At 46.0% G+C, this 72,089-nt stretch overlaps 1 protein-coding gene across 1 annotated transcript; it reads right to left on the reverse strand.

The window, feature by feature from the left end:
• Nucleotides 1-29,187: 29,187 nt before the first annotated feature.
• On the reverse strand, nt 29,188-51,309 carry LOC123426134 (regulator of nonsense transcripts 1 homolog). Its single transcript, XM_045109914.1, has 29 exons — nt 50,632-51,309; nt 44,248-44,499; nt 43,976-44,146; nt 43,797-43,847; nt 43,580-43,672; nt 43,330-43,425; nt 43,183-43,233; nt 42,980-43,098; nt 41,889-41,997; nt 41,384-41,506; nt 41,229-41,300; nt 40,872-40,943; nt 40,719-40,785; nt 40,456-40,598; nt 40,294-40,365; nt 40,095-40,223; nt 35,091-35,246; nt 34,893-35,006; nt 33,658-33,756; nt 33,291-33,368; nt 32,755-32,889; nt 31,944-32,018; nt 31,742-31,847; nt 31,279-31,652; nt 31,141-31,203; nt 30,991-31,062; nt 30,413-30,541; nt 30,089-30,208; nt 29,188-30,003 (listed from the first exon to the last, which is right to left on the reverse strand). Exons 1-29 carry the CDS (start codon nt 51,214-51,216, stop codon nt 29,923-29,925), a joined length of 3,807 nt encoding a protein of 1,268 aa, XP_044965849.1. The 5' UTR covers nt 51,217-51,309; the 3' UTR covers nt 29,188-29,922.
• Nucleotides 51,310-72,089: the final 20,780 nt, after the last annotated feature.

The following is a 72,089-nucleotide window of genomic DNA, read 5'->3' on the forward strand; positions in this document are numbered from 1 at the left end:
GGTGCATCAGTGCTAACTCCTTGAGAATCTTGTTCAATTCCCTTTGGATGACCCTCAGGATACAAAGGTTCCTGGGTCATTCTACCGCCTCTAGTAACGACTCTGACAGAATTGTCATTCAATTCATTGAGCAAGTCATTCTGAGCTTTAAGTACTTGTTCTACTTGAGTAGTAACCATAGAGGCATGTTTACTCAAGAGCTTAAGATCATTGACATTTCTGTCCACACAAGCACTTAAATGACTAAGCATACGAGCATTTTGTTCCAATTGTATGCTAACATAATCATTGAAACTTTGTTGTTTAGTAACGAAGTTATCAAATTCATCAAGGCATAAGCTAGCAGGATTATCAAAAGGAATATCACTCTCATCAAACCTACGCACAGAATTTACCTCTACTACCTGTATCCGGTTATCGAGACCGCGGATCTCTTCGATAGGTGGTAGATTTTTGACATGTTCAGATTTAATGCCTTTCTCTCACATAGATTTCTTGGCTTCTTGCATATCTTCAGGACTGAGGAATAGAATACCTCTTTTCTACGCAGTTCTCTCAGGAGGTGGTTCGGGAATAGTCCAAGCATTCTCATTGCACAAGATGTTATTCAGTAGAATCTCAGCTTGTTCTACGGTTCGTTCCCTAAAAACACAATGTCGGTGAATACTCACAACATATGCCATAGGTAGGCTAAAGTCGGTGAGAACCGAAGGGACAAAGGTGGGCGCTGGGAACGAGGTTGGTACACGCATGGGACGCACGATGTACCCAGGTTCAGGGCTCTCCGTAGAAATAACACCCCTAATCCTGCCGGTGTGTTTGATGTATGGGAACAGAGTACAATGTTGCTCCTGGAGCTGTGTTGGGAGGAGGAAGAGGGGAGCAGCCAGCTCGTCTCTACCTCGCTCTCTGTTGGTTGGTGAGCGTGTAGTGTTGAATGACTGGCAAGTGATCGACCCCCTTGCATGGGGGGCGGTCGGGGGGTTTTATAGACCAACCCGCCGGCCTACAATATGGATAAAGGGTACATGCGTGGGACCCGGCTGGCTGCTTCGCCGGCTGGCCAGGGGCCCACAAGGGTCTTGTCTTGTCGATGAGGGGCCCGCCGGCTGCATGGTCTCGATTGCTGGTGGGACCCGCCGGGTGGCCAATGGGTCTCCCACGTAAGGTTGACGCTGAGCACGCGTTGTACGTCGAGCGTCGCCCCGCGAGATTCTTCATGGGCAGGCAGTACGACCACCTCCACTGTTCCCCACGCCGAGTGCAGTAATAGAGTGGGAGTGTGACGGTCCGACATCAAGCTAGGTGATGGATCAGAGCCGGGGTAGGTCAGCGGCGTGGCCGCCGACGCTCGTACCTGCCGGGCGCCCCGATCCAGTACCTTTGCTGACGCGTAGCTACCTTTAATCGTGAGGTCCTTTCCTGACCAACGATCTGATGTGACTGTGATCCTCGGCCGGCTAGCCTGCTTGGTTAGCCGGCTTGCGGGTGGCCGCCTCCTCCCCAGTCCGGCTGGCGGGACCAGGCCGGTCTCTGAAGGGGAGGCCGCCTGCATTCTAGCCGACACGGGCTGCCTGGCCGGCTAGAAAGGTGGCCGCCTCGTCTTCCAGCCGGCAGGCGATGCCTAGCCGGTCGGAAGACTTGGGCCTTGGGAATCTCCATATCTTCATGTCCATTGGGCTGGAAATGAAGGAACATGCTTGATGAGCCTACCCCGGGGTTATCCCCCCGACAGTAGTCCCCGAAGCTCGCGAGGTCTGTCGCCTGCGGGTGGGCGGCCTCACCGGCTTGTTGTCTTGTCTTGATACCTTGGCTGTTGTTCGCGGCGAAGGGCGTCGGCTCTGGAGCCGGGTAGCTTCGAAGCGACGCCTCAGTCCAGTCGTAATTGGCCCGGAGAACGCCACGTGCCAGGCCCCGCCTGGCGTAATGATGGCGATTACTGCTTGACGGGACCGGGCCTGGGCCCTAGGTCCCGCCACGACGCCCCCTCGGCCTCCGCGCGGTAGATCTTCTGCGTATTTACTCCGCGACGGTTGGGCTTAGGGGGGCGTTACCGCCCGTAATACACGGAATTAATGGGGCCCGGCGCGCACCGGATCGCCTCCCCACGACGCTTCGTGGGGGTTTAAATGGGACGCGAGGGTTTCGAGGAAGCCATTCGCCCCCTCTTCTCGCCCTGCTCCGCGCTTTCTTCCTCCTTGCGTCCTGAGAAGAAGAGCTTGCGCCCTACGTCTCCTTCTTCTTCGCCGCCGAGACCTCCGCCTACCGCTTCGAGCTCTCGTCACCCGCAGCCATGGCCGGTGGATCTTCTTCGAGGAAGTTGTCGGTGCAGCAGGCATCCTTGCAGGGGGCCTGGCTGGGCAGCGATGTCGACGAGGAGCTCATCGATGCGCTCCGTCATCATCGACTGCTGCCCTCGGCCTCTCAAGTGTCGATGCGCCTTCCTGGCTCCGAGGCCTCTCCCGCACCTGTCGCGGGAGAGGTTGTGGTCTTCGTCGAGCACTTCTACCGGGGTTTCGGGCTCCCGGCTAACTCTTTCTTCGCCGAGTGGCTCCAGTTCTTTGGCCTGCAGCCGCATCATTTGGCGTCGAACGCCATACTACAGCTGGCCGCCTTCGTGGTCTTGTGCGAGGGCTTCGTGGGGATCGAGCCTCGCGTCGATCTGTGGCGCATCCTGTTCTTCTTTAAGCAGCAATCCATCACCATGGAGAAATCCGAGGTGGAGAAGCTCAAGGGGCCGCACCCCATGACGCCGTGCGGGGCCACGTTGGTGCATCACTGCCTGAAGTCCGGCTTCCCCCAGATGCCTTTGCAAGACTCCGTCAAGCATTGGCACAAGGGGTTCTTCTACGTGAGGAGCACCGACCTGGCCCAGGACGCCCTCAACATGCCCCCGTCCGCCATCGCCCCTCCGACGCGGCAGAACTGGGACGCGAAGACTCCCAAGCTGCATCCTGAGGTGGCGCTTATTCGCGCCCACCTTGATATCTTGATGGAGAGCGGCCTCCTCGGTCGCAACCTTCTCGCCACCATGGTGATCCGCCGGATTTTGCCTCTGCAGAGGCTGCCGCATCTGTTCTGCCAGATGAGCGGCCGGCTTGATCCATGTCGGCTGTCCATCAAGAGGTTCACCCCGGGTGCTGTAGTGCGAAGGGTGAACCTGATCTCCACCGCCCGCATGGATAAGGGCGGGGAATGGACATGGGGAATGTCCCCGTACAACCGGGCTCATCCGCCTCCGATGGTAGCCTTACTCCCTTCTTTTCTGTCGTTTTGTTTTGAAGCCGATGGCGTTTGCTGAGCCTGGTTGAATTCCTTTCTGTAGATGTTCAAGACCCTGCAGGGGTCCCTCCGCCAGCCTGCTCCTGACGTGGAGGCATCCGGCGCCTCCGAGATGGAGGACGAGGATGCGATGGAGCCCCGCTCAGACACCTCCGCCGGCTCGGAAGATCCCCTGGAGTCGGAAAGGACCGAGCCGTCCGGTGAGTACCCGCGGCACGCCCTAGCAGACTGGACGGACGACGATGAGGAAGCCTCATTCTGTTCTGATGCAGCCATCGAGGGAGACTCCGACGAGGTGGAGGAGGTCACCGGCCCACTACCGTCGCACGGCCGGCGTCAAGGTGGCGGAGCGACCGCTGCTGACGAGACAGCCGGGAAGAAGGGGAAGGGTGCCACAGCTTCCCGGGCGGCCTCTAAGCGGCCGGCGCCGGGTCCCCCAGCCGGGCAGCGAGCAGACGGTGCCAAGAGGCACCGTGGCGGTGGCCGGAGGCAGGTCCCGATAGTTGCAGGGTATGGTTTCCTCCTCTTCTCCCTTCCATATCTTGAGATGAGCTTTGTTCCTGAGAAGCTTGGCTTGACAGGGAGGCGGAGGATGCGGATGAAGACACCACCTCCGCAGCCGAGCGGGCCGGCTGGGCAGCAGCTGATGCTGCCGATAGGGAGCTCGAGATAGAATCCAAGCGCTGGTGGGACACGGCCGCAGGGAAGACCGCCGTGGGTCAGCCTCGCCCCAGCCGGATCGAGAGGCCGGCGGAGAAGCGTGCGAAGGCTAGACAGGACCCCTCCGCACATGCCCGTGTGGAGGAGCCAACTAGCGAGGCCGCCTCCAGGCCGGCCCCAGGACCGAAGGGGCCCAGCCGTCTGAGCCGGCAGCCCCGGAGCGGGTGGACCTGCAGACAATCCCGGTTTCTCGCTGGGTCGAAGCAGCTCCCAACGCGCCGGTGCTGGATCTGACCGCGCCGGACGCGGCCCCTGATGTCCCAGGGGCGACCATGGGTGCGCCGGACGCGGCTCATCCGCCTCCTGCGGAGGAGGTAGCGCCAGCTGGGACGGTGCCCGAGCCGGTCGTTGAGCCGGCACCAGGAGTCGGCGCCATCGTCGTCCCCCAGCAGGGCCCTGTTGCACCAAGGGCAGGGGCTGGCCTGGGAGTCGGCCCATGAAGTCATGGCGGGCGGCGAACTTGGCCCGCCTGCGAGTGCCCGCCGGCACCGTTCTTTCCGGCGTGCGGGAGCTGGTGACGTTGTTTGACAGCGGCCGGTCAAAGGTGGAGCAGGCGGCCCGCGTGGTATGCGGCGACATGGAGCGCCTGGAAGCCCGCACCCAGGTAGGCCTTGCCCGTTTTTCTTTGCGCTTTTTTCTCTTCTCTTGACGTCAGTGGGGGCGCGACAGCGCACCCACTGGGTGTAGCCCCCGAGAATCGGGCGGGTTGATTGCCAACCGGTCTGAATCTCTTGGAGGCCTTTTTCTCTGTATATTTTTCTTCGAAGGGGGCGCGCAAGCGCACCCACTGGGTGTAGCCCCCAAGAATCGGGCTGGTTATGCTTTTAACCAGGTCGAATCTTAATCTTGTTCCCTTTCTCTCACCCTTGGCAGGCGCTTTACGATGCTCAGGTACAGGCGTACAACGAGCTTCGGGACCAGCACCTGGGGCTGATAGCCGGATCGCCGAGCTTGAAGCCCGGCTGGGCGAGGTTGCTGCAGAGCGTGATGCCCTGCACGACGCAGGCGGCCGGCTCCAAGAGCGGCTGGACCTTCTTCAGGTGGAGAAGAAGGAGCTCGAGGCGGCCGACCGGGTTGAGTTGGAGTGGTTGCGGGCCACGCTGCAGGAGAAGGAGGCCTCCTACTCTGCCTACGTGGACCGCCTCGAGTCGCTCCATCTTGAGGAGGCGAACCTCAAGGACGCTGCCTTGAAGGCGAAGGACGAAGCCCTTACCCAGAAGCAAGCGCAGCTGGCTAAGGCGCTGGAGTCCGTCGCGACCCTCCTGGAGGAAATCGCCCGCCTCACTCATGCGAGTGAGGTGCGGGAGCGCGAGGTCCTCGAGGTCTTTCATGAGACCGACGGCGCCTTCCAGCGTGGGTCTCTTTTCCTTGTTTTGTGTTTGCTCTTTTGGCTGTCTCCTCCTCTTGTTGTGTTCTTACGTCCCGGCTGTCTTTGCCCCAGATCTCTTCTCTGAGACCCAGGTCGCAGCCGACACCGCCGTTGAGGTGTGCCATGAGGAGCGCCGCGCGGCCGGGCAGGAGGTGGATACTACCTCCGGCTGGAGCGTAGAGGAGATCGGGGTGGGCCTTCAGGCCCGCCTGCACGTCCTGGGCGAGTCTGCGACTCGGCTCCAGGTTGCAGGTTCGTCGATGGTGGCGGTCGTGTGGCCGGAGGATGTGGAGCCGACGACCATGAGCCGCCTTGCCCGCTGGCTTGCAGCGGGTGGAGAGCGCCTGGACGCCTGGCGTGCCTCCGCTGCGCGGTCTCGGGCTTATATGGCCCTGCGCTTGGCCAAGTCATGGTATCGTAACCTGAACTTGGCCAAGTTGGCTGCCCAGCGCGACGGCTGAGTGGCGGAGCTGCAAGGCTGAGAGCCAGTGCCATCGCCGAGTACGCCGCCTGGGATGACTTCGTCTTGGAGCGGGGTGAAGACGGCGGCGTGATCGCTGAAGATCTGCACGGCCTTCAGCCCTATGACGCCGACGGCAGCTCCGACGAGGCGGTCCGAGTTGCGGAATCTGCAGCCCCCTCCAGCGGTGGGGCGTATGCTGACTCCGGGATCAGCGGAGCCGGGGGCCGCAACAGGGGAGACGGCGCATCCACCTCGGGAGGAGCCGGAGGCGGCGATGCTACCACATCAGGAGCAGTAGCCGAGATGACCCCTGAGGCCGTTGTCCCATAACTGGCGTCCTTTTGTGTTTTTGGTTCTACCCCCGGAGGGATGTAACGAACGTGGGCCGTGGGCCATTGCTTTTTATGAATGTATATATTCAGCATTATATTCGTCACCAAGCGTGTTGTCTTATGATCCCGTCTTTTGATTCCTGGTTGACTTCTCTTATCCAAAGCCATCAAGACGTAAAGAACAAGACATAAGCCAATCAAAGGCCGGCTTGAATGAACCAACTCGAGCCGGTCATCACTAGTATAGACGGACTGTGCATGTATTCGACCTGACCCTGCGTCACATCGCGAACCGAGCGACCGAAGCCTGCCCGCAGGTTCAAGCGAAGGACCAGGAGTCAGTCGGTACACTATGTGCCCGACTACAAGGATTGACCGTCCGAGCGGCTGGCGAGCCCCCGAGCTTGTTTAAACCTAGCAAGGGGTCGCGTTGCGTAGGCTCCGAGCTTGATTAAGCCAGCAAGAGGTGGTACGCGGTGTAGCCCGTACACTGAGTGAAAACTCTTTTAGCAAGAGGAAGCATGGAGCCTGCTTTTTTCATCATATTTGTTGTTCCCGGCAGTCAGAGGCCGTCTTGAGTCTCGGCAATCAGAGGCCTTCTTGAGTCTTGAAGGAGATCGTATATACGATTGAGCCGGTCCGAGCCGGTCGTCCCAAGTACAGCCGGACTTTGCATGTATTCGACCTTACCTAGCGTCATATCGCGAACCGAGGGACCGAAGTCAGCCCGCGGGCTCAAGCGACAGACCAGGGGTTAGCCGGTACACTATGTGTCCGTTATAAGGGTGGACCGTACAGGCGGCTGGCGAGCCCCCGAGCTTGTTTTAAGCTAGCAAGGGGCCGCGCTACGTAGCCTCCGAGCTTGGTTAAGCCGGCAAGAGGTGGTACGCCGTGTAGCCCGTACACTTGAGTGAGAACTCTTGACAAAAAGAAACATGGAGCATGTCCCTTTTATTGCCTTCTTTGTTCCCTGAAGAGGGAGGAAGATACATGTGCATGTCCCTTTTATTGCCTTCTTTGTTCCCTGAAGAGGGAGGAAGATACATGTGCATGGTTTTGCCCTTCTTGACGCTACCATTCTCCACCTTGTCCTTGTTCACCTCCTGAGTCCCTTCGCCCTCTTTGACAAAGATGTCCATGAGGGTAGGGGATCGTTTGTTCCTGTTCTTCCTTTTTCTTTTTGACTTGGATGTAAGTCCAACTCCCTCCTTTCCTACCACACCTTTTGATTGCTCAAGATGTCGTTCAGGTTCTTCTCACCTTGGATGCATGACACAAGGCCCTTCTCAAGTTTATCCTTCAACTTGGCATTTTCCTCCACAAGATGTACATGCTCACAACAAGGGTTAGTTGTACAAGCATTATCAATTATAATGAAAGGAGGACAAGTAGAGATCTCCTTGGTAAGCTTTGCTTGGAGTTGATCATGAGACTCTTTCAGGGAGAAATGAGCACCTTTCAAGACCTTGTGAGCCTTGTCAAGTGTGTCAAACTCCACTTTGAGTCTGTCATGGACAACCCCAAGAGTATCCTTTTCAGACTTACGCATACGAGTAAGAACAATAGCATGATCTAGTTCCTTTTGCAATTTAGCGCAGTCATCGTTGTATGACTCCTCAAGAGCCAAACGAAGAGTGCGCTCCTTTTCTAGTGCAAGATAGTTCAGCAATCTCATCGGCATAGTCACGACTATGTCCTTGCAGCTCGGAGATGGTCTCCTCATGAGACTCGATGAGGTCATTAGCCTCACCCAGTTGTTCCAAAAGAGCAACAAAGTGCTTCTTGGGTTCTCCTTTGATTGTACACAGAAATTTGTCAAGATCATGCTCATTAAGTTCCACAACATCACTATCACCAACACAATTCAACAATGAAGGAGCAGTAGTGATGTTGGCCTTAATGTTGGGCGTTACCTGATCGATACCTTTGGCCATGAGGCACTTGGCGATGTGGTTATCATTGGGGGCGTTGAAGAGAGACACATTCTTGGGAGAAGGTGTGGCAATGGCAATAGTCGCAGCTGCCACCATATCGTCATCGTCATCATCATCGGAGGGGTACTCTTCAAGTGCCACCATACCCTTTGGGTGGGGTTTCTTGACAAAGTTGTTCTTGTTTGGGAATGTCTTGGTTTTGTCTTTGCGAATGAGCTTGCCCCCGTTGTCTTCCCTCTTCTCATAGGGATATTCTGCCACAAAGTGACTCACATTACCGCAGTTATAGCATATCCTCACTCGTTGGTTGGATTTGAACCCACTTGAGTTGTTCTTGGTGAAGTTGGGTCTTGAGTTCCTCTTGTTGCCCCAGAATTGCCTTGATGCAAGAGCCATGTGCTCGTGATAAGCATACTTAGTGTCTTCAGGGCAGCTCTCCTCTTCCTCATCCTCTTCTTCTTCTTCAGAAGCAGCCTTTGCCTTTAAAGCAAGGTTGGGTGAAGCTGTCTTTGACCGAACGCAAGCAAGTGCATTGTCAGCGGTCTCGTTCATGATTGACATTGCAATGAATTCATCCAACACCTCACTGGAAGACAAGGAGTGGAAATTTGGTCGTTGGCGAATGACTGATGACATGGCTTTGTTGAAAGGCATGATGGCCTTGAGAAACTTGCGCTTGATCCATGTGTCATCCACATCCTTGCTCCCATGATCCATGAGAGCAACAGCAATAGCAGTCACCCTTCGGTAGAGATCACGAGGGTCCTCATCTTCCTTCATCACAAACTCATCGGCCTTATCAAGTACCACTTCATAGTTGGACCGTTGAATGCTTGAGCTTCCCTTGTACAGCATCATAATGTGCTCCCAACAGTCCTTAGCCAGAGTGAAGGGCGGAAGTGATGAAGATCTTCAGGAGGTACTGCGGACTGTAGAATAAACAATGCGGAGTGATTGTATTGATTGTTTGCTTATTCTCTTGGAGTGAGGTTGCTTGGGTCAAGAGGATAGTAGCCTTGCTCGATGATTCTCCATAAATTTGTTGAGCTGTGATTCAAATGAGACTTAATAGAAAACACCCAGTTAGAAAAATCACCCTTAACAAGCCTAGGAGGAGGACCAACAGGGTTAAGACGTAGTGTAGGAACAGGTCCTCCATAGACCATGGGAGGTGGAACTCAGGCATAGGTTCCAGTCCCATCATTTTCGAGAGGGGAAGAAGGTCGCATACCTTTAGCCGCTTCCTTAGAGGAATTGGCCTCCGAATCTGTGTTGGCGGGTCTAACCACCAACGCCGGTTCGGGTGAACCTTTAATTCCCTCAATTAACTCTTTAAGGATGGTTTTGACTTCGTTCGTCAAGGACGTCTTGAGGGCGGCCATAGCCGTATTCAAGTCGTCCTTGTGACCGAAGTCAAGGCCATGGCCTCGGGTTGCCCGTGGGAAACTCCCTCATCATCTTCCATACTCTTCGGGTGGTGAAACCCTTAATAAAGAGACGTGGCTCTCATACCAATTGAAAGGATCGATATGGTTGACTAGAGGGGGGTGAATAGGCAACGTCCACTTTTTAATTAATCTTAACAAGTTAGGGTTAGCAACATAAAGGTTCTCTAAAATGACAACAAGGTGATGAACCTATATGATGCTACCAACTATAAACACTAAGGCAAGTAAGAGATAGTCTACAACAAAAACATACACAATGTAAAGATTAGACATAACCACAAGTCGAACCAATGAAGACGAGGATGTGTTACCGAAGTTCCTTCCCTTTGACAGGAAGTACGTCTCCGTTGGAGCGGTGTGGAGGCACAATGCTCCCCAATAAGCCACTAGGGCCACCGTATTCTCCTCATGCCCTCACACTATGCAAGGTGCCATGATTCCACTATAGGTGCTCTTGAAGGCAGTGACCGAACCTTTACAAATAAGCTTGGGGCAAACTCCACACAAAGCTTGGAGGCTCCCAACAAGACCACGGAGCTTCACCACAATGGCATGTGGCTCCGAGGTGACCTCAACCGTCTAGGGTGCTCAAACACCCAAGAGTAACAAGATCCGCAAGGGATTAGTGGGGTGAATCAATTTTCTCTTGGTGGAAGTGTAGATCTAGGCCTTCTCAACCAATACCTAGGAAATCAACAAGTTTGATTGGCTAGGGAGAGATCGGGCACTTTTGAGCTTAGGGAGCAACAATGGAGCTTGGGAGGGTCAAAGATAAGGTTCTTGAGCAAGAAGAACCCTTTATATAGCGGGGGGGAAATCCAACCGTTTTCCCACTCACACCACGAGCCCAGCGGTACTACCGCTGGCTGCAGCGGTACTACCGCTGACACTCCAGCGGTACTACCGCGGGCTGGAGCGGTACTACCGCTGGCACTCCAGCGGTACTACCGCTGAGCCCATGGTAGCGCAAAGATACTATCGGGCCAACCACCGCCAAGAAAGTCTTCGCAAAAAGTCCGACGAAGTACAGCCGCAAGGATGGCGGTATGATTGTTCTGTTCTGTATCCCTTGCAACGGTGCCAGAAATAGTTGTGTTGACGGGACCAGGAATCCTTCAGCTACGGCTACGCCTTAAGGGACTTCCTAGGCAAGTATGCAAAGGATTTCCCCCGTGGCCTTGGAGCCTTGCGTTGGTGTTCCCTCGAAGCGGAAAGGGTGATGTAGCACAGCGACGGTAAGTGTTTCCCTCAGTTTGAGAACCAAGGTATCAATCCGGCGGAAGAGTATCTCAAGATCCTGCACAAACACAAAAGTTTGCACCCAACGCTATGAAGGGGTTGTCAATCCCTTATAGATTGTTTGCCAAGTGAGAACTGAAAGCAACAAAGTAACAAAGCAAAGTAAAAGCGGAGTTGTAAACGATGGATGTGAATAGACCCGGGGGCCGTAGTGTTTACTAGTGGCTTCTCTCATGAAAGCAAGTAGACGGTGGGTGAACAAATTACTGTCGAGCAATTGATAGAACTGTGCAGAGTCGTGACGATATCTATGCAATGATTATTTCTATAGGCATCACGTCTGAAACAAGTAGACCGATACTTTCTGCATCTACTACTATTACTCCACACGTCGACCGCTATCTAGCATGCATCTGGTGTATTAAGTCCATAAGAACAGAGTAACGCCTTAAGCAAGATGACATTATGTAGAGGGATAATCTCAAACCAATGATAAAAACCCCATCTTTTTACCCTTGATGGCAACTGCTTGATGTGTTCCTTGCTGCCCCTACTGTCACTGGGAAAGGTCACCACATGGCAGAACCCAAAACCAAGCACTTCTCCCATTGCAAGAATCATAGATCTTGTTGGCCAAACAAAACCCAAGACTCGGAGAGACTTACAAGGATATCAAATCATGCATATAAGAAATCAGCAAAGACTCAAATATATATCATAGATAATCTGACCACAAGTCCACAATTCATCGGATATCGACAAACACACCGCCAAAGAAGATTACATCGGATAGATCTCCATGAAGATCATGGAGAACTTTGTATTGAAGATCCAAGAGAGAGAAGAAGCCATCTAGCTACTAACTACGGACCCGTAGGTCTGAAGTGAACTACTCATGAGTCATTGGAGGGGTGATGATGATGATGAAGAAGCCCTCCACCTCCAAAGTACCCTCCGGCAGGGCGCCGGGAAGGGTCTCGAGATGAGATCTCGCGGAAACGGAAGCTTGCGGCGGCAGAAAAGTATTTTTGAGGCTCCCCTGATTTTTTGCGGAATATTTGGGAATATATAGGCGCAAGACCTAGGTGAGGGGGGGCTAGGGAGGCCACAAGCCTGCCCATCGCCGCCTCCCCCCTGGTGGCGGAGTGGGGGCTTGTGGGCTCCCTGGAGCCCACCTGGCTTGGCCCAAAAGCCCCCTGGACTTCTTCCGTTCGGGAAAAAATCATTTCGGGGTTTTTCTTCCGTTTGGACTCCGTTCCAAAATCAGGTCTGAAAAGAGTCAAAACACAAAAAAACAGGAACTCGCACTTGGCACTGAATCAATAAGTTAGTCCCAAAAAAGATATAAAAAGATACATAAAACATACAAAGAAGGCAAGATAACAGCGTGAAACCATCAAAAATTATAGATACGTTTGAGACGTATCAAGCATCCCCAAGCTTAACTCCTGCTCGTCCTCGAGTAGGGAAGTGATAAGAATGAATTTTTAATGCTTTCATGCTACCTAGCATAGGTGTCCTTTGTAATTCCTCTTATGTGACGTGAATGTTCAGATCCATTAGATTCAAAACAATAGTTTGCTATTGACGTGGAAACAATAATAATTCAAGCAAACTAGCAAAGTAATCATGAACTTTCAAAATAACAAGGCCAAAAGAAAGTTATCCCTACAAAAGCATATAGTCTGGCTATGCTCTATCATCATTGCACAACGAATTTAAATCATGCACAACCCCGGTATTGGCCAAGTAATTGTTTCACACCTTTACTTTCTCAAACATTTTCAACTCTCACGCAATACATGAGCGTGAGCCATGGTTATAGCACTATAGATGGTGTGGAATGTGGTGGGAGTTGCAAGACAAAAAGGAGAAGATAGTCACATTGACTAGGCATATCAATGAGTTGTGGAGATGCTCATCAATAGATATCAATGTGAATGAGTAGGGATTGCCATACAAATGATGCACTAGAGCTACAAGTATGTGAAAGCTCTTAAAGAAAACTAGTGGGTGTGCATCCAACTTGCTTGCTCACGAAGACCTAAGGCAATTTTGAGGAAGCCTATCATTGGAATATACAAGCCAAGTTATATAATGATAATTTCCCACTAGCTATATGGTGGTGACAAAACGAGAGACTCTCAATCATGAAGATCATGGTGCTCAATATGCACAAGTTTGGAAAAAGTGGTAGCATTGTCCCTTCTCTCTTTTTCTCTCATATTTTATTTTGGTGGGCTCTTTGGCCTCTTTTTTTATGGGCTTCTTTGGCCTCTTTTATTTCCTCACATGGGACAATGCTCCAATAATGATGATCATCACACTTTCAACTCAAAACTTAGAGCAATTATGACTCTATATGGAATGTCTTCGGTAGTGTACCGTGGCAATGATCTAGCATGGCATAGACATCAATGGAAACATCATGCTAGCTATCTTATGATCATGCAAAGGCAATGTAGACGTGGTGGCACATATCATGGTGGTAGTTGCATGGCAATATATCTCGGAATGACTTTTAAAAAGCCATAGTAGGTAGGTATGGTGGCTGTTTTGAGGGAGGCTAATGGTGGGTTTTGTGCACGAGCGAAAGTTGCATGGCACTAAGAAGATAGTGATGGTGGAAGGTGAAAGTGCATCTAAACCATGGACTGAACATTAGTCATGAAGAACTCATATACTTGTTGCAAAAGTTTTATTAGTAATCGAAACAAAGCATTCAACGCATACTCCTAGGGGAAGGGTTGGTAGGTATAAACCATCGCGCGATCCCGACCGCCACGCAACGGATGACAATCAATATACTAATCATGCTCAGACTTCATCACATAGCGGTTCACCATACGTGCATGCTACGGGAATCACTAACTTCAACACAAGTATTTCTAGATCCACAACACCTTACTAGCATGACTTCAATATTACCATAACCACAACTCAAAACTAATTGAGATGAATCAAACTTCTCTAACTATTCAATGCACATGAAGGTGGAAGTTTTCGTATCCCTTTGGATAACTACCCCTTTTGAGACTACTTTCAAAGCATAGATCAACTACCAAGCCACGCACCGCTGCGCTCTAAAATATATAAGTGAAGCACATAGAGCAAAATTATCTAGCTCAAAAGATATAAGTGAAGCACATGTGAGCTGAATTGTCTACCAAAAGATATAAGTGAAGCTCGACAAAATCACGGTGTGTGCATGTCTCTCTCTCCAGGTGTGCAGCAAGGATGATTGTGTCACAACAAAAATAAAAGACTCCTACGATACAAGACGCTCCAAGCAAAAACACATAACATGTGGTGAATAAAAATATATCCCCAAGTAACGTTACCGATAGATTGAAGACGAGAGAGGGGATGCCTTCCCGGGGCATCCCCAAGCTTAGGCTTTTATGGCATCCTTAAATATCTTGGGGTGCCTTGGCCATCCCCAAGCTTGAGCTCTTGCCACTCTTTATCTTTTTGTCCATAAGAACTTCACCCAAAACTTGAAAACTTCACAACACGAAACTTGAACAGAAACTCGTGATATCATTAGTACAAGAAAGAAAACCACCACTTCCTTAGGTACTGTAGCAAACTTAAATTCTACTTGTGCTGATGTTGGGTTACTGTACTTTCAATCTTCCATGGCTAATACCCCCCGATACTATCCATAGTTTCATCAAAATAAGCAACCAACACAACAAAAACAGAATTTGTTAACAACAGACCAATCTGTAGCAATCTGTATGTTTCGTATACCTCTGGTGCTTCACAAATTCTGAAAAATTACGACAGTTTGAAGAATTTGCATAGCAATCAGAAGCAAAATTAATCAACTCAAAAGTTCTTACAGAAAAAAAAAATGAAAATTCTTTTCGTGAGCAGAAAGTTTCTATCTTTTCCAGCATGACCAAACGATCATCCTCAAGACTAACCATAACGGTTTTGCTTGGCACAAACGCAAAAAGAAACACAAAAAACACAATCATAACAGAATTACGAAAGTGTGGAAAACACAAAACAGAAAGAAAAAGGATAGATTCGTTGGGTTGCATCCCAACAAGCGCTTTTGTTTAACGCCCTTAGCTAGGCGAAAGTGATGGAATCACGTATAGTCATCTTTGGTGCTCAAACCATAGGTAGCATGATCATTTATCATCTTAAGATTTTCATCTTTATTAGATGACTCACCACTAACTCTAGAACAAAAACAGGCTTGACAGTCTTTTTGAGAGTAAGATTTGGAGTATTTTGCCTAGCGGCAAAAGCGGAACCCAAGTTGGTTATGACATCTTCTAATTTTCCAATTCTAGAAGAATCATTAACTATAAGTTCCTTCTCCTTTAAATTTTTAAAAAAGTTTCCCACTTTGGATCACTGAGTAATTTGATTGTGGATCTTTCTATCCAAACCCTCAATAAGTTCAACTGTGGCAATTTTGTTTTCAATAGCGTCAAGCCTTTGCATCACGTGTTCCAAGGTCAAGATAGTTCCATTAAGCATGAGCGGGGGTGAGCCTGCCAAATTAATGATAGCTCTATAGGAGTCAACAATATGGCTCCCCAAAAAGTTCCCGCCTACAATGGTATCAAGGATATACCTATTCCAAGGAGAAATTCCAACATAGAAACTGCGAAGGAGGACGGTAGTGGATTGCTTACGAGTAGATCTACTTTGAGCATTGCAAATCCTGTACCAAGCGTCTTTCAAATTTTCTTCCTCATTCTGCCTGAAATTGAGAACTTCATTTTCAGGGGTGTCGTTTGGAGTGGTGAGTCTATCCATTGACGGACTATCTCACACACAAACGAGAAGGGAGAAAGAGTGAAACGGGCAAAAGAAGGCAGCAAAAAGGCAAAAGAAAACGGCAAAGGCGAAAGGCGAATGAAAACGGCAAATGTGAAGTGGGGAAGAGGAAAACGAGAGGCAACTGGCAACAAAAGTAAATGCAAGAGAAGAGTTTGTGAGACCTACTTGGATAGATATTGATTTCTCCTCCCCCGCAACGGCGCAGAAATACTTCTGATTGTTCTGTTGTGTATCCCTTGCAACGGCGCCAGAAATAGTTGTGTTGACGGCACCAAGAATCCTTCAGCTACGGCTACTCCTTAAGGGACTTCCTAGGCAAGTATGCAAAGGATTTCCCCCGTGGCCTTGGAGCCTTGCGTTGGTGTTCCCTCGAAGCGGAAAGGGTGATGTAGCACAGCGACGGTAAGTATTTCCCTCAGTTTGAGAACCAAGGTATCAATCCGGCGGAAGAGTATCTCAAGATCCTGCACAAACACAAAAGTTTGCACCCAACGCTATGAAGGGGTTGTCAATCCCTTATAGATTGTTTGCCAAGTGAGAACTGAAAGCAACAAAGTAACAAAGCAAAGTAAAAGCGGAGTTGTAAACGATGGATGTGAATAGACCCGGGGGCCGTAGTGTTTACTAGTGGCTTCTCTCATGAAAGCAAGTAGACGGTGGGTGAACAAATTACTGTCGAGCAATTGATAGAACTGTGCAGAGTCGTGACGATATCTATGCAATGATTATTTCTATAGGCATCACGTCCGAAACAAGTAGACCGATACTTTCTGCATCTACTACTATTACTCCACACGTCGACCGCTATCCAGCATGCATCTAGTGTATTAAGTCCATAAGAACAGAGTAACGCCTTAAGCAAGATGACATGATGTAGAGGGATAATCTCAAACCAATGATAAAAACCCCATCTTTTTACCCTTGATGGGAACTGCTTGATGTGTGCCTTGCTGCACCTACTGTCACTGGGAAAGGTCACCACATGGCAGAACCCAAAACCAAGCACTTCTCCCATTGCAAGAATCATAGATCTAGTTGGCCAAACAAAACCCAAGACTCGGAGAGACTTACAAGGATATCAAATCATGCATATAAGAAATCAGCAAAGACTCAAATATATATCATAGATAATCTGATCACAAGTCCACAATTCATTGGATCTCGACAAACACACCGCCAAAGAAGATTACATCGGATAGATCTCCATGAAAATCATGGAGAACTTTGTATTGAAGGTCCAAGAGAGAGAAGAAGCCATCTAGCTACTAACTACGGACCCGTAGGTCTGAAGTGAACTACTCACGAGTCATTGGAGGGGCGATGATGATGAAGAAGAAGCCCTCCACCTCCAAAGTCCCCTCCGGCAGGGCGCCGGGAAGGGTCTCCAGATGAGATCTCGCAGAAACGGAAGCTTGCGGCGGCGGAAAAGTATTTTCGAGGCTCCCCTGATTTTTTGCGGAATATTTGGGAATATATAGGCGCAAGACCTAGGTCAGGGGGCGGCCAGGGAGGCCACAAGCCTGCCCACCGCCGCCTCCCCCCTGGTGGCGGAGTGGGGGCTTGTGGGCTCCCTGGAGCCCACCTGGCTTGGCCCAAAAGCCCCCTGGACTTCTTCAGTTCGGGAAAAAATCATTTCGGGGTTTTTCTTCCGTTTGGACTCCGTTCCAAAATCAAATCTGAAGAGTCAAAAACACGAAAAAATAGGAACTGGCACTTGGCACTGAATCAGTAAGTTAGTCCCAAAAAAGATATAAAAAGATACATATAACATACAAAGAAGGCAAGATAACAGCGTGAAACCATCAAAAATTATAGATACGTTTGAGACGTATCACGGTACTGAAGTCCTGGAGCGGTACTACCGCTGACCAGGGGCGGTACTACCGCTGGGCCAGCGGTACTACGCTAGGGCTAGCGGTACTACCGCCAGCTCTAGCAGTACTACCGCTAGGCCTAGCGGTACTATCGCTAGGTGACCTTTATGCAAGATGAGAGAAACGAGAGATGGGAAAAGCTCCAAAGTTGCAGGGAAAGGGGGTGGAGATAAAGTGTGTGCGTGCAAGATTGATTCCACCCAAACCTTTCCAATACGGATCCCCTCTTAATAGTACGACATTCCTACGACACAAAAACCATCAAAGAGAATCGTAGAGGACATCGTGCTTCTGTTCCACGGAGGGTGTCGAATCGTCTTGTGCCTTTGTCATGTATTATCTAAAAGCTCAATGCACACGATTAGTGCATTAAGGTATTGTCATCAATCACCAAAATTACTTAGGCATAAGTATGCCCTAACACCTCCTCTTGGTAATCAACAAGTTGCTCCCTCAAGTGTTAAAACAGTTGAGGATTACCTTGAGGAGAAACACAAACACTTGTCTAAACTTCACAGGAAAGCAGAAGCTGCAGTGATGAAATTCAATGAGGAATCTGTTGGTGCGACTGCAGCCACCTCTTTTGTTGCCGAAGCTTCTAGTACAGCTATTCCTCAAATGAATTTTGTGCTAGCCTCAGTGCCTAAAGAGCAATTTCTTCAGAAGGCTGCACCAGCGCCAAAACCTTCAACAACACCACATGCCTCAAAGCTTGAATAAAAGCAGATAGTCAAGCATCAGCCTGCTCATTCCAGCTCCTTTGTGCCATCAGGCACGAGCTCTGCGACAAAGTCTTCACCAACTCTTCTGAAGACTAAAATGACTGCTGGAAGAGGCATCGGACCCAGTCCAAGCAAAGTCATCAACATCCCTTCTGCATCAGAAGGAAGTGAGGAATTGGATGATGAAACTCTTCAAGCAATCATGAGAAACAAGTAGGAACGAGTTGCACAAGCCTGAGGCAGCTCTATTCCTCTTGCCATGGACCCCAAGGTTCTGCTGGACTTCATTAATGTCTGGTATGAAAATCCAAACACTCCCATTGATGAATTGAAGCTTCCCCCTGGTCTCAGCCACATGGTTGCCACATTCATCAATGAGGCAAAATGGAAAGAGCAGCAAGCCAAGCAAGCAAAGGTTGCGAATCTGAAGAAGGAGAAATTCCTCAACCAGAATCTCCTCAATATGACGCCTGAAGCTCTTGTTTCAACCCAGGCTGAACTGAAGACTTTGACACACAAGTACACGAACCTATCTGATCGTCAAAGTCTCAAGGTGAATTTCATAAAGTTTACAACTAATGCAGTTGATCGGTTCAGCTTACCGAAGAAGATGATGAACCTGCTGCTGAGGAAATTCCTCAAGAAACTCCAGCTGATGAATCTGTTCCAGCTGATGAAAATGTACTAGCTGAAGAAAATGCTTCAGCTGAGGAAACTGTCAGGACTGAGACTGCACCGGCTCCTGAAGAAAGAATTCCTTCACCTCAACCCTCAAAGGTGAAGAAGAAGATTCCGTCTGCATCAGACGTGAAGAAGACCAAGGCTGCTGAGAAAGAAGCAAAGAAACAAAAAGCTTCAATGACCTCAGAATCATCATAGGCCAAGCGCCCAAAGGTCACTCACACAGCTGCCCAGGTGGATGATACGCCTTTAAATGTATCTCCATCCTACGCACTTGTTCCCTTCAGAATTGACTATGTCATTCCTGAAGAAGATGAGGAAATGAAAGATGATGAATCTGAAGAAATCATGGATGAGGAAATACAAATTGATGATATTCCTCAATCCTCCATTCCTCAAGAGACTTCCGATGATATTAATTGCACCCCTCCAATTTTCCATGATGACTTCTGGGAAGAGACTCATCACTCACCAAGGTCAACCCAAATCCATCCTACTCCTGCTGCAACAGAAATCATCACAGGATCTGATGGGAAGACCGTCTGTGATGAATCTTCTCAAGGATCAGCTGCATCAGCTGATGATTTTGCCTCCTCCACCAAGCAAATTCCTCAAGCTGAGGAAAATCCTCAACCTGAAGAAAAAGGTCAGAATGAAGAAAATGCTCCTGCACCTAACACCGAAACTTCTATTGTTGTGGTCAACACTGAAACAACAATGATAGTAGCTCCTCTTCAAGAACAGCAGCATAATCTTCAGCCGCAACGAAATCAGCCTTTGTCAAGGAGGCCAAAGTTTCAAAAGGAAGCTTTCTATGAAGAACGTATGTACTTCACACGCGCAAATCCGTATGATAAGCTTCGCATCAGGCACCAGAAATTCTGGACCAAGACTCAGCTCAACTACTATGCCTCTGTGCTCTGTGGAAGGAACAAAATATTTTAGCACAAGCATATTCCTCATGTTGACATGGAAGAAATTCCTTGCTTCATTCCAGTCCTCAATGTTCTTCGTGAAGTTGGAATGCTGCCTCTCTGCACTGACATAGGTGACTGGAACAGTGACATAATTCTTCAGTTTTACGCTACTTTGCATATCTCTGGAGACCCAAAGGATGTCAACACTTGGGTGTTGGACTGGATGACTCAGCACACACACTAGAAAGCACCTGCCACTGAATTGCTTCGTGCGCTTCCAGTCTCAATTCCCTCAGAAAATGCAGTGCTAATGTATGATGAACGGGAGTTTCCCAACAGACTGATGGAAGTCTTCATGAAGCCTTTGGCCAAGGACCAACCTCCAAGGACTAGCTTTCTGATTCAAGACTTGAAGTATGAACCACGAACCGTCTACAGGATCATGTGCAATGTCATAGCTCCTATCAAAGGCCATGATGATGAAGAAGATGTCGTAGGCATCATGAAGAATATCCTCTTCAACATCATCCATGGCATACCAATAAACCTTCATGACTTCTTCCTGAGGACTTTGGCTAATAATGCTCTGTCGCCCTTCGACATGAAGATTTATGCTCCTTGGATCATGAGATTCATCAGAAGCGGGTCTGGCATCAACTAACTTGCTGATTTTCCTAACCACATTGGATATATTCTGCCTGTCACAGTCATTAAGAAGACATTTGAGCCAGTGGAAGGCAAAGGAAAATCTGTCATTGATGAAGGAAAAAGGCCCCTAGATGGCCAGTTCCGTGAAGCAGAGTCATATTCTTCATATGATGACACTGCTACCCAAGATCCACCAAGCCCTGTTGCCCCAAGAGTGATGAATAACAGAGAGCTACTCATCGGTCTTCATCGGAAGGTCGATCGCAATCAAAAATGGGTAAAACGTCAATTCCATGCCATTGTGAAAACCCTCAACGCGACTCAGAAGGCAGTGAAGAAAAATCACTACTTCTTCATGAGGTGTTTGATCGTACCTGGGCCACCTTGGCTCATCTGAAGACTCAAGAGGAACTTGAGGAATTGGAGTTCATTCAGGACTTCGACTGGTCGTGGCCTCCCAAGAAGAAATTCAAGCCAATTCCAGTTCCAGACCTTAAGGACAGTTCTTTTTCGTCATTCCGCACTACAGAGTCTGATGAAGAACCAAAAGACACTGCTACTGGAGCAAGGAAGAAGCCCGTCGCCAAGAATCCTCGTGCCTCTTCATCAGCCAAGAAATGAAAGTCTTCATGGGGCGTTAGTCCTCAGTTTTGTCACTTTTCATCACCTGAGGACAAAGGGGGAGAAATCTGAGTTAGTCTTCATGTGGGATATAGTTTGGGGCTTATGAACTTTATTAAGTTACAAACTCTTGGTTCTTCTGAAGTGTTTTATGTAATGAGTTGTAACTTAAGCCCGATGGTACTCTGACGCTTTTGAATGTTTTATTCGCATGCTTATTCCTCAAAATATTAATGCACGCATGCTGAAATTCGTCATATACCATTTCTCATCATGCATTCTCAAATTCCTCATTTTATATGTCAAATGTATGCATGATTTACAAGATACAGGGGGGAGATCTCCATGATATAAATCATCAATGTGCATCTGATGTGAAAAGCAATTTCCTCAAAATGTGCACATCTTCATGGGGAGTCTCTCAGTATCTTGATTTCAAATTCTTCAAACTGGGTATTTACACTTCATATTTTTATCCCCGTTGAAAACTTAACCTAATTGTCATCAACCACCAAAAAGGGGAGATTGTAAGTGCATCTAGTGCCCTTAGTGATTTTGGTGGTTTGAAGACTTATAGGTTAAGTATATAATGTGTTTATAAGTGTACACGGGATCTATAAGTCGCTGAGGAGTTTGAGTTATATGATGAATATCGACCCCTAAAAATGTACATCTTCGGCTCGAGAAACTAGTCTTATGCTGAAGATTTTGATTGCGAAGAAAGTGCGATGAAATTGACATTCCTCATGAAGATACTCAAGATGAGGAACTCGGTGTGTCCTCAAGAAAATCAGTACGAAGACTTTGAAGCGTGAAGATTTATTCTTTCTGTTTCATTTTCTTCATTATTGAGTCATAGGAACATCGTACTGTTGAAGGGGGTCGAGGTAACACTACGGAATGAATTTCCTCATGATGCTCAACCCAAGTCTAATCCTACAAAAGCCTCAAGTGAGGAATATGAGAGACATGAGGACTCTCATAGTTGAGAGTCCCGACCGTTGCCGCGATTTGCGCCACCTCACCTATCTTATCCACACCAACGGTCATAATATTTAAGGGCATTTATGTCAAATCATGTCGGGATGCTCCGAGGCTATAAATAGCCTCCCCCACAACCATTAGCTCGTTGGCTGCTCCGCGAGAAACTGACACTTGTCATTTAGAGCAACCCAAATTCCTGAGAGTCTTCGAGAGTAAATCATCAGTGAGGAAATACCCCAAACACCAAACCACAAACCAAAAACCAAGTGATTGAGCATCAGTGAAGAATTTGTTCATGTGTGGAACTGAAGCCTTTTACCTTTGAGGATTGTGCATCCTCCATACCGTTAGGCGTCATGGTCTAGAGCAATCTAGCAGTCAATTGTGGATCGTCGGGTGACCAAGTTTGTGAGGGTTTTGAAGTATGCCTTGAAGACTTACCACGAGTGTTGGGCGAGGACTGTGTGTCCTTAGCTCGAGGAGAATACGGTAGGGACTGTGTGTCCCGGGACTGTGTGTCATTTGGTTTCAATACCAAGCCACTCAAAACCAGACATATGACTGTCACAGCAGTTGGAACTGGGTAATCAACAACTGTCTTCACTGTGATATGGGTTCTATTTCTTCAACTCTTTCAATTCCTCAATATTGTATGCCGAAGACTCTCATTGCCTCTGTTTGAAGAATTTGCTGAAGACTTTTTCTGAACTTCCTCAACCCAAATTCTTCACACCCGTCAATCCTCACCTGCTTACTCTGTGCCTGTGTACTGTGCAAACTGTTTTTCATAATTCTCATCAAGAAAATTGTTGTTGTAACCTTTGCACCTCTAATCCTTTGTTGTTTCCGCTGCAAGTAATTCATGAGTGAGGAATTTCCTCAAAAGGAATTTCTCAGCGATGAAATTCTATAAATCTCCTATTCACCGCCCCCCCCCCCTCTAGTCGATATAACGCACTTTCAGATCCCACCAGATCTGGGCCAGAGATGACATGCATGGCACGGCCGGCAAGCGGGTGCGGCGGCGACTAGCTTCACATGGCGGCCAGCGAAGGTGGCGACCACGACGGTGTGAGGGGCGAGTGATGGCAGCTTCTGCGCAAAGGGGGCGGAGATTGAGGGCGGCACAACCGACAGAGGTGGCGCAGTTAGACAGGGTGGCAGCGGCGATGGTCAGGGCCGACTCCGGAAAGGTCGCGGGGAGCCTGGCACTCGGGACGCAGAGTTGAGAGAGGCTCTCGCGGGCCGGCGTACGAGCGGCGCGAGGGCGGCTAGGCCCGGTTTGGGCCTAGGGCGGGCCGACGATGGGCTTGAGGGCCTATCGGTGGCTGGTGGGAGAGAGGATGTGGCGAGGTAGCATCTGTAGAGTGGGACGGAGCGGAATTCAAGGAGGGCTAGGGTTATACTATTTCAGGTAGGTGTAGACCTCCTTAAATAGGAGGGATGGCTAGGTTAGGGATTTTTAGGGCGTTTCAGAGCCCTTCGATCGTGATTCGATGGCTCCGATCGGAGGGGTGGGCTAGGTGGGCTAGGTGGACTCTGTAGGAGGGGTTGGGATGAGATGAGAGGGAATTGGAGGCCCGTGGCAGAGTTTTATAAACCAAAAACGTGTGTGATTTAAACTGGCTATAGTGTCATTATAAGTTTAACGGTTCGAGTATCAAGCGACCTCCGAATGCGACAAAAATTGGCAAACGGTCTACCTAAACTATATTATGACTGCACGCCAACTTTCAACCCATTTCGATAAATTTGTATACGCACTTTTAAAAAACAATATTTTAAAGATGTCGTGTGCGCGTGCGTGTGTGGTTGGTCACGAAACGGTCGACGGCGAGAACGGAGAGAATGGGAAACTATGGATGGGTGCAAGTTGTGAAAGATTATGGTAGCGGAGTGTCGATGCTATGCAGATGATGCGAATGATGTGGTGATCAATGCGACAACCAGATAGATCACACGATGAAACTAGAAATAACTGGAAGGCATTTGGAGCGTCGGTCTGGGCTGTTACAATTGACCACTAGCAACGGATGGGTACAGAGTTTGAGATCATCAAGGAATTCTTTAAACAAGGATTTGAGATCGGTCATCATAGAGGATTTAAGTGAGGCAATTGCCTCATTTAAATCCTCAAGAGAGACCGTGTTCACTCCCTCGGCCTCGGATAAGTCCACAACCCGATCCTCGTCGTCAATCCACAAGAGATGTAGCTCTAATACTAATCGAAAGTATTGATATGTTTAACTACACTGGGGTGAATAGGCAACTACCAGTTTTTAAGATTTTCTTAACAAATTGGGTTTAGCAACAAATAGGTTGTCTAGATATGCAACTAGGTGAACAACCTATATGATAACCACAACCCGCAAGCAAAGGAATACAACACAAGTAAAGCTTGCACAAAGTAAAGGTAAGAGTTAACAAGAGGTGGAACCGATGGAGATGAGGATGTGTTATCGAAGTTCCTTCCCTTTGAGGGGAAGTACATCTTTGTTGGAGAAGTGTGGAGGCACAATGCTCCCTAAGAAGCCACTAGGGCCACCGTGTGAGGGGATGTCGTGATTCCACTAATGATGCACTTGAAGGCGGCAGACGAACCATTACAAACAAGGTTGGGCCAATCTCCATAATTTAATTGGAGGCTCCCAACAACACCATGAAGCTTCACCACAATGGATTATGGATCCGAGGTGACCTCAACCGTCTAGGGTCCTCAAACACCCAAGAATAACAAGATCTGCAAGGGGTTAGTGGGGGGAATCAAATTTCTCTTGGTGGAAGTGTAGATCGTGGCCCTCTCAAGCAAACCTTGGGATCAACAAGTTTTGTTTGCTAGGGAGAGAGATCGAGCAAAAATGGATCTTGGAGCAACCAAGGAGCTTAGGGTTAGGAGAGGTGGTCTTTTTGGGGAAGAAGATTGTAGGATCGAAAGTATGTCTATAGGGGGTGATTAGACTACTTGACAAGATAAAAACTTAGCATTTTCCCAAATTTTAGTGTGAGTCAGTTTTAGCAACTATGACTAGTCAAGTACACCCTACACATGCACATCTAAAAGTATAGCAGTGGAAAGTAGAACATGCAAGTGTAAAGTGAGGAAGGGTAGGGAGATCAAACCCAAGAGGTTGACACGGCAATTTTTGGCATGGTTCTGATACGTGGCGCTATCATATGTCCATGTTAGTGGAGACTTCAACCCACGGAGGGTAACGGCTGCGAGAGTCCACGGAGGGCTCCACGAAGAAGCGGCCTTGTCTATTCCACCACGGTTTCCATCCACACAGGACTAGCCTCACTCACGGTAGATCTTCATGAAGTAGGCGATCTCCTTGCCCTTACAAACATCTTGGTTCAACTCCACAACACGAAGTAGGAGGCTCCCAAGCAACACCTAACCAATCTAGGAGGCATCACCCTCCAAAAGGTAATAGATGTGGTAGAACGATGAACTCCTTGCTCTTGTGCTTCTAAAGATAGTCTCCTCAACACTCAATCACTCTCTCTCAGGTTTGGTAGGGGTGGGAGAGATTGATCTTGTGGAAAGAAATTTGGGGAGGCTAGAAATAAAGGTTCAAATGGTTGGAATGGAATCTCTTGATCTCAACACATGAGTAGGTGGCTCTCTCTCTCTCTTAGAAAAATGGATGTGGCAATGGAGTGTGTGTTCTGAGTGCTTCCTCTACGAATGAGAGGTAGGTGGAGGGGTATATATAGGCAACACACAAAATCCAATCGTTAAACCATGATTGACCAACTCGGTGACACCGAAGTTACAAACTCGGTGGTACCGACTTGCTCAAAAGGTAACAACTTTGAATCTCGGTGGAACCGATATACACAACTCGGTGGCACCGAAAAGGTGACTAACGGTCAGATGACACAACTCGGTGACGCCGATATTCAAACTCGGAAATTCCTATTTTGTGTACCGAGGCAAGAGAAAGTTGGTCACCTAAACTCGGTAGCACGGATGCAGTTTCGGTAGCATCGAAAAGGTAGGGTTTGGTTGGGATCTGTCTAAGTCTAAAATCGGTAGGTCCGAGTAATAAAATTTGGTAACACTGATTTTGGATATTTGGCTTGGGACAGATATATTTTTGTGGAAGAGTGGCTGAGTATTTTTGGTGGCTAACTCTAAGCACTTGAGCAACCAATTCATCATAACACCTCATCCCCTTTTAATAGTATTGGTTTCCCTATGGACTCAAATGTGATCTCTCACAAAGTGTAAAATGAAGAGTCTTCTTGCTTGAAGCTTTAGCCAATCTTATTCCTTCGTTCATCAAGGGGCATCTCCACTCAATCATATAGCCAAAGCATCTTTGAACTTTTCTGAAATATACTTGGAAAACTCATTAGTCCAATGATGCATATGTTGTGATTAATTACCAAAACCACCTTAGGGATCAATTGTGCTTTCAATCTCCCCCTTTTTGGTAATTGATGACAACATATAGATCAAATCTTTGACAAAAGATATAAACAATGATTAGCATCGACGCTTTTGAGAGGTATGTGAAAAACAAGAGCTCCCCCTAAATTTGTGCATTATTTTAAAATTTGCGTTTGAATGTAAATGCACAATCGATTAGGAATATGGGTTACTCTTCCATGTCACATACAACTTGGTGGTGCGCATAAAAGATAAGAATGAATAGCAATGCACATAGCACCAAAAATAAGTGAATGATCATGGTGTAGATAGCTCAAAGGTAATAGCGTAGTAGCATCAAACAATCAAAAGCATATGATCAAACACACATCTAAGCAGATAATGTCATCCAAAAGACCAAATAAAGTTTTGAAAACCAAATGATAGCAAATAAGTCAAAAGCTCTCCCTCTCTTGAAGCCCTAATGATCTGTACACTTCTCCCCCTTTGGCAACAAGTACCAAAAAGTTCAAAGGTCTAATCTAAGTGTCTCTCTGGGCATGATCTCCTCCGGTAGCATATGTTGGAGTAGACAAGAGAGCATGGACGAAGGCTTTGGTTGATGTCGCTCGAGCAGGAGCTGGAGGTGTAGACACTGGAGGTGATGGAGCAGGAGCTGAAGCTTGAGCTGATGAAGACGATCTATCTTCTGGTACAGGTACGGCTGCTGACCTGGTGTGGGTCAAGAAACATGTGGTAGTACGAAGAGGTGAATCATCATCATCGTCATCATCATCATCATTTTAGCGTGAACCTGCACTGAGTCAACTTCATGCTGAAGTTGTTTGACTGTAGTGGTCAACTCTGTAACCTTCACATCCAGGTCATAGAACTTTGTTTCCACGATCCTCTTTAGGCTCTTCTAGTTTAGCATGGTCTCACAAATATTCTTCTCCATCCCTTGGATGGTGCTGACCAAGAACGACATATGTTCCTCTCTCATTTTAAGCTGTGGTGGTAGAGCTGGAGCATTCTTAGATGCATCTCAGCCTCTCTAGTTGTAGCTGAATTTAGATGAGTTTCATCCATCACAACTTCATTACCCTCGAACTGTGGCTGAAGTGGCAAATGAGGACGATCAAGTTGATATGCATGCTAGCCAATCTTGGCATTCATGAGCATCTGAATGTATGGTGCATATCCACAAGATCTCTTCTGATCTGCACAGGTTCTCCTGATAGTCTCAGCAATCAAATCCATGACTTTGAAGCGAGTGTGGGTGTCTAAATGAAGCAGCATATTGATGGAATAGCCTCTAATCATTTTGTCATCACCTGATTTGGGCATCAAGTTATGCCTCAAGATAGTGTTGGTAGTGGTTATTCCAGCTTGCAAGAAATAGACAGACCCAAGCTTGTGAGATTGCAAGAAGTCATTTGGCACAGTCTTGTACATACTTGCCATGGAGTTGTGATTCTTCTTTGGTTCCGAATACACATCCAACTCCTCTACTCGTGACATTGGAGCACCAATGATATTAGCTCATTCTTCAATTGTGGCTTCATATCTATGCCCATCAGTCATCGAGACAATTGTATCATCTGAATAGAAATGAACTGTTGAATAGAATTGCATAATCATTTCATCATTCCATGCAGTCATCGCTCTGCCAAGAAACTCTTCAATGTCAAAAAGATTAAAGTTCTCTCTCACATCAGGAAAGAAATCTTCGTTGGCTTTTATGTAATTCGAGTCAACATATCTCATGTCATTAACTGCAGGACATTTGTCATACAGAATTGTCTCATAGAAGTCTTGTTGTTCTTTTGTACGAAACCTTGAATCAACTGCAGTCCTTCTTCTCACAGCATAAGAATCAATAGCTCTCCACTTCCTCAGCCCGACATCTCTTCTCTTCTTCATGTCTTCAGCTATTGGACGAGTCTCATTGTGAAGTGGCAAATAAGGCATTAACTTCATTAGAATAGGTGCATTCTCAACATCTTCCTGTGCAGCAAAGGCTCTAAAAGCAATATCTTTCTCTTTAACAGCTGCAAGTATGTCCTTTGTAGTCCTCTTGAAAGCAGCACAAGGATTCATAGCATCTGCCATAAGCTTCTTTTTCTTCTTCGCAAGAGGGGTCTTAGCTGATACTTCCTCTTCGCCGGCAGCAGTTGAATCTTCGTGTCTACCAATGACATGAATGGTCCTTTTTCTGATTCTCATCACACCAACCATCAGCCGCTCAGGGTTTGGCATAATAAAACAAAAGGAGTGTGGTATGCAGTTAATCAGTGTGGGATACTTAATCAACATGTGTGATAATTAATCACAGCAAGTAAAGCTTAGAACCTCCCGGGCGAGTTAACATTGCCTGCCCCGTATCCATAGATGCTTCCATCATCATCACAAATATATGACCCATTAAATAAAGAATGCCGAACTAAGTTGGGGTACTGAGATACTCCCTCGGTCTCAGTTTTAGTTTTAGGTTAAAAAATTAACTAACTAAACATGCATCATATGTGATAAAAAAATATATTTAGAAACTACATTCATTTAAGAATTTAATGATATACTTTTTGACATATAGTAATACATATTTAGTTGTCAAATCAATAACCTAAAACTACATTCGCTTAAGAATTTAATGATATACTTTTTATGACATATAATAGTACATATTTAGTTAGTTAAATCAATGAACTAAAACCACACTCATGCCCTGTGAACTGAGACGGATGAGTGCCAAAACAAGCCTCGGAATATCACAGGTTTAAAATAAACCGCACACCCATCAGCATTAAATAGCTGAACCAAGCCAGAGCTACACCAAATGATTTAACAACCGAATAAAACCTCACTTTCCACCAAGCACCACAATCTATTGCACTCGTTCCGAGCAACATTACCTACATCATTTCTGTAATAATTATAACAAAACTATATAGAAAGCATACATAGTTGTGAAGACAAGCATCTTGGCCATGAGCGAGATCCGAGAGGGTTAGCCACCCCACCTATAGCACCTCTATACAAGGCCAATCAGCAGGCATCTTCATGATACCATGTTGGCAGGCAATGGCTGCCCACCCTTGCTCAGATGGCAGCACATATTCACATTGTACCACTACAAGCCCTTTTTGCCTTCTATACAGGTGAAGGGATGTGGGTGTAGCATCGACACCCTTTCTCTTAATGCACAAGTGGCCATCTGTTGTTGTCAAGCCCCATTGCAAAATTACCACAATAAGTAAGGAGATGCATCGCAGTCTCTGTGTTCCTCAGCAACGGTGTCCAGCAATAGCCATCTTTTACAAGCCCAACCCAATAAACGTTCCCATGTGTCAAAATAGTCCTCTTTGCTTGCAACCGATGTCTAGCACCAACACTTCTGTGTAGTACTGTAGCATGACGTTACCAAGATGCCCCGGGCCAAGGGGATGCATGCAATTCATCAAACTTCCAAAATTTAATTAGGCTTCAGCCTTGTGTGACAAGCTTTCCTGATCACTGCGGAGGAGGCTGAAGAGACTGGGGTTGAGTGTTATAGTGAGCGTACGACTGAGAGTACATAGGATTCATCATGCTCTGCAAACCATTATGTTAGCTCCAGTTACAATCAATTTTCACCAAGTCAAAGAAAAGACTTAACAAATGAAAATAGATAAACCACCTGTGACTGAAGATGGCCAGGAGCAGCCATTCCATAATGCATCTGAGAAGATTCATCTTGTGATGGGTCGTTGTATCCAGCTTGTGTAAACATGGAATGTGAACCATGGGCCATGTGATCCTGGATCATACAAAACAGGCTTAGCGCATAGAGGATTAAAATGTGCATGGAAAAAAACAAGAGAATTTAGTACTCCCTCCTATCCGTATTAATTGTCGCTGCTTTAGTACAACTTCAATACAAAGTTGTATTAAAGCAGCGACAATTAATATGGATCGGAGGGAGTAGAGGTAATGATGGTTACGAAAAAAGCAAAGCACAGACCTGAGATACAATGTCATTTGTTGCACCGATATGGGGGTACCCTGGATGTGCACTTTGGTTCAAATAATTCCCAGGATATCCAGATTGAGGCCCTTGTGTATATTCAACAGCATAGCCTCCTTGAGAAGCCTACGTATGACAATTATTTTCTTTTCAGAAGTCACTTCCCAGACTAATAATGAACTACTACTCCCTCCATCCAAGAAATGTAAGCAGTATTTTTCTTTGGTTAAGACAAGGCTTTGACTAAAATTTATCAAGTAATATTTTCCCTACATGATACAAAATCACAATCACAAATAAGTGAATTGTAGACAACTCTACTGCCAATTTATTCCACGTCATGTATATATTGGTCCCTTGTCTTATAACTAAACCAAATATGCCTTATATTTTTGAGCGGAGGAAGTAATGCTTATTACATAATACTCCCTCTGTCCTAGATACATCCGTTTGAGCAACAATTAATATGGGACGGAGGGAGTATAACACTATGTCTGTTTATACAAATTACAGAGCTATCTGAAAATAACATTTCTCCAAAAACAGCAGAAAAGTAGGCAGACAGATGGGATTACCTGAGTCGAAAAATCTGCAATGTTGTATGCCACGTGGGATCCTTGGCTCTTGAAATCATCTCCAAATAAGTCCTAGCAGCCAACAAAAGAAAACTCAGTCAAATGGGAGAACGGTAAGATAGTAGTGCACACACCTTTCATTGCTTGTACCTGAGACATCCCACCAACGGTAAACCCATCACGGAATGTTTGACTAAGACCTTGGACAGGCATCTATTTCAGAAAGGAAAGTGTTAGTGTAGAAGTACTGCAAGTTTGTGCAATAGTATAACAGAGAAATGAACAAACCTGTGTCATCAGTCCAGATTGGGACATCAGGCCTCCGCCAGAAGGCTGACTGCTCGGATCACCAGCAAAGTTATAAGTTGGCCCCACATTCCCCATAGGTTGCTGAGAATTCTGTTGATGGGCAGCAAGGTGGCCGCCAATAGGGCCACCGGTATTTGCACGAGGAGCCCCAAAGCTCCTACTCCCAGGTTGAGGCACCGCCGGAACAGCTCCAATGGGTCCATGCAGGGATCCCCGAGTTGGAATTGCGTAGGGTTGTGAATGTGGAGACCCAGGAAATGGAGGATAAGGCATGCGAGGTAAAGGATAGCCTGATGGGTGCACACCAGGTTTGTGAGCCCCATTTGGTGGCCCAAATGGAACAAAGGGGTGTCCTGATTTTTTTGGGAAAAAGATGTGTTAATGAAAAACCATTGTCAACAAAAATGGAAAATACAGGTCATTAAACTATAACTGTACAGACCTTTTCCCCTACCACTTCTCTTATCTACTGAGCCTACAGAGCCAAAGGCAGATCCCTGCATAACACCTTGACCACCACCCAGGAACAGTCTTCGATCATTGTAGATCTACCCACAAAAATAAAACTGAGAAACTAGTAAATTGAAAATAAAAAAGACAGAAAAACACAAAAACTTTTTGGAAGAGGCAATGCATGTATTTACCTTTTTTGGTTTTTGAAATTGCACCATACTCTGCTTCAAATTGTTTAAAGGTCCTTCTACCAAGCACTCATGCTCCTAAACACGCAGAAGTTATACAAGTAATTCGGGGCGGAGGGAGTATGTTAAAAGCTAGTACCTCCTATTAGTCCCCGTCGTATTTCGGGTCAAAGTTTGATCACATATTCGACTAGCAAAACATTAATGCAGGTTACCCAAAATTATATTTTTGGATTCGTATTTGAATGTAGTTTCCCATTATATTATCTTAATACGTATAAATTATACTCCCCCCGTCCCAAAATTATTGCCTTGGATTTGTCTACATATGAATGTATTTAGTCAAGTTTTAATATCTAGATGCATTCATATCTAGAAAAATCTAAGACAAGAATTTTGGGACGGAGGGAGTATTTCATTAGTTAAAATCATGGTCAGAATATGACCCAAAATACGAGGGAGCTAGTAAACCAGGACGGGGTAGTAGCTAAGAATTAAAATATCATGTATTTTGATTTGTCCTTGCGTAGCTCCGCCACTGTTAGTAATGCTCCTCGTCTTACTTGTAGCCAGATCATGCACATTACATTTCCTTTAATATTACATCTTCCAGTACAAATTCATATCACAGAAACTACTATGCCAAGCACAGGCACATAATACTAGGAATTGAAAGATAACCGAACCAAGCTACAAAGTTTTATAGAGTTTTGATACGAATAAAAGTCCCACCAAAAGGGCAGCCACAAACTAAATACTAATCATTTGCAACTTAACAAAGTAAGCAGTGATTTGTATCAAGGGAAAGGTGTACCTTGTAATGTGTCAATAAACTATTCCAAAGAGGCTGCTTGCTTAGAACTTTAGGATTACCAAGAACGACTATACCATACCTAGCACGAGTTAATGCAACATTTAACCTGCGTGGATCATTAAGAAAGCCAATACCCTGAAAAAAGTCAAAAAACAGTATGCATCATCAGTTAAACGAGTCGGTGTACAACAGTTGCTCATCAAGCACTAACAGCTAAGGAACACAACAATAATTCACAAAGAATCATGGCTCAGTTTATATCAAGTGCAATATATGAAGAAACATAAATGCATAGATGTTTTATATTCAAAGATATATTCCCTCCGTTAGTCTTTTTAGAGATTCAACTACGGACTACATACGGAACAAAATGAGTGAATCCATACTCTGAAGTATGTCTATATACTAATGGAATCTCTAAAAGGACTTGTATTTAGGAACGGAGGGAGTACTTAACTACATGCAAAGCAAATGCCAATGCAAGATATACATAGCCAAGAAAAGTATGGGGCCAATATAATAGAAAGAGAAAAAACCTGGTGTTCATTGCTTCTAACACAAGACAGAATAATGTAGTCTTTCTCTCTTCCCTGGAAGGAGTCAACACTTGCCACCTGAAAAACACTATGCATATTATAGCACAAATATTTCTGGAAAGGCAAGGTTAATTTCGCTTGCTAAAGACAAGGCTTTGACCAACAATTAATCTATTAATATTTGATTTATGTGACAAAACATTATGAACATAAAGTACTTTGAAATTGAAAGATATTAACATTTCATTTGGGGTCATGCATATTACATACTGATATTACATATTACCAACTGATGATTGAAGCCTCGACTTACCGAAACAAAATACACCTTATATTTCTGAGTACAGTTTACAGTTTTATGGTTTACCTCAATTTCCTTGTAAAGCTGTTGGCGAAGAGAGCCATTCCTTGACATATAATTTACTATATACGCCCTCTGCCCTTCATAAGGTGTGATAACTCCAATCTGCACATTAAAGATCCATGAGGTACAAATCCAGTTCCAATATAATTAGTGATGTCTTTTCATGCAGAAGGGGCTATTGCAGAACTTCTAGATGACCGTAAGAATAAAGTTCAGGACGACCATGGATCCTGACTCTACCCATGATGTCGTCAGATCTTGTATTGGAACCTGTGCCGTTCATGGTTTTCTTCTATTTTTGTGTATCTGTTATGGTTATCCTTTGGCACATGCAGGAATCATTGTAAGCACGTACAGTTGTACACACGAATTAGGCCCGACAAACATGCATGGGCTATAGCTCGGAGCCTAGGATCGACTCTTGAATAAATAAAACAAACAATAAAACGAAACAGATGCCTGCTTTCTTCTTCCACTGGTTTTGCTCTCCTGCCTCCATCTCAACCTGACACTCATCTAAATCCACTGGGCCAGTGATAGCAAATCTCACAGCCTGCCATCAAAAATTATATCCATACTACCTGATTGTTTTACACCCGTTTTTTCCCTTCTATCAAGCCCTCTAATGTTCTAATTTCTAAGATCAAAGTCTGCTTCTCAATGACAACGTTGGAAGATGCATCAACGACTTGGAAGGGAGAGAGTAGCAGCAGCTTGCCAAGATCTTCACATTTGAAAACAATGAGCAAGGGTCCTAGTTTTTTTATATAAGGTGTATTTGTTTTTTGATAAAAATCCATAATATAAGGTGCATTTGTTCTAATTTCTCATAATTCCAATCTTGATCCTCTAGAAAAAGGAAAGTATCTCTTCCCTGATTGCACGTATCTCTCCTTGTAGAGAAAAAAGGGAACTATCTCTCTTCCGATTGTATGCATCTCTTCCTTTCCTAGCTTAAATGATTTACTAGCCGCTAATCCACAAAATAGACAAGGGTAACTTTGGTCTAACTAATCTATAATTATATGCATTGGTCACCATGCTGAAACTTGTACACCTTATATAAAGGAATGGAGGGAGTACTACTTAACAGGTTAATTCCCTGCAAACCTCACACAATTACACATGCCCTGGTGCAATCGGCTTTGAAATCGACACCATCCACGAGTGCAGCAGTGGTTCCCTGGTTTTGAAAGAACGTCATTATGATAGTAATAATACTTTTACTCAGTACATACCTGGCTTGGCACAACACCACTTCTTAAGAATGTAGTTACAATTTTCTCTACATTTGCAGCTTCAGTCCTATTGAGGTAAGATGTCCCACTAGCACTGATCTCTTCTACTCCCATCTATAGAAAATCAGTAGAAATCAGTATAAAACAGTATATTACCTTCCCATAAATAAAAATGCAATCAATTTTCCAAAAAGGTACCTGCACATAGAAGAACATGGGTCGATTTGGAACAGGCCAAGGAAAGTCAATTCCCGATGACTGTCTCTCATTTACAGTTACCCCATTTTGCAGTGTGCCTTCATAAAAACAGTTGGATGGAAATTCTGAAAGACAAGGGTGCATTCTATATTGGACCTGTAAAATCAGGGTAATCAAGTTAATAGTATTAGCTTTAAACTGAAATAAGTACTAGCTTTCAACTGAAATACAGCTTTTGACTGCAAAGTTGTAATAATTGTATTAGCTTTCAACTGAAATAAATCTACTATCTCGAGAACAAATTATTGTCAAAAACTGTTAACAGATAATTATTGCAATACCATGATTTAAAACTCAGATGTCACTCGGTTGATTTAATAGCTTATCCAGCAGTGAAACAGGTACAGTTGTACAGACTTCTGTTCATCATAGAACTTATTTCTACTCAATTTCGTGTCCAAAATAACAAAAGGGGTGGTAGGAAAAATCTGTGCAAAGTTCAGGGAAATAAGAATGGTATAGTACATAAGTAACATGTAATATGGAGCTTCTTCAGAAAAGGTAAACACTACTCCCTCCATTCCAAAATATATAAGGCGTATTAGTTTGTTCAGAAGTCAAACAGGTACATGTTTGACCAAGTTTTTAGAAAATGTATATCGATATCTACAGCACCAAATTTGTATCATTAGATACATCAAGAAAAGTATTTTCATATTTTATTTATTTTGTATTGTACTCCCTCCGTCCCGAAATAAGTGACTCAAAAGTGACACAAGTTTGTACTATGTTAATACAAACTTGAGTCACCTTTGAGTCACTTATTTTGGGACGGAGGGAGTAGATGTTTATATTTTATTCTATAAAATTGGTCAAACATACTGTTATGACCGGTACAACGTACCAACGGAGGAGGCCCAATGGGCAGGGTTAATTACGGGCTTAGCCCAAGTTATCTTACCTATCTTAGAAGTCCAAGTTATATTAGAGTCCAAGTTAGAGTCCAAGTTATCTAGGGTTTAGTGGAGGCTGTCCTCCTTTATAAACACATGTACCCCTTCGATATTAAGCAGACAATAAACAGTATATTCTGTTGTCGTCTTCCTCAGGAGACGAGAGCCCCAAACCCTAGCCGCCTCTCTCTCTCTCTCTCACGCCGCGACGGCGCCTAACTGCCGGCGCCGGCGTCCCCAACCTCGCAGCCCGCACTTCCACACCTACAACCTACGTCCGAGACCTGGTAGAACCCTAGCCTCTACCAATTTGGTATCAGGTAGCTTGGGTTCGATGAGTTTGTCGGACCTTCCCACCACCACCGCCGCCGCCACCACCGCCTTCCCCGCCACCTCACAGCAGCCGCCGCCGCCGCACCACTCACCGCCGCCGGCCACCTCCGGTCCCGCGGCCCTGGCGGCCGAACCCGCCCCCGTCCTCTCCCCGGCGGAGATGTCCTCGGCGATCCGCGACCTCAACCTGGCGGTCTCGAACCTCCGGACTCTCCTCCAGGCTCCGTACGCAACCCCGCCACCAACGCCACCGCCGGCGGCGCCCTTCGCGCCACCGCCCCCGGCGACTGTCGTGCCCCAGGGCCTGCCGATTACCCAGGTCCGGTGGCCGCCGTCGCCGTCCCCGCTACCGACGTGGATGGACACGCCGACCTACACGACGGCGCCACTACAGCCGACGGTGTTGCAGCCACCCGCCCCCACCTTCGGGGGGTTCGGCAGGTACACTGATCCGTACGCCGGGAGCTCCGTGGTGCCGCAACAATCTTCTTCCGCCGCGCTGGGCCGTCACGAGGGCACCTACGCGGCCTCGCCACACGTGCAGCAGCCACCCCGCTTCACCAAGCTGGAGTTCGCCACCTACGACGGCACCGTCGACCCCCTGAACTGGCTCAATCAGTGCGACCAGTTTTTCAGGGGGCAGCGGACCATGGCGTCCGACCGCCTGGTCATACGTGCGCCCGCCTGTTCTACTTAGAGACCGTCGACGACGCGGAGGTGGAGGCCCTCACCGCGGCGCTCGACGCCACCACTCTCCGAGGCCGGCGTCACAACCTACGGGCCGGTCGACGCGACCGCCTTCGTCGTCTCCCTTCATGCCATGGCTGGCATCAAGACGGCAAAGACGATGCTGCTTCCGGTGACGATCAACGGGGAGCGTCTAACCGCGCTCGTGGACACGGGTTCGACGCACAACTTCCTGTCCGGGGACGCCATGCGCCGCCTCGCACTCCAACCGGCGGGCTCGGAGAAGTTCAGCGTCACCGTCGCCAACGGGGACCGCCTTGCTTGCCAGGGGGTGGCGCGGCAGGTTCCCGTCCTCATCGGCGACGAGCCGTTCTCGATCGACTGCGTCGGCATCGACCTGGGCTGCTACGACTTCATCCTCGGCATCGACTTCCTGTCCACTCTCGGCCCCATACTTTAGGACCTCGATGTGTTGTCCCTCATCTCCTGGCGCGAGGGCGGCCGTCGTGTTCAGTGGACAGGCATCGGCGGCTCCGGCGCCGTGACTCCACAGCTCCAGTTGATGGCGTCCGCACTGGACGAGGCGCATCCCCTCCTGGCCGACCTCTTGCAGCAGCACAACGACATCTTCGACGAGCCACAGGGCCTCCCTCCCGTGCGGCCCTGTGACCACCGCATCCACCTGCTGCCGGACACGGCACCTGTAGCCATGCGTCCGTACCGGTACCCTCAGCTGCAGAAAGACGAGCTCGAGCGTCAGGTGGCGGTCATGCTCGCGCAAGGCATCATCCGGATTTCGACATCGCCGTTCTCCGCCCCGGTGCTCCTTGTGCGCAAGTCCGACGGCACATGGCGCTTCTGCATCGACTACCACGCCCTCAACGCCCTGATGTCCAAGGACAAGTTCCCCATCCCCGTCGTGGATGAGCTCTTGGACGAGCTACACGGAGCGCGCTTCTTCACCAAGCTCGACCTTCGCTCGAGCTACGATCAGGTGCGCATGCACCCTGACGACATCGAGAAGACGGCGTTCCGCACTCACCATGGCCACTTCGAGTTCCTGGTGATGCCGTTCGGCCTCTCCAACGCGTCGGCGACCTTCCAGGCCCTGATGAACGACGTGCTCAGCCCATACTTGCGCCGCTTTGCGCTTGTTTTCTTTGATGACATTCTCATCTACAGTGCATCTTGGGCGGAGCATCTACAACATGTGGCCATCATCTTCAACGAGCTTCGAGCGCATCGTCTTCACCTCAAGCGCTCGAAGTGCTCGTTCGGCACGACCTCCATCGCGTACCTGGGGCACGTCATCTCGACGGACGGGTAGCGATGGACGCGGACAAGGTCGCCGCCGTCGCCGCATGGCCGATCCCGCGGTCACCGCGTGCGCTCCGCGGCTTCTTGGGCCTCGCCGGCTACTACCGGAAGTACATCCGGGACTTCGGCCTCACCGCCGCGCCACTGACGCGTCTCCTTCGACGCGACGCCTTCTCCTGGGACGAGGAGGCGACTACGGCATTCGAGGCTCTCCAGCAGGCGCTCACGACGGGACCCGTCCTCCAGATGCCGGACTTTGATATGCCGTTCATCATGGACTGCGACGCCTCTGGCATCGGCTTCGGCGCCGTCCTTCACCAGGGCGAGGGACCGCTCGCCTTCTTCAGCCGCCCCTTCGTCGCTCGCCATCACAAGCTCGCGGCCTACGAGCGCGAGCTTATTGGGCTGGTTCAGGCGGTGCGCCACTGGCAGCCTTATCTTTGGGGCCGGTCATTCCGTGTGCGCACAGACCACTACAGCCTCAAGTTCTTGCTGGACCAGCGCCTCTCCACAGTTTCGCAACACCAGTGGATCAGCAAGCTCTTTGGCTTCGACTTCACTGTTGAGTACCGCCCCGGCCGTCTCAACACGGTCGCCGACGCCTTGTCCCGCCGCGACACTGCAGATGTCGCGGACGACGTCGCCATGGCTGGCACTATCATGTGCATTCGCTCCGGGCCATCTTTCGCCTTCATCAACAAAATTCGCCGGGCAACTTCGACGGCCGTGGACGCCCAGGGCCTACGCCGGCGAGCTGGACGCGCCCTGGCGCTTGGACGAGGGGCTACTCCTACATGGCCGCCGCATCTTTGTGCCCGACCATGGCGACCTACGACACCAGGTCCTGACTTTGGCGCACTCTGCAGGGCACGAGGGCGTGCAGAAGACTCTCCATCGTCTCCGTGCTGATTTTTACATCCCCGGTGATGGCGCGATGGTCCGCGACTGGGTGCGGTCGTGCGTGACGTGCCAGCGGAGGAGGAAGCGACTTGGGAGAAGCTCGACGATGAGGTATGCGAGTGTACAGTGGACCGGCCTGCCAGAGGAGGAAGCGACTTGGGAGAAGCTCGACGATTTCCGCCAGCAGTTTCCAGATGTTCAGCTCGAGGACGAGCTGTTTGAGAAGGCGGGGAGAGATGTTATGACCGGTACAACGTACCAACGGAGGAGGCCCAATGGGCAGGGTTAATTACGGGCTTAGCCCAAGTTATCTTACCTATCTTAGAAGTCCAAGTTATATTAGAGTCCAAGTTAGAGTCCAAGTTATCTAGGGTTTAGTGGAGGTTGTCCTCCTTTATAAACACATGTACCCCTTCGATATTAATCAGACAATAAACAGTATATTCTGTTGTCGTCTCCCTCAGGAGACGAGAGCCCCAAACCCTAGCCGCCTCTCTCTCTCTCTCACGCCGCGACGGCGCCTAACCGCCGGCGCCGGCGTCCCCAACCTCGCAGCCCGCACTTCCACCCCTACAACCTACGTCCGAGACCTGGTAGAACCCTAGCCTCTACCACATACACAAGTTTGACTTCATTAAAATCGAGACACCTTATATTCTGGAACAGAGGGAGTATTTCCTCTGCATCAAACAACATACTATTAATCTCAAAGCTTACACAGTTTTGATAGTTAATCTAGAATGGACCGGAGAGGAAGAGAAAGCATAGTAGTAACGACATGATAATACTACTAGACACAAAAAGGTAAACTTACCTGTAGCCTGAATGGCTTGACTCCAAGGATAACAAGACGCTCAAAGAGAGACTGTGCTAATCCTGCTCGTGCTGCCTTTTTGCACATGATAACTGGACCCAATTGGCAATGATCTCCAACAAGAACAACCTGAATAGCTCGAAAGCATAAATAAATAAAATCAGGTTAACCTAAATGAGGTCATTGATTATATCTTCACCTGCTTAACACCAAGAACCAATGGAATAAGACATTCTGGCTCTGTCGCCTGTGTAGACTCATCGATAAGAACCTGTCGATAACAATTTCCATTGCTTCAGGACACAATATAGAACACATATGAGCACTACTAACTTAAAAACTAAAGGGTAGAAATCATTACCTGGCGAAAGCGGAAGTTTGACAAACGAGGGTCTCCAGCGCCAACACAGGTGCAACAAATCACATCAGCACTTTGTAATATCTCTCTTTCAGTCGCTCGTTTTAGTGCCTTGTACTTTTTCTCATCACTGCTCGACAATTCTCCTGTGGAAATAGAAAAGGTACATCAGTTCCCAGTCAACCAAATGAGTCATATCAAGCCTCTTCACAGAAAATATTCAATGAAAGCATCATGCTTGGTGAGAGACTGAGTGGATAAAACACCTTGCTCGTCTTTTAGTTGTTGTAGCTTATGCATTTCGCTCTTCTCAGAAGTATCGAGATGCCGAACCTGCATAATTGCAGAAACACATGATTAACCTTCACACAAAAATGTTATTTTGGATGCAAGCGACTAGGTATGAATCAAGAGTGTACCTGATAATGGAGCGTAAGATGCTCAACAGGTGAAGAAACTGCTTCTCTAGATTTCGCACAAAGTCTAACAACCTGCGGTAAGTAGAGTATTCAAACAAGGTTACTCGTTCCAAAGATAAACCACAAATAATGACTCATTAATTGCAGTGTATAGTTCATCGTGAAAGAAATGCAGTGTGTAGTGTGTACTATACCAACTGTGGATATATCACATCAATTTTTGCAATCAGGTGAAGCATATGAGAGCTAACTAAACAGTACACGGCAGATGCCATGCTCAATTGATCGCTGACTCATTGAAAAGGCACAGTTGGGAACCAGTAGATAATCAACATAAACAGTAAATTCATCATTCACCTTGAGACCTGTTGAGCTTATCTTCTCTGCCAACTGATCAACAGCAACATTACTTGGTGCACATACAAGGACCTAAGATATCAAAACAGAGAGAAGGGGTCAAACAATACTTCCAATCTAACAGCACATTAAATGTACATCATGCAGTTATGTACCTGTCCTTGGCCTTGTTTTGCCATGTGGTACACAATTGCAGCTGATGTAACAGTTTTCCCAGTGCCAGGTGGACCTTGAATCAAACTAACGGGCTTCTGCAGAACACTTTTAACAGCCAAGACCTGAATACATACAGCATCAAATTAACAACAAACAAATATAATAGTTTAAATCATTTGACCATTATTGTGTGTGTGATATGGAAGTGAGATATTATAAAGAATTATTGTGGAACACTTTTTCATAAAAAATCTATATACTTAATCCAAACAAAATTGTTTTCTATTACTTGGTGGAGCACACTTTCTTAGAATAGCATCTATTTTGGGACAGAAGAACAAAAGGACCCCACGGGCACGTCCTTTAACAAGAAGAGCAGCGTACACATCTTAACCACAAAAGTGCATTGATAAAAGATGCAATAATTAGAAGTAGCATCAGAGATCACATATTGTTCAACCAAAAATTACTTGGTATCAACACACTAATAGATTATTAGTGTACCTGGGAAGCATTTAACTCTGGAAGTCCTGGCGCACCAAAGCGTCTCGGTAGTGTATTACGTATTATCTGATGCTCAACTTCATGCCCCAAAAGGTGATGATATATGTATCTGTATTGTATGAATACAAAAATATGAGAATTCACTGAAGGTGATGATTTTAGTCTCCGTCGGGAGGGGATTGAAGAGGATTGTTCGGTCAAATGACTAAGACATATGATCATATGCCTAAGACATACTTTAGGGCTTGTTCGGTTAATCCCTCCCAGGAGGGGATTGGAAAGAATTGGAGGGGATTGAGGTGGAATTTGACTTTTAGGGGATTTATTCCATCTCAATCCCCTCCAAACCCCTCCAAATCTGAAGGAACCAAACAAGGCCTTATGAAGAATCTAATTAATTGAAGTTCTAGGTTTGCCTGAAGCAAACTTCTTTAAGTTTGACCAAGCCTATAGGAAAATGTGCCAAGATCTACAACATCAAATATATATAGTACAAAAATATTCTTTATAAAGAATCTGATGAATCGAATTTAGTGTTGTAGATATTGATACTTTTTTCTCTAGACTTGATCAAACTTATTGAAGAAGTTTGGCTTAGGAAAAACCTAGAACTCAATTACTTTGGAATAGACAGAGTATGGTACAAATTATTATGAATAAACAAAGAATACAAATACACAACTTACAGAAGGAAACATTCTAAAGACTAAATCCCCTCCCTTCAACCACATATCCAAATAAGAAGAGGTAAGTAGTAATTTGAATTGAAGCGAAGAATCAATGAATTCAGAATTACCTTCTACTTGTACTCTTTCACAATGTTGGTTAAGTGATGGATCAAGTGTGTCGGTTTTATTTTATGGTAGCTTGGAGCCTTGGAGGATTAGAAATATATGGCTATTGCTTTATAATAGCTATTTTGCATTAACTGCAACTCCCTAATAATTATGAAATAACTTCGAGAGCAACTGAAGTACGGGTTTCATATTGCTTCCCCTTCAGCTCAGTCACAACACAGAACAGACACAAATAAGCATGCCTACACGGCCAAGACACAAAAATATATTATCAATCCATAGAACTTAACTTACCCACTGACACTTGTCTCATCTACAGCAAAAGTCTTCATTGCCCCTTGCATCCTATCAAAGCTAGTACTCTTCCAAACAAAATCCACACTAAATCCATGGTTCAGTTCAACAGGTACTCCCTGAAATCCAGAAAGGTTGAGGGTGGAAACTATACAATACTGAGGGTATCTTTAATGTAACAAGAGTGAACTGGTTCCTTGTACCTGACTAGCACGAAGCTCAAGTGCTACCTCCTCTTGTGCAGTGAGTTTAATCTGTAGGGAGAATGTGCTTAGCATGAGTGCCAGCATAGAAGCAACACACTGAGGTTACCATACGGCTAACAATCGGCATGCTTTTAGTACACATACCACGTGCCCCACAGATTGCCATGCAGGGTGTGAAGTACCACCGGAATATCTAAGTCGTAGCTCATCTCCAGGGACAAGTCTCAATTCATTATCTTCCTAAAATGTGAAATTGATTACCTAAGATTAACTGGTATTGTGACATAAACAAGTGTAGTAAAAAAAATATGTTGAGAAATAGAAAAAACTATGAGAAAATGATCATGGAGACTACATATTCACATATCATGTGTATTTTAATTCCCAAACTAACCTTTGGGAAGACAAAATAGGCAACGCGCTTCTTGTTCAGTCCAATATCCCACCTCACAGTTACACTGTCCTTGCTCTGTGACTCTTTCATCATCTACAGCAGAACAACAAAAGGACATAAATAAAATAAATCAATTCCCTCGTCAATGTGTGGCAGGGATCCCTCTCAATTCCAAATAAAAACAAGCACATTAAAAAATATTGTCAAAATACAATACCTTGTCATAATCAGCCTCAAGCTTTATCAGCGGAGCAAAAACATTTTGATACTGGCAGAAACAATAAAGGCATTCTAGTTACAGTAATAGTTAACACAAGAAGATTTAACATATAACTAAACACACTATAATAACTGAAATAAGTTAAAGGAACAAATGCCTGCAAACAATTTCAAAACCTGGTAAGCATCTTCATACTTCAAGACCACCGGCTGGGGTTCATCGTCCACACCAGGTTTTTCAAGATCTTCAAGAGAGGCATCAGGATTTGTTTTCCAGAGCTCTTCCACTTTGTTAATTTGCTGGGCACTAATTTGGCGTGCTCTCAACTGCTCCTGTTCTGATGGAACCTGGAAGACATAAAATTGATCAGTTATCAAGAAGAGAAAAGAAGGGCATGTTACACTTGCACCCACCACCAAACAACATAAAAAGGAGAGAAAAATCTTACCTTGACAAGCCACGATAAGAAACACCTGTCATCAATAAGAGGTGTCCACTGACTGAGATCCCAATTCATATCCTTCAATGCATTAACATTTAAGCAGGGTTCTCTACACAGAAGAACAACAACATTCTCTGCCTTTGCTGAGATAAAACCAAGCAGAAATACATTCCGGCAGCCACAATTGTAGCATTCAAGAATAGTTTCACCCAGAGGGCTATCCTTGTGAAGACAAACTTCCTTGTGTTTTGCTCTGACCTGCGGAAAAAAGAACCACATACAAACATTCAGGTATAATTAACAATTGTAGTAAGTTAGCGAAATACGGCTAACAGTTTTCTTTATATATAAATATATATATATATATATATATATATATATATAGGGGATCGACTATTCGTCACCCTGGGTGAGGAATAGTTATTCTTCATCCCCTCCTATTTTAACATCAATGCACCGTAATTTTAGGTTCCATTTTTTTTTCTTATTTCATATGTAAAAAGAGATCGTAAGAAAATATATAATCACCGTAAAAAATATTGTCACGTAAAATTACAAACATAAAAACATAGTGTAAACTATGCATAAAATACAATTTCTCTCGTCTTATGACCTATTTTTTTATTTATATTATGTCAAAGTCTACATAGTGGATCAGTATAAATGTAACTACTTGCATTCCAAATGTAATTTATTTATGAAACGATCGTAAGATTACATCGGGCGAAGAATAACTTATTATGCACCGTGGATGATGAATAGACCGGTATTAAAACCCAGGGTGAGGAATAAGTAATTCTTCACCCGGGTCGATCGACCGAGCGGTGGTCTGGTATGGTCCAGACATCCACCAATATAAAATTACAGTCCACCGATGTAACTTCACATTTGATGCGAACAGTTAGCCGATCATGAGCTAGCCCACTCCCCCGGATGTAAAAAAAAGCTAGTCCATTCCCCGGTCGGTATGAGCAGTTTTCACTGGATGATGTTCCTCTTTCCCTGACCCTTCTATTTCGCGATGGCGGAGGCGGTGGCTGCAGGGACGCCACCGGAGGGACGACCTGACTGCTATCGCTACTTCTCTCGATGAGTAGTTCCCTTTCCCTCTCCCATGCGATGGTGAACCGGAGACGACGTGGACGGTGCAACAATCCGAGCTAGCTCGAAGGCGCCAGCGACCTTCTCCGTCGTCCCTCTCTAGTCTCCACCCTCGACGGTCTTATCGCCTGTAAGACCCCTCATCCTCTTCTTAACCTCTCCTCCTCCATTAATTTATGAATTTCTAGGGTTAGGGTTATTGATTTTTGAGGATGGGAAGGGGAAGAAACTAGGGATGGAAAGGAAAAAAAGAGTAGCTTAATGCTGCGGAGATCATGGAGGTGATGCTGGAGACAAACGCCTGACAATGAGATCATGGAGGAGAAGAAGGCAAAGTCGAAAACATAAAAGAAGAGGAAAGCTCAATGCTGCGGATAAAAAGGAACAACAGTAGAGTATCCGATTTTGATTCAGCTGAGACAATTTTGTTTTTGTCACAAGACATGTGAATCCTCTCTATGATTTTGCTTTTTTAAAATACATAATTTTCTTCCTTGTAGCTATAAATAATGGCTCCGACTTAATTGGATGTTAGTAATGTACGGTTGTACCTAGCTGACTATGCTATTTCTCTGTAAATTTGTGTTATTGAAATTTGCACAAAGCTACGAGAAAAATTTCTTCAATTAAAGATGATTCATTTTACGAGGACAATTAGTTTGATGCTATTCTTAAGATAAGATTTGAAGTGAGGATGCTAGCTTTAGATTTTGTGAATTTGTTAGGCAAACAAGGAATTGGAATTCTGCCAAGATATCTAGGAGCAGAAGAAGATGCGTGCAAGGGACTTGTGGACTAGGGAATGCTGCACAGGCGAGAAAATGGCAAGTATGGTGTACTCACGGCAAGGCACACAAGCATATACACCCACCATAAGCTATATGAACAAGTACATCTTGTTAATTAGTTTTTGACTGCTGAAACTTGCCCGATCGTCCTCACCAGCTCAAGTTCACCTTGATGTATTCAGGTATCGCACATCGCATAAAGAACCTAGCTGGTAATATGATTAAGGCATGTGAATAATCAGTTTTGCTGAAATTGTTCAGAAGGCAAATCCTTGACGTTGACAGCACATGTCCAATTCGATATGTTTTCATTGCATACACATGTTATTTTTTCATTAGCAATGCAAATTACCTACCATCTCAATGTTATGTCTCTGTTTTCTTTTGCAATCTGCAAGAAACTCAAAAGATAGTTGTTCACGTTTGCTCATGTGCATTTTATCCCATAAATTGTTTGGAGAATACAGAACGGTAGAATATGTACATGTTTGGGTACAAACTTCAGTTTCTTTTGATGCTTATGAATTTGTTGAATCCTGAATTTTGTAGTTAAGAGAATAGATAGCTCTCTTCCCACAAAAGAGAAGGAAGTAGCTAGAGCTCTCCTATGAACGTGTATCAAGATCTTCTGTCAATGCTAGGATTTTCAGGTTTTTCATTTAAATTAAGTGTACAGTTATTGATTCTGATCATTACAATTACTTGGTGTTAATTTTGTTACCTTGTGTGTACAACATGCTAGTCTCTATTCAGCTGACTGCATGACCAATATTAATGACTCAGTATATGAGTAATTTAATTTTCTTACTTCATGCAGTTTGGAGCAATTTGTGGTTACTAACAGTTTCGAATTAGATTTATTTCAACTACAATGAGGTACAACACTGGCCCTCTCCTTGCTGTCTTATCTCTGATGTTTCGGTTGAACTAGCATAAACCTAACTTTCAATGTTGATGTGCTTCCGCCCAATTTGTGCAATAAGCCACGATAGTCACCAATTAATCAATCTCAATGTTCCATTAATACAAGATTGCTATTGATTTGCATTAGCTTAACTATCGAGGACAAAACATTTCCCTTTCCCCCTACTAGTGGTTTATTTGCTCCTTCTAGGAGGCCTGCACTTTGCTAACTGTCTATATCTGTTAGAGAAGTAGTGGTAATGAAACATTTTTATTCTTATGCCTTATCTGCATAACTTACGAAATTCTTAACATAAAATACATAATATGCTTATCTGTATGCGGTTAATGCTTCTTTGTTTAAATTTTCTGTTTGTTAAATGTTGGCGAGCAGAGTATACATTCTTGATTGGTTATCCTGAATCTGAATTTGGGGCACATGATCTAACTAGCTTCTAAATCAGCTGAGTTGTACTGATGATGGATTGTTTGCTACTCACACATTTTATTCCAAGGATCATTATGCCAAATAATGGCCACTTATAGGTTGCTGGTAATGCATTTTCACACCATACAAATGTTTGTGTTACCCTCGTTTGGTAATCAATATGATAGAGGTGCACTAATCAGTGGGTTTAAGTTTGTTTTTCACATGAAAATAAGATAACAGTGAAATCTTATTGGAGGGTGCTTAATTAGCCATTCCCTTTTCTGAGTGGCGGCTGCTTATTTAGTTAAGTTTCTGTGTATGTTATGTCAGCTTCAAGTCCATCGAAACAACATACTTTTGTTCATATTGTTCTAGGTTACCATCTTTCATGGTGGCATGAATCTGTCTTACAGTAAATAGTAGTGGATGCTTTCCTCGTCAGTGCATCAGTTCTTTTCAAACAAAATTGATTTCTAATTGCAAGGATGGTTTTTGTTACGTGGGGTATTTCCCCGAAACACTACATGGAATCTACTCCCTCCGCTTCAAAATGTAAGTCTTTAGATAGATTTCACTAGGGGACTACATGCGGAGCAAAATGAGTGAATCTACACTCTAAAGTGTGTCTATATACATCCGTATGTAGTCCCTTAGTGAAACCTCTAGAAAGACTTATATTTAGAAACGGAGGGAGTATTTACTAGACCGCTTTGTTGATTCGTGGTTACCAAAAATTCCTCATGCAAGAGTTAATTAGTGGCCTATGTTTCTTACTATCAGCAAAAATGCCTCCTACGGAATTGTCATAGTGGCCTACTTTTCTTGCGGTCACCAAAAATGCCTCCTTCAGAATTGTCATAGTGGCCTATGTTACTTAAATCTCATATTTGATTTTTGCTAGAGATCCCGTGTACTTAGTCCAATAGAAGTACTAATAGATCTAACGTAAAATGCCTGAAATATAGGAACACAGCCATGTATCTAAAAAAATATAATGCCTTGCTACTGTAAGATTACCTCAGTAGCTGTAAAATTACAGGAGGATGCACCAGATTAGTTTCCTCGCTACAGGAGGTAATTGACTGCCATGCAAACGGTAAGACTACCTTGCACTCAATGTTTTTGAGTCGATGAGACGCGCTGCGCGCGCGAGGGGGAGGGGGTGGGGGCTCTAGACTAGTCTAGACTCGTGGTCGACATGCGATGAGTCGATGTGAGTTAAGCAGTAGGAGCAGACCAGCAGCAACCAGGGGAGGAGCCACACCAACCAGCCAAGACCAGGCCACCTGGGGATGGGAGGAGCAGACCAGCAGCAGCAGCAGCAGCAACCAGGGGAGAGGGGGACGAGCAGCAAGCCAGGGGCGGCGGCGGCTACATAAGAGGGTCAGGGGAGGGTGGGTGGAACTGTTCGATCTAGGTTTCCAGAGGGGGGTGGGCAGGCAATATTGGCCCAGTAAGGCCCAGTGAGACCCTAGCCTGCCTAGCTCAAGCTGAACCATCTATATTCTCTAATCTTCACCGTCCATCTACTCTCTTCTATCTCTTTCTCTCACCTGCTCCCCCTCCAGCCTCCAGGCACGCATCAACAGCCGCAATGGCCTTGCTGCAGCTCCTCTTCCATGGCTTCTCTGCCTCCGCCCTTCCTCCCTCCCCGCCTCCCCCTCCTTCCCTGGAACCGCCCCTCCTTCACTGCTCTGCCAGGCTCCTCTTCCATGACAGATCGATCGAGACGCTCGACTCAAAACTGTGACTAGTCGAGACTAGTCATGACTAATCGATCGACTCGCTCGACTCATCCAATGGTTCGAGTCGACGGGTTGAGTCGACCTTCATGTAACGACTCGTCGACTAGTCTAGTCGACGCGCGACTAGTCGTTCGACTCGAAAACAGAGCTTGCACTCTTTTCTTTACAGTTACTTGGGTGCCGGGACAGATTCCTCCTTCCATGTTATAATATTACCTTAAAAACCTTTTTTTTTCTTACGGTTTGAGGTTTGGGGCGTGGATGCACAAGCTGGCTGGGGTGACGAATAAGAATTCTTCACCCTGGGTGACGAATAGTCGAATGTTGTCTGCCTATGACTGATGAATGTTGTCTGCCCTCAAGATGTTTATTTAGTGGATGAAGCAAAAGGGTAATCAGTATGATTAGTATAACAATTTCTGGAACACCAGTGAACAAAACACAACTGAATCAGAGCTGAGTTATCGTAATATCCACAGATATGACAGGAGAAAGATATAACGTAAATAAGGAATGATGCATCAAACATGCTTGGTATCTTATGTGCTCTAGACAAACAAAAAGCTATATACGAAGAGGTCATAAGAAACAATGGCAGCTAAGCACAAAGTAAGATAGCAAAATTTTATGTCATTATCAGAATCACTTGAGGTAACTGATAGGTAGTCTGGCACAAGTTGCAAAGAAAACACAGTTCATTCAGTATTAACTTCCCCTGCTTATCAGAAAGTATGAATAGAAATTATAGCACTAAACATTGTTAAATAATATTTCATGTATCCTAGAGGCAATATAAACAAAGTTAATGATAGTATGAACCACTTGCAAAATAGAACTATACTGCTAGCAAGATTGGGACAAATATTTAACGCACTACTCATATATATCATCTTATACAACGCAATAACAAAAGTGAACCAAATAAAGACTCTCGGCCTAATTTGCCAACATCATAAGAAACATTAACAAACATGCAACTATAAATACTGTTAACTTACAATTCGGGTCAGTTTTTGACACTGAAAGACAAACGATGGATGGAAAGGTAACTCCAACTTTAAACAAATTATAGAGGAGAATCTTCGCATGTCCACATTCTACCGCAACTGCTGACACATTCACAACAAACTAATCAATCTAGCAAAACAGACACAACAGGAGACACTAATGACCGGTCCGGTTCAAATATGTCGCCTACTCAGCAAATTCCGCTTTCTAATCAAGTTAGATTGCATAATCCTGGCCTAGACTCTGTCTGGTATCAGTGCCATCATATTAGCACCATCAACCAATACAACACTAAAAACGGTAACTAGCAAGAGAATCTTAATGACCCAAGGTAACTAATTTCTCTGAAATTGTGTACTTCGCAGTCCACCTAGCTTAGAATTCGAAACAACTAAATAGAGGGGAGGAGACGCACCAGGTGGTTAACGATGTGGGAGCCGGAGGTGTTCCCTCGCGAGTTGCAAAACCACTTGCGGCAGGATGGCATGTTGCAGCGCGCGACACATGCAGGGTTGTGGATCCCGCAGTACCGGCAGGCGTGCTCCACGAAGTCTCCCTTGCCATAGTCGTACCCGTCATCCCCCGTTCCGGCGCCAGGAGGCTCCTCGAAGCTGAGGGCCGCGACCCCCGCGGCCAGCCCGTCCGCCGCCGCCGCCGTCCGTACCTTCGACGCCGACGACCGCGGCGACGGCGAGGATGACGAGGCAGGCGGGGTCGAGTCCTGCGGGGCGAGATCGGCGTCCGGTAAAGCGTCGGGCGGCAGGGGCGGAGCCGGCCAGGGCGAAGAGGCTGGAGAGGTGACGGTGGACGGGGGCGGCGGCGTGGATCGCGCGGGCTGAGAGAGCTCAGGGAAGTCGGGATACTCGAAGTCGTCGCCCTGCGTGTTGAACTCCAGGAAGGTGTATGCGTCACCGGCGGCGGAGGCGGAGGGGTCGGGCTGCGAGGCCGTCTCGTAGAGGTCGGCGGCCGCAGCAGCCGGGGAAGGCGGCTGCGTTGCCATCGGCAGCTAGGGTTAGGGTTTTGCCGCGGGATGGGGAGGCCCGGAAGGAGACAAAGCTAATCGACAAGGGAGGGACGAAAGAGATGTTGAGGAAGTGGTGGGGGTCCGATTTGATTTTAAACGTCCGGTGTGGACTCTGATTTTGGGATTAGAGGGCGCACGAGTGGGATGGATCGAATTGACGAAACATTTAAATTTACATGCATTTCCATAATAAATACTCCCTCCATTCTTAAATATAAGTTTTTTTAAAGATTTTACTAAGAGACTACATACAACACAAAATGAATGAATCTACATTCTAAATTATGTCTATATACATCCGGATGTAGTTTTCTAGTGAAACCTCTAAAAAAACTTATATTTAGGAACGGAGGGAGTAAAATTTATGATGCATTATATTTATTCATGTTAATTAATTATTAGTATTTCATTATACTATTATATATATGTAGTGTGAATATTATTTTTTAGCTCATCTCACAATCAATTAATAATCACCTAGATTGTAGAAAATTTCAAACACGTCTTCTAAATCGTGACGGAAGAAGTATTGTTTGCCGTGCAAATTAATGTGTATTTTTTTCTCTCATGCACATTAAGTCAATGAGCTCACTCTCACATGCATTCAAGGGATAATTAATGTCCTTCTTTGTTAGTATACTACGAGGCAAACATCATTTGTATTGCAATGATTAGTGTTAGTGGGCTTTTATTTCTGCAAATTGTAATTTTGATAGTGGTCTTGTATATAAAAATGAAGGGAGTATTATGTTTAAAAAGTGTAAAAAAAACTTTATTATGTTCAAAAAGTGTAACAAAAAACCTTTTTAAAAAAATCACAATGTGTCCCAATTGTCCAATGAAAAAGGGCAGAAAACGAACGAACTTTAATCAAGTTCCACATATATTACACTAGCAAACATGCATGTGTGTTACAATGGGAGAAAAATAATAATCAATCAATATCATCAAGCAGAATGGTTTGACAAATACTCTCTCTGTTTCTAAATACTTGTTGTTGAAAAGAAATATATTTTTTTCGAATAAGAGGTATTATGATACACAGGGTACAACAATTGTATCATCCGAAGAGACTTCTCTATCATCAAAACATGATGAAACACTCAATAGACATGAAACATGCTGCCATTCATAAAATTCATGTAGCGATCCGGCCAGGTAAGGATTGGAGTCTCGGCGTTTACTGTACTAGTCTTTGGATCGACTTGCTAGGACACGTAGTACTTGATGAAATAACATAAATAACACACATATTTATTACATTTATCGTTCACGAATAAAATATTTATTACAATAATATGGCATAAGGCCAAATAAAACAAATATTGCACAAGCATAGAAGTGTAATGGGTCCATCAACTCCATGAGCAAAAGATGGGTGTAAAACATCGACCTATCGCACCTTAATTTCCGTTGTATAATTTGCAACATGATAGGTTGTAGTCGTGCACATCGGCACATGTATTGTAATGGCAAGTCGCATCATAAAAGTGTAATGAGCCTACATGCAATTGCAATTTGGCTAGTGGAAAGTTTAAGTTTAATTTTGCATAAAGCTCGTTTTTCCCTATAAAAATAATTATTCTACCTCTGCAAATAGCATAAGACTAAGTTGGTAACCCTAACTCAATATATTCTCAAAGTTGTGTCAATACCTAGTTGGTTAATTAAGGGTAGTGATATCACTTGTAACAACCGAACCTCAAAGGATTTAAGTCCATGTGTTTACCGTGCTAGTCTCTGGATCAATTCGCTAGCACACACAACATAGATGAATACCAAAATAACAAGTGCCTCATTCATTACAACGTATGATCCAGAATATACAAAGTATAACAACCTGCATAGCACCTAGCTAGCTTTATTCAACCAAACAACGAAAATAGCAGAAAAATAACAATGAGTCCCATCATAGCCCACTCGCGATGCTGAGTGAAGACTCGCGACCCTAACGGTACCTTATTCTTCATGTGGATATCATGCAACATGAGAGATTGCACTCGTACAGGTCAATACATTGAATGTATTGGCAAGTTACACATGAGTAATATTAAAGCACACCTACATGTACATGCATAGTATAACAAAAGGAAGGTGAAAGAATTGATATGGTTGACTAGAGGGGGGATAGGAAACGACCACTTTTCATTAATCTTAACAAGTTATGGTTAGCAACATAAAGATTCTCTAAAATGACAACAAGGTGATGAACCTATATGACGCTACCAACTATAAACACTAAGGCAAGTAAGAGATAGTCTACAACAAAAACATACACAATGTAAAGATTAGAGATAACCGTAAGTGGAACCAATGAAGACGAGGATGTGTTACCGAAGTTCCTTCCCTTTGACAGGAAGTACGTCTCCGTTGGAGCGGTGTGGAGCCACAATGCTCCCCAATAAGCCACTAGGGCCACTGTATTCTCCTCACGCTCTCACACTATGCAAGGTGCCGTGATTCCACTATAGGTGCTCTTGAAGGCGGCGACCGAACCTTTACAAACAAGGTTGGGGCAAACTCCACACAAAGCTTGGAGGCTCCCAACAAGACCACAGAGCTTCACCACAATGGAATGTGGCTCTGAGGTGACCTCAACCGTCTAGGGTGCTCAAACACCCAAGAGTAACAACATCCGCAAGGGATTAGTGGGGGGAATCATTTTTCTCTTGGTGGAAGTGTAGATCTAGGCCTTCTCAACCAATCCCTGGGAAATCAACAAGTTTGATTGGCTAGGGAGAGAGATCGGGCACTTTTGAGCTTAGGGAGCAACAATGGAGCTTGGGAGGGTCAAAGGTAGGGTTCTTGAGCAAGAAGAACCCTTTATATAGCGGGGGAAAATCCAACCGTTTCCCACTCATAGCACGAGCCCATCGGTACTACCGATGGCTGCAGCGGTACTACCGCTGACCATGGGCGGTACTACCGCTGGGCCAGCGGTACTACCGCTAGGTGACCTTTTTGCAAGATGAGAGAAACCAGAGATGGGAAAAGCTCCAAAGTTGCAGGGAAAGGGGATGGAGATAAAGTGTGTGCGTGCAAGATTGATTCCACCCAAACCTTTCCAATACAGATCCCCTCTTAATGGTACGACGTTCCTACGACACAAAAACCACCAAAGAGAATCGTAGAGGACACCGTGCTTCTGTTCCACGGAGGGTGCCGAATCGTCTTGTGCCTTTGTCATGTATTATCTGAAAGCTCACGATTAGTCCATTAAGGTACTGTCATCGATCACCAAAATTACTTAGGCATAAATATGCCCTAACAATGTCCCCCTTTTTGGTGGATTGATGACAATACCAGATTTGCACAGTAGAAAGCATGTGATCATAAAGATAATTTAATAGAGATAATTGAAGAGCATATGACTCACAACATGTGATAATAATAGGTCTCACAATAAAAACAAGTCTCACATCACACGTAGTGAAGATAGCAAATACGATCAAACCAAGTTCAAAGCAAACACGATAAAGATAAAAGCAAAGCTAAAGCAAAGCAAATCCAGCTCCTAGACTCTCTCCCCCTTTGGCACAAGACACCAAAAAGGGGGCACACCTAAGACACAGGTGGTCACTCCTCATCCCTAGACGCATCCGTGGCATCCGGATCCTACTCGTCCTGTTCCTCCTCAATGTCCTCCTTAGAAGCCTCCTCCTCAGCATGAGATCCAGTCCACTAGTAACCTTGGGCCCTCATCCAGTCAGTCTGTGGAGTGATGTCGTCCTTTGAGCCGCTTGAGATAGCCACATCAAGGGTCCTTAAGACACGCTTGTGCCTCTGACGGTTCTCCTTCTGGGCCACATGAGACTGATATTGTCCCTTGGCCTGCATACAGAAGAGAGTCTTCATCTGATCCTTCAGCTTCACAGCCCAAGATGGCATAACAGAAGAGCGGGTATGCAAAGCAGGTCCTCCTCCAGTAGCAGTCTCTGTGTCCTTATCCATGGGCTGAGAAGAAGTTGATGGGTTGGCCCATTTGTCCTTTATACGGAGCTTGATAGGATCATGCACAAAATAGTCAGCCTGAATAGGGAAGGGATCTATCAGATAGATATCGTTCCACCTCTTGTGAATATAGGCAAACAGGTAAGGCCCGTAGATGGGAACCTTACGGTTCATGATGCAATTCCAGAGCTCATGGAACATCACATCAGCTATGTCGAGAGGCGCAGTTTCCTTAGTCCTTGCCTCCTCACACAACAGAAGCATCTCAGCCAGATGACCATGCACCTCGCCCTTGTTGCCAATACGAGGGAACAGAGAGTTGCGGAAGACCCGATGCATGATATCCAGATGCGTGGGGAGCACACCTTTCTTGATGTAATGTTGTTGCAGCCTGTCCTTGGGGGTGGCACTAGACGAAGTAGGAGCATGAGGACGCATCCCAAGAGCATTTTCTTCCCCCTGGAAGTCGACGTTGAGGAACTGCATGAACTCTGTCCAGGAACCAGTCAGCTTCTGATTACCAGTCATCTAGGTCATGGTGCGGTCGTCATCAGGTTGAAAGTGAACAGTGACATCAAACTGGGCCACAAGATATGGATCGAAGTCCTTTTATGAAGGTGATGATATTTGTAAGGCTAAGCTTTTCAATCAAGGAGAGAGCCTCACCAAAGTAGTCCAGATTTCGCCGAAAGTGAGCGAGGTCGGTCCACTACACTGGGACAAAGATCTTCTTGAAGGGCCCGATGATGTCACGATAGATCATTGCATGTTCCCGTGACCAAACATGATCGATGTTCTTGAGTTGAGCCTTGTCATCAACATAGGGATCACGGGTGCGGAGTGGCAGAAAATCCTTAGGGGCCATAGTGCGAATGTTGACCCCTTTGGTCTTGGTAGCAGTCTTCTTGAAGGACCTCTTCTTAGGATTCAGACTGGAAGTGGCGGAACCTTCTGGAGCCTCTGGAGTGCGATACTGCTTAGGTTGGGTGTTACGTGCAGGATTCGAGCGACGAGGACCACCTGTGACACACAAGACACATACACCAAAAAGAGCGACAAAAGGAGTCATGGCAATGTTCAAAAATCATAAGAAGAAACACATATTGCCAAGAGAAATCAAAATAAAAAATATATATATAATACCCTCCTGGCGGTAGTACCGCTCGCCCTGGCGATAGTACCGCGGGGGGTCCTGGCGGTAGTACCGCTAGGGGGTTGACTTTCAGATCTGGATATATTTGAACCCACAAAAACTACTAGATTCGTTTCAAGAGATCCACGGCTAATAAATAAACTCATTACAAGAACCATAGCCCTAACACATGTGGAACTCGAGATCATCTAGATGGAGACAAGCCTAGTCAATGGGATCCAAGTTTTAGATCAAATCCAAGAGATGTATGATAAGAGCTACTAGATCTAAAACGTGGAGAACTAGGGCATGTCAAAATATTTGCAATGAAGAACATTAGACCTAAAATCCTCTAAGATATCTCCCTCGTTCTATCCAAAAACTAAGCACAAATCATATCCATGGATCCAAATCAACAAGCTCCTAACCCTAGAACCAAACACACCAACCAAGAGAAGAAGGGGAGGATCTTTACCACAGTCCATGGCACTTGACGGAGGAAGGAGGAGGGGAGCAAACCCTCCAACTAAAAGGAGAGGAGGGGCTCCGCACAGAAATATCTAAACGGGGGGAGTTCGGTGTAGAGGGAGAGAGAGCCACGAGGAAGAAGAAGCAGGGCAAGAAAAAATGGCTCCACCTCCTTTATATAGTACAAGGGGTACGGGCCCAGCGGTAGTACCGCTCCCCGTGGCGGTAGTACCGCTGGGGTCCTAGCGGTACTACCGCTCCCCCTTGAGACAGCCCTAAAAATCCCTAGTCAAGCCTCGATAGGCTGGGGTCCTGGGGGTAGTACTGCTACCCCTGACGGTAGTACCGCTCGGGTCCTGGCGGTAGTAGTACCGCTGGGGTCCTGGCGGTAGTACCTCTACCCCTGGCGGTAGTACCGTTGGGGTCCCGCGGTAGTACCACTACCGTGGCGGTAATACCGCTCAAAAAGGCACAACGAGACATAGGACTTCGTGGAAATGATGTGGGCACCGACTAGTCAGTGTAACAAAAAGGTAACACCAACAAGATATACTGACTAGTCATTTTGTATCATTTCTTCAACACGAGAGAAAGGTGGGGGCGGTGGCCGAAGCCACCTATGTTTGAGACAAAGGTATGACACCGCGAAGAATTATCCTTGGGTTCATGACCAACGCTCGTCTTTGAAGCACATGTGCCATTTAATAATGGCCAAAGTGAAAGACTTGATCGATTTATGTATAATGGGGGGAGGGAAAGTTCATTGAGAGAACAACACTCCACCTATGTCCATGCCTACACCTAGAACAAGATGTAATGCAGAGTGAGGTGCAAAGTGCCTAGTTTCAATCCACATTACTTGAATCAATGATATTTAGCTCATGTCTTAACTCCCGGAACCTTGCTTCATCGAGGGGCTTAGTGAAAATATCTGCAAGTTGCTCTTCAGTGTTGATGAAGTGAACCTCAATATCACCTTGCTTGATATGTTCATGAATGAAGTGATGGCGAATATCAATATGCTTGGTCTTGCTATGTTGCACCGTATTGAGGGAAATCTTGATAGCACTTTGATTGTCACATAGAAGAGGCACTTTGTCATAATGACACCGTAATCCTTTAAAGTTTGCCTCATCCATAACAAATGTGCACAACAACTTGCAGCTGCCACATACTCAGCTTCGGTGGAAGATAGGAGACACAATTCTGCTTCTTTGAAGACCAACTTACCAGTGAACGACCAAGGAATTGACATCCTCCAGAAGTTGACTTCCTCTCCACATAGTCTCCTGCCCAATCTGAGTCAGAATAGCCCACTAGGTTGAAGTTTTCTCCTTTGGGATACCATAGACCAAAGTTTGGAGTATGAGCCAAATATCGAAAGATTCGCTTAACAGCCATAAAATGGCTTTCTTTTCGTGCAGATTGAAACTGTGCACAAATCCCTACACTCAACATGATATCCGATCTAGATGCACAAAGGTAAAGAAGGGATCCAATCATGGAGAGATATACCTTTTGATCCACTCCTTTACCATTGGGATCACTGTCAAACTTGCATCTTGTTGGCATGGGAAACTTGACCGGCTTGACATTCTCTAGCTCGAACCTCTTGAGCATGTCTTGAGTGTACCTGGCTTGTTTGATGAATGTCCCTTCTAAGCCTTGTTTAATCTTGAACCCGAGGAAGAATTTCAACTCACCCATCATGTACATCTCAAATTTCTCGGTCATTAGTGCAGCAAATTCTTCATTGAAAGATTCGTTAGGGGAACCAAAAATGATATCATCAACATATAGTTGGCATATGAACAAATCCCCTTTGACCTTCTTAGTAAAAAGAGTGGGATCTATCTTCCCAATTTCAAACCCACGATCTTGTAACAACTCAGTAAGGTACTCATACCATGCATGTGGGGCTTGTTTAAGGCCATATAGTGCCTTATTAAGTTTGTACACATGATTGGGGAGCTTGGGATGTTCGAACCCCGGGGGTTGTTTGACATAGACCAACTCATTTAAAGAACAATTAAGAAAAGAACTTTTCACATCCATTTGTTGTAACTTGAAATTATGATGAGAAGCAAATGCAAGAAGCATGCGAATAGATTCTAGACAAGCAACAGGGGCAAAGGTTTCACGGTAGTCGATACCCTCGACTTGGGAGTAGCCTTGAGCCACCAATCTTGCCTTGTTTCGAATCACAATCCCATTGACATCTTGCTTGATTTTGAAGATCAATTTGGTCCCAATGAAATTATGTTCCTACATTGGTCTTGGCACTAAATTCCAGACTTGATTACGCTCGAAGTTGTTGAGTTCTTCATGCATGGCCATAAGCCAATCCTCATCATAGAGCGCTTCCTGTACCTGTTGAGGTTCACAATACGAAACAAACGCGTGATGCTCACAATAAATCCAAATTTGTTGACGAGGGGTACTCCCCTTTTCAAACTGCCAATCACATTCTTCATAAGATGTGACTTGACTCTCAGCTTGTTCGCAATCTTGGCTGCGTGACGCTGCAAGAGTTCTGCATTGGATAACTGGGGAGCATCGATGTGACAGCCTGAGACCGACGCCCCAGAAGATTCCCCTCTTTTCCGTTGCTGACGTATGGTTATTTTATTTGTCGCATCATCACCGCATCATGCATGTCATCATTTCTCTTGCGTGCTTGTCTTGGTGTCTAGTTGCACCTTGGTGATTGTGAGTGTGAGTGCTTTGTGAGTGTGCCATTGTGATTGTTGTGTGATTGGGTGCCTCAAGGATTCTTCTCAAAACCCATTGTTGCACCAAAGCTCCAAAACCCCCTTCTTCCAATTTATTTAGTAGATGAGTTTAAAATCTCTATTTGGGGCCTAATAAAATGTTCCTCCTCTTTTAAAAAAACATTCTTATTAGTTGTGGGCAACCCTCTGGTTTTTATTTTTATTCTCCTTTTGTTTTCTTTCAAAACAAGGTCTTTTTTTAAAAGGCATTTAATCTTTACTCTTAAAAATGCCCAATTTATTTTTATAACTTGGCACAAGATTTTAGAAGCCTAGTTTTATTTTTTTAGTTTTATTCTTTACCCCGTTTGCTACCCGAGTTTTAAAATTCAAAAGTCGTTTTGGTTTATGTTTATTTCAGCCTGTGTTTTTTTTCTTTGAGAGAGAAAGAGACAACCTAGCCGACCCAAGGCCCAGCCGACGCACGTAACCCTAGACCTAGGATGTCCCATCCATTCTTTCCCCAATTCCCGCAACGCCGCCGCCACCTACTTCCTCGGGATCTCCTCCTGACCAACTAGAGCCTCCACTTGTTTTGGCTCCGCACCAGCCAGCGCAAACCATGCGCTCTAGCCAGCCTCCTCCCTGCCGCGTTGAACGTATCCAACCACCCACAGCACCCCGTATCCGATGACCACAGCCCCGCGCACATCCTTGGGAACCTAACCGACATATCGGAGCACGCCACCTCTCCTCTGCTCCAGCCCAGGCGCGCCTCGATCTGGATCGGAGGGAGGTGAGCTCCCTGCTTCGCCTCCGCCCGTCTCCCGCACCATCGCAGGCCCCCCTCGCTCGCCGAAGCTGCGTGTCTCCGCACGTCTCGTGGCCCCAGACGCTGCACATCGCCATAACCGATGCCCTGCGCTCGCCCCATCATTGCAGCAGCAGCTGCTGCCAACGCCGGGAAGGAGCTCCCCTGCCGGAGTCGTAGCACCGCGCTGCCGACCGTGAGGTCATGTCCCCGCTGATGTGTTCTTTCGCTCCTATCCTCTGTTTCCTCCGTCTCTCTCCTTCTTCCTCCCCTCTCTTTTCTCTCACCCTCTCTGTTTCTGTGACAGCAGCAGCATGGACTGCATGGACAGCCCAACGGAGCTCCGCTGTCGTTCCGTGGTCAACCGCGACGAGCCCCGCCACCGGGAATGGAGCAGGCGCCCCGTGGTCCTCGACAGCCGACGTGCTCAGCTGTAGCCGCTACATCGAGCAGAGGTGGGGACCCGCCTTGCCCTGGACTTCCGCGCCATCCCAGAGGCGTGAGGAAGCGCGCCCCCACCTCCTTCCGCACGACACCAATGGTCCAGCATCGCTGCGACCCAGATCTGCCCCGTTTCCCCCCATCCATGGCCTCCGCGCCGCCGTCGTTGTCGGGGCAGCCCCAGCCCGCCGGTCTCTCAAGTCTGAACCTGTGCATCCCCGACCTGACAACAGAGATATCTCTGTTTCGTGATTCAGTTTCGTCAGACTCGCCCCACGGTATGGTTCATCTGGCGCTAACCCTGCAATATTTCACTCGAGCATGCATAGATCAACTGGCTTGTGTCAACCGGTTCCATCCCAGAGATCTGGGGTTCGAATCCTAGTAGCGCCATATTTACTTTGCCAGCCTTTTTTTCGTCAGAGTCGCTGCAGGGGGTGCTTCACCTAGCACAACACTGCTTATGTTAGCATAATTCCCGTGTAGCCAACTGGTTAGCCTGTTGTATTGCAATTGTGAGGGCCTGGGTTGCTAGCCCACTGGTGGTGGCAGTGCACTCCACCAGGGAGATGGTGGGTTCGACTCCCACCTCTCTCATATTTTCCTTTTATGTGTTGTGGGTTGTGTGTGCCACTGACATGTGGTCTCAGGGCCCACCTGTCATGCATTAGGGGCCCTGGTGTGTATGACCAGTGGGACCCCCTGAGGATTAAATTAGTTTTGTTTGTTTAGTTTTGTGTTGTATATCCAAATCTGAAATTTTCCAGAAGAGGAATATGCCAAATCTGGCATATCAAGAACATCCTCTGTTCTTGTTATTAACGGAGTTTGATCATGTGTAGTTTTTCCTTTGTTGTTTCTGGTGTTTTCTGCATGCACATATAGCAGTGTAATATATGGACTTGGGATAGAAGAACCCAGTAAATCCAATGGAGGTTGTAGTTTCCAATTTTGGGCAGTCCTGCTGAAGTGTCAACTCATGATGAGGTGGCACTTGTTTACCGATGTAGGATGGTTTAAGTGCATCATTAGGTGTTGGGCATCCATGCATCATATTGGGTAGTGCATCCGGTTGTGCATGTGTTGTGGTGAATATTGTCTGTTGATTCTTGTTTCCATTTGCTTCGTCTCGTTAGAGTTCCGCAAGCGTGTCGGAAAGTGAGGATCCGTTCGACTACGTCGGTTCGTCTGCTTCACGGAGGCATTCTTCTTCTAATCGGGATCTCAGGAAAGATGACCATTTCCCCAGATACCATTACTATCATCGCCATGCTAGTTTATCGCTTCTACCGATTATGTCTCGTTGCCTACCACATGTTATATATGAGCCTCTCAACAATGCCATGAAACCTTCAATCTGTACGACCTAGCAAACCACTGATTGGCTATGTTACCGCTTGCGTATCCATGTTGTTAGCGTTGCTAGTTGCAGGTGCAGATGCTTCAATGTGTAAGCATGGGTTCCTTGTTATATCACCCTATTAAATGCTATTTAATTTAATGCACCTATATACTTGGTAAAGGTGGAAGGCTCGGCCTTTCTAGCCTGATGTTTTGTTCCACCTTTGCCCCCTTAGTTTCGGCTACCGGTGTTATGTTCCATAAATGAGCGCTCCTAACACGATCGGGGTTGTTATGGGGACCCCCTTGATAATCCGTTTTAGATTAAAGCTGGTTCGGCAAGGCCCAACATTGGTTCTACATTTGCCCAACATAATAATTTTGTTAACACTGAAATGCATAGGGCGTCATGAACCCGAGGAGTAATTTTACATAGAGGGGGGCCCAGTGCTGATGGTGTTGGTCCCAAACGGTCTGCCTGCGGGGCCACCATGGGGAAACTCGAGGTTTGGCACCCGTAGCTAGTTCCATCCGTCGTGTCCTGAGAACGAGATATGCGGCTCCTATCGGGATCGTCGACACGCCGGGCAGCCTTGCTGGATTAGTTTTACCTTTGACGAGATATCTTGTGCATCGGGATTCCGGTGATGCTTTGGGTAATCTCAGAGTTGAGGTTTTCCACTAGGGAATCCGACGAGATCGCGAGCTTCGTGATTGAGGATTTCTATGCGGCTTGTGGTAATTTGTGATGGACTAGTTGGAGCACCCCTGCAGGGTTAAATCTTTCGAAAAGCCGTGCACGCGGTTATGTGGCAACGTGGAAACTTTGTTTAACACTGGTTCTAGATAACTTGAAGTTAACTTAATTAAAATATGCCAACTGTGTGCGTAACCGTGACTGTCTCTTTCGTGAGTTCTTTCTCTGATCGAGGACACGGTGGGGTTATGTCTGATGTAGGTAGGTGTTCAGGATCATTCATTTGATCATCAGTAGTTCACGTCCGTTATGCGTAGATCTTCCCCCTCTTAATTCTTGTACTCGTAAGTTTAGCCACCAAATATACGCTTAGCCGCTGCTGCAACCTCACCACTTAACCTGGTTTCACCCATTAAGCTTTGCTAGTCTTGATACCTTTGGAAATGAGATTCCTGAGTCCCCTGTGACTCACAGATTACTACAACACCAGTTGCAGGTACAGGTAAAGGTTACTTGACGCGAGCGCGTTGATTGTTCATTTGGAGTTGCTTCTTCTTCTTCTTCATCGATCTAGGATGGGTTCCAGGCCGGCAGCCTGGGATAGCAAGGATGGACGTCGTTCTTCTTTTGTCGTTTGTTTTCGTCCGTAGTCGGACCCTGCTCTTACTCTTGATGATTATGTAATGTACTGATGTGACTCTGATGTAGCATGTGGCGAGTGTAAGCCAATTCTTTATATATCTCTTCTTTTTAGTACATGTACTTGTAACGATGTCCATTCTTGCAACCCGACGAGATGCGCTTCTATCCCTGATGAGGCCCTCGTGCCAAATTGAGGATAGGGTCGCATCTTGGGCGTGACAATCGACTTGATTACTTTGCTTGCCCTTGCGTTTTGATCCTTCCTTGGTACCAGTAGCCCTCTTAGGTGCCGTGGAAGGGAATTGAGAGACATCATCTTGATCAACTTGATTTTCGACTTGAGCAGGTTCACTGGTTTGTCCTTGTTCTTGTGGTTCCTCTTGATCTTGATCTTGTGCTTCTATTTGGTCTGGATCTTGTAGTTGCACTTGATCTTGATCTTGAGCAGATTCGGTACCTTGTGTAAGCACTTGGACATCATGGGACACATCACCAACTTTGAGCAATTGATCTTGTCCTTGAACTTGTTCAACTGGTTGAGGGTCTTCTCTTTGTTCATCGGAAGAGTGTGGGGCTTGTGAGGATGTGGCTCCACTTGAGTAGAGCATTGTCATTCTCGTTCGGCCACAAGGGGTTCCTCAATGGGGAGTATTTGACCAATCCCCATTCTTCTTATGGCTTGGGGAGGAATTTCATCACCTACATCACATAGACCACTTTGCTCCACTTGGGAGCCATTATTTTCATCAAACTCCACGTTACACGTTTCCTCAATGAGCCTGGTGGACTTGTTGAGGACACGGTAAGCATGAGAGTTTGTAGCATAACCAACAAAGATGCCCTCTTGTGCTCTAGAATGAAATTTAGCTAATCGTGCACCTTTCTTGAGAATGAAACACTTACACCCGAATACCCGGAAGTACTTGAGATTGGGTTTGTTTCCGTTGAGAATCTCATATGGGGCCTTGTTCAAGCCTTTGCGGATATAAAGCCAATTGGACGCATGACATGCTGTGCTGATGGCTTCGGCCCAAAAGTTATATGGAGGTTTGAATTCCGCCATCATTGTTCTTGCAGCGTCCATCAACGTCTGGTTCTTTCTTTCCGCCACACCATTTTGTTGAGGGGTGTATGGTGTTGAATATTGATGTTTTATTCCCTCATCACCTAGAAACTCATCCAAGGTGTAGTTCTTGAACTCGGTGCCGTTGTCACTTCTAATCATCAGAATCTTTGCTTCATGTTGACGTTGAGATTCATTAGCAAAGTTGATGACAGTTTGTTGAGTCTCACTCTTCCTCTTGAATAAATATACCCAGGTGTATCTTGAGTAGTCATCAACAATCACGAAGCAGTACTTTTTGCCCCCAAGACTATCAAATGATGGAGGACCGAAGAGATCCATATGAAGGAGCTCCAACGGCCTCTTAGTGTAAATGAGAGTCGTTGGACGATGAACAGTTTCATGGATTTTTCCTTCAATGCAGGCACTGCAAGCACGATCTCTGGCAAAACTCACTTACGTTAGTCCACGAATATGGTCCCCTTTGAGGAGACTTTGCAAAGATCTCATATTGACATGAGCTAGTCGGTGATGCCAAAGCCAGCCCACATCAACTTTAGCCATTAGACAAGTCGCAGTCTTAGTGGGTCGCTTTGAAAAGTTCACCACATAGAGACCATTTTCGACATATCCAACATAGGCTACTTTAAGAGTCTTGCTCCACAAAAGGACCACAATATCAAGATTAAAGAATGTGGAAAAGCCCATGATTGCAAGTTGATGAACCGAAAGTAAATTGTAAGCAAGGGACTCAACAAGCATGACCTTCTCAATAGGTAACTCTTGAGAGATGACCACCTTACCAAATCCCAATACCTTTGACGATGATGCATCAACGAATTGGACATGGGTGGGCATAGATGGGGAAGGATGCACATCCACCACTAAGTCCTTGCTTCCGGTCATATGATTTGTTGCTCCATTATCGAGCAACCATGACACCCCATCGAAAGCAAACTCCTGCAATAGATCAAGGCTTGGTTTTAGGTACCCATTTTTGAATGGGTCCTTTAATGTTAGAGACAAGGGTCTTAGGAACCCAAATAGCCCATTCAATGAACTCATAGTAAGAACCAACAAATCTGGCATAAACATGCCCATCACCAGCACGACATAAAACATATGAAGGATTGAGTTTGCCGGCTGTGTTGGTAGGAATGGTTTTGCCCTTCTTGACGCTACCATTCTCCACCTTGTTCATGTTCACCTCCTGAGTCCCTTCGCCCTCTTTGACAAAGATGTCAATGAGGGTAGGGGATCGTTTGTTCCTGTTCTTCCTTTTTCTTTTTGACTTGGATGTAAGTTCAAGTCCCTCCTTTCCTACCACACCCTTTTGATTGCTCAAGAGGTCGTTCAGGTTCTTCTCGCCTTGGATGCATGACACAAGGCCCTTCTCAAGTTTATCCTTCAACTTTGCATTTTCCTCCACAAGATGAGCATGCTCACAACAAGGGTTATTTGTACAAGCATTATCAATTATAACGAAAGGAGGAAAAGTAGAGATCTCCTTGGTAAGCTTTGCTTCAAGTTGATCATGAGACTCTTTCAGGGAGAAATGATCACCTTTCAAGACCTTGTGAGCCTTGTCAAGTGTGTCAAACTCCACTTTGAGTCTGTCATGGCCAACCCCAAGAGTATCCTTTTCAGACTTAAGCATACGAGTAAGAACAATAGCATGATCTAGTTTCTTTTGCAATTTAGCGCAGTCATCGTTGTATGACTCCTCAAGAGCCAAACAAAGAGTGTGCTCCTTTTCTAGTGCAATAGATAGTTCAACAATCTCATCGGCATAGTCACGACTATGTCCTTGCAGCTCGGAGATGGTCTCCTCATGAGACTCGATGAGGTCATTAGCCTCACCCAGTTGTTCCAAAAGAGCAACAAAGTGGTTCTTTGGTTCTCCTTTGATCGTACACATAAATTTGTCAAGGTCATGCTCATTAAGTTCCACAACATCACTATCATCAACACAATTCAACAATGAAGGAGCAGTAGTGATGTTGGTCTTAATGCTGGGTGTTACCTGATTGATACCTTTGGCCATGAGGCACTTGGCGATGTGATTATCGTTGGGGGAGTTGAAGAGAGACACATTCTTAGGAGAAGGGGTGGCAATGGCGACAGTCGCAGTTGCCACCATATCGTCATCGTCATCATCATCGGAGGGGTACTCTTCAAGTGCCACCATACCCTTTGGGTGGGGTTTATTGACAAAGTTGTTCTTGTTTGGGAATGACTTGCTTTTGTCTTTGCAAATGAGCTTGCCCCCGTTGTCTTCCCTCTTCTCACACGTACATTCTTGTTGGGAACGTCGCATGGTAAACAAAAAATTTCCTACGCGCATGAAGACCTATCATGGTGATGTCCATCTACGAGAGGGGATTTCCGATCTACGTACCCTTGTAGATCGCACAGCAGAAGCGTTAGTGAACGCGGTTGATGTAGTGGAACGTCCTCACGTCCCTCGATCCGCCCCGCGAACCGTCCCACGAACCGTCCCGTGATCCGTCCCACGATCTGCTCCGATCTAGTGCCGAACGGACGACACCTCCGCGTTCAGCACACGTACAACTCGACGATGATCTCGGCCTTCTTGATCCAGCAAGAGAGACGAAGAGGTAGATGAGTTCTCCGGCAGCGTGATGGTGCTCCGGAGGTTGGTGGTGATCTAATCTCAGTAGGGCTCCGCCCGAGCTCCGTAGAAACGCGATCTAGAGGAAAAACCGTGGAGGTATGTGGTCGGGCTGCCGTGGCAAAAGTTATCTCAAATCAGCACTAAAACCCCAATATATATAGGAGGAGGGGAGGGGAGGCTTGCCTTGAGGCTCAAGGAGCCCCAAGGGCTGCGCCACCAAGGGGAGGAGGAGTCCTCCTCCAATCCTAGTCCAACTAGGATTGGAAGGTGGAGTCCTTCTCTTCTTTCCCACCTTTCCTTTTTTTTCTCTTCTTTTGGTTTTTCTTTCTCTCTTGCGCAAGACAGCCTTGGGATGACCCCACCTACTCGGTGCGCCACCCCCAAGGTCCTTGGGCCCTCCCGGGTGGGTGGTCCCCCCTCTCGGTGAAGATTTGGAACCCATTCGTCATTCCCGGTACATTACGGGTAATGCCCGAAAACCTTCCGGTAACCAAATGAAGTCATCCTATATATCAATCTTTGTTTCCGGACCATTCCGGAAACCCTCGCGACGTCCGTGATCTCATCCGGGACTCCGAACAACATTCGGTAACCAACCATATAACTCAAATACGCATAAAACAACGTCGAACCTTAAGTGTGCAGACCCTGCGGGTTCGAGAACCATGTAGACATGACCCGAGTGACTCCTCGGTCAATATCCAATAGCGGGACCTGGATGCCCATATTGGATCCTACATATTCTACGAAGATCTTATCGTTTGAACCTCAGTGCCAAGGATTCATATAATCCCGTATGTCATTCCCTTTGTCCTTCGGTATGTTACTTGCCCGAGATTCGATCGTCAGTATCCGCATACCTATTTCAATCTCGTTTACCAGCAAGTCTCTTTACTCGTTCCGTAATACAAGATCCCGCAAATTACACTAAGTCACATTGCTTGCAAGGCTTGTGTGTGATGTTGTATTACCGAGTGGGCCCCGAGATACCTCTCCGTCACACGGAGTGACAAATCCCAGTCTCGATCCATACTAACTCAACGAACACCTTCAGAGATACCTGTAGAGCATCTTTATAGTCACCTAGTTATGTTGCAACGTTTGATACACACAAAGCATTCCTCCGGTGTCAGTGAGTTATATGATCTCATGGTCATAGGAACAAATACTTGACACGCAGAAAACAGTAACAACAAAATGACACGATCAACATGCTACGTCTATTAGTTTGGGTCTAGTCCATCACATGATTCTCCTAATGATGTGATTCCGTTATCAAGTGACAACACTTGCCTATGGTCAGGAAACCTTGACCATCTTTGATCAATGAGCTAGTCAACTAGAGGCTTACTAGGGATAGTGTTTTGTCTATGTATCCACACATGCATCGTGTTTCCAATCGATACAATTATAGCATGGATAATAAACGATTATCATGAACAAAGAAATATAATAATAACTAATTTATTATTGCCTCTAGGGCATATTTCCAACAATTCTGCCATGAAGTGACTCACATTACCACAGTTATAGCATGTCCTCACTCGTTGCTTGGATTTGAACCCACTTGAGTTGTTCTTGGTGAAGTTGGGTCTTGAGTTCCTCTTGTTGCCCCAGAATTGCCTTGATGAAAGAGCCATGTGCTCGTGATAAGCATACTTAGTGTCTTCACGGCAGCTCTCCTCTTCCTCATCCTCTTCTTCTTCTTCAGAAGCAGCCTTTGCCTTTAAAGCAAGGTTGGGTAAAGCTGTCTTTGACCGAACGCGAGCAAGTGCATTGTCAACGGTCTCGTTCATGATTGACATTGCAATGAATTCATCCAACACCTCACTCGAAGACAAGGAGTGGAAATCTGGTCGTTGGCGAATGACTGAGGACATGGCTTTTTTGAAAGGCATGATGGCCTTGAGAAACTTGCGCTTGATCCATGTGTCATCCACATCCTTGCTCCCATGATCCTTGAGAGCAACAACAATAGCAGTCACCCGTCGATAGAGATCACGAGGGTCCTCATCTTCCTTCATCACAAACTCATCGGCCTTATCAAGTACCACTTCATAGTTGGACCGTTGAATGCTTGAGCTTCCCTTGTATAGCACCATAATGTGCTCCCAACAGTCCTTAGCCAGAGTGAAGGGGCGCAAGTGAGGAAGATCTTCAGGAGGTACTGCAGACTGTAGAATAAACAATGCAGAGTGATTATATTGATTGTCCGCTTCTTCTCTTGGAGTGAGGTTGCTTGGGTCATGAGGATAGTAGCCTTTCTTGATGATTTTCCATAAATTTGTTGAGCTGTGATTCAAATGAGACTTAATAGAAAACACCCAGTTAGCAAAATCACCCTTAACAATCTTAGGAGGAGGACCAACAGGGTTAAGACGCGGTGTAGGAACAGGTCCTCCATAGACCATGGGAGGTGGAACTGAGGCATAGGTTCCAGTCCCATCATTTTTGAGAGGGGAAGAAGGTCGCATACCTTTAGCCGCTTCCTTAGAGGATTTGGCTTTCGAATCTGTTTTGGCGGGTTTAACCACCAACGCCGGTTCGGGTGAACCTTTAATTCCCTCAATTAACTCTTTAAGCATGGTTTTGACTTCGTTCGTCAAGGACGTCTTGAGGGCGGCCATAGCCGTATTCAAGTCACTCCTTGTGACCGAAGTCAAGGCCATGGCCTCGGGTTGCCCATGGGGAACTCCCTCATCATCTTCCATACTCTTCGGGTGGTGAAAGCCTTAATAAAGAGACGTGGCTCTGATACCAGTTGAAAGGATCGATATGGTTGACTAGAGGGGGGGGGTGAATAGGCAACGACCACTTTTTAATTAATCTGAACAAGTTAGGGTTAGCAACATAAAGGTTCTCTAAAATGAGAACAAGGTGATGAACCTATATGATGCTACCAACTATAAATAGTAAGGCAAGTAAGAGATAGTCTACAACAAAAACATACACAATGTAAAGATTAGAGATAACCACAAGTGGAACCAATGAAGACGAGGATGTGTTACCGAAGTTCCTTCCCTTTGACAGGAAGTACGTCTCCGTTGGAGCGGTGTGGAGGCACAATCCTCCCCAATAAGCCACTAGGGCCACCGTATTCTCCTCATGCCCTCACACTATGCAAGGTGCCGTGATTCCACTATAGGTTCTCTTGAAGGCGGCGACCGAACCTTTACAAACAAGGTTGGGGGCAAACTCCACACAAAACTTGGAGGCTCCCAACAAGACCACGGAGCTTCACCACAATGGAATGTGGATCCGAGGTGATCTCAACCATCTAGGATGCTCAAACACCCAGGAGTAACAAGATCCGCAAGGGATTAGTAGGGGGAATCAATTTTATCTTGGTGGAAGTGTAGATCTAGGCCTTCTCAACCATCCCTAGGAAATCAACAAGTTTGATTGGCTAGGGAGAAAGATCGGGCACTTTTGAGCTTAGGGAGCAACAATGGAGCTTGGGAGGGTCAAAGGTAGGGTTCTTGAGCAAGAAGAACCCTTTATATAGCGGGGGGGGGGATCCAACCGTTTCCCACTCACAACACGAGCCCAGCGGTACTACCGCTGGCTGCAGCGGTACTACCGCTGACACTCCAGCGATACTACCGCTGGCTGCAGCGGTACTAACGCTGGCACTCCAGTGGTACTACCGCTAGGTGCAGCGGTACTACCGCTGAGCCCATGGTAGCGCAAAGATACTACCGGGCCAACCGCCGCCAAGAAAGTCTTCGCAAAAAGTCCGACGAAGTACAAGCGCAAGGATGGCGGTACTAAAGTCGTGGAGCGGTACTACCGCTGACAAGGGGCGATACTACCGCTAGGCCAGCGGTACTACCGCCAGCTCTAGCGGTACTACCGTTGGGCCTAGCGGTACTACCGCTAGGTGACCTTTTTGCAAAATGAGAGAAACCAGAGATGGGAAAATCTCCAAAGTTGCAGGGAAAGGGGATGGAGATAAAGTGTGTGCGTGCAAGATTGATTCCACCCAAACCTTTCCAATACGGATCCCTTCTTAATAGTACGACGTTCCTACGACACAAAACCACCAAACATAATCGTATAGGAGACCGTGCTTCTGTTCCACGAAGGGTGCCGAATCGTCTTGTGCCTTTGTCATGTATTATCTAGAAGCTAATGCACACGATTAGTCCATTAAGGTACTATCATCAATCACCAAAATTACTTAGGCATAAATATGCCCTAACAGAAGGCTTAATGGTGATTTTACAGAAAAGCTAATTTTATCCTTATAACTACATAATAGTCAAAAAAATAGTTTGTTTGCTACAATAAAACACATATGTTTGAATTGGCATCTCCAACTCCAACATATTACCATCCGATCATTTTTTATAAAAGTGTAACATATGTCAAGATCATCCAACAATTCTAATGTCATAGTCGCTCAAATTTCTTAACCGGAGACACGGTTAATCATGATTAGATTTAGTACTCTCCGGAGTTTTGCATACTTTACCCAGTAGACTCAACACGGAGATTGAGACGGAGTCTTTCACAAGCAGTCCCATCCACCCAACGACAAACGTGTGACAGCCTGAGACCGACACTCTAGAAGATGCCCCTTTTATTTCGTTCTCGTCGTGTCGTTCATTTGACTGTCACATTCATCATCGCATCATGCGCATCATCTGCACTGCATCGGCACTTCATTGCCGCTAGTTTTCAAAATTTGCATTTGTTATTAGTTGTCGGTTCTCTCCGTGTTCGTCATTGACCGTTTTGAGACCAATCACACATGCACGCGCCGGCGGCATCGATAAAATATTGTTTTTATAAGTGTGTATAAAATATTCTCGGATTGGGTTGAAACTTGGCATGCTGTCTTATTTTAATGTAGGTAGGCCGCTTGCCAAATTTTGTCGCAATCAGAGTCCGCTTGATACCCGAACGGTCGACCGTAGCGGCACCATCATCATTTATCGTCGGACATTTTCAGTGT

This window comes from Hordeum vulgare, chromosome 2H (assembly GCF_904849725.1).
Source record: "Hordeum vulgare subsp. vulgare chromosome 2H, MorexV3_pseudomolecules_assembly, whole genome shotgun sequence".
Taxonomy (NCBI): domain Eukaryota; kingdom Viridiplantae; phylum Streptophyta; class Magnoliopsida; order Poales; family Poaceae; genus Hordeum; species Hordeum vulgare.

Excerpts from the sequence above, each read along its gene's own strand:
- LOC123426134 (XM_045109914.1), bottom strand. The coding sequence starts at position 51,216 with ATGGCAACGCAGCCGCCTTCCCCGGCTGCTGCGGCCGCCGACCTCTAC. Across the intron at positions 43,099-43,182 it reads TTGAGCTTCGTGCTAGTCAG|GGAGTACCTGTTGAACTGAA; the intron begins GTACAAGGAACC and ends TCTGGATTTCAG. Across the intron at positions 41,301-41,383 it reads CAAAACAAGGCCAAGGACAG|GTCCTTGTATGTGCACCAAG; the intron begins GTACATAACTGC and ends TTGATATCTTAG.